At 55.6% G+C, this 66777-nt stretch overlaps 3 protein-coding genes and 9 non-coding genes across 18 annotated transcripts; 4 read left to right on the forward strand and 8 right to left on the reverse strand.

Annotated features, from left to right (window-relative positions):
• Positions 1-2331: 2331 nt before the first annotated feature.
• TRNAK-CUU lies at positions 2332-2404 on the reverse strand. The gene has a single exon. It is a non-coding gene; the product is annotated as a tRNA-Lys (tRNA).
• A 3281-nt stretch (positions 2405-5685) lies between these two features.
• Positions 5686-5757, forward strand: TRNAP-AGG. Its single transcript has one exon. It is a non-coding gene; the product is annotated as a tRNA-Pro (tRNA).
• Positions 5758-8871: 3114 nt separating this feature from the next.
• On the forward strand, positions 8872-8944 carry TRNAK-CUU. The gene has a single exon. It is a non-coding gene; the product is annotated as a tRNA-Lys (tRNA).
• Positions 8945-12024: 3080 nt separating this feature from the next.
• TRNAP-UGG lies at positions 12025-12096 on the reverse strand. Its single transcript has one exon. It is a non-coding gene; the product is annotated as a tRNA-Pro (tRNA).
• Positions 12097-13200: 1104 nt separating this feature from the next.
• On the forward strand, positions 13201-13273 carry TRNAK-CUU. Its single transcript has one exon. It is a non-coding gene; the product is annotated as a tRNA-Lys (tRNA).
• Positions 13274-13377: 104 nt separating this feature from the next.
• Positions 13378-13450, forward strand: TRNAK-CUU. Its single transcript has one exon. It is a non-coding gene; the product is annotated as a tRNA-Lys (tRNA).
• A 2058-nt stretch (positions 13451-15508) lies between these two features.
• Positions 15509-15699, reverse strand: LOC123934288. Its single transcript, XR_006816770.1, has one exon. It is a non-coding gene; the product is annotated as a U2 spliceosomal RNA (small nuclear RNA).
• Positions 15700-23116: 7417 nt separating this feature from the next.
• On the reverse strand, positions 23117-23189 carry TRNAR-CCU. Its single transcript has one exon. It is a non-coding gene; the product is annotated as a tRNA-Arg (tRNA).
• Positions 23190-24114: 925 nt separating this feature from the next.
• LOC123933809 lies at positions 24115-31631 on the reverse strand. Of its 2 annotated transcripts, XM_045993416.1 has the most exons (11): positions 30407-31631; positions 30181-30321; positions 29881-30076; positions 29682-29770; positions 28639-28746; positions 28344-28511; positions 27587-27809; positions 27159-27275; positions 26672-26746; positions 26297-26403; positions 24115-25716 (listed from the first exon to the last, which is right to left on the reverse strand). In XM_045993416.1, exons 1-11 carry the CDS (start codon positions 30479-30481, stop codon positions 25525-25527), a joined length of 1491 nt encoding a protein of 496 aa, XP_045849372.1. In that variant the 5' UTR covers positions 30482-31631; the 3' UTR covers positions 24115-25524. The 2 variants fall into 2 exon arrangements, with proteins under 2 accessions (XP_045849372.1, XP_045849373.1); XM_045993417.1 differs by lacking the exon at positions 24115-25716 and having other exon boundaries at positions 26352-26450.
• TRNAR-CCG lies at positions 24697-24769 on the reverse strand. Its single transcript has one exon. It is a non-coding gene; the product is annotated as a tRNA-Arg (tRNA).
• A 115-nt stretch (positions 31632-31746) lies between the features above and the next one.
• On the reverse strand, positions 31747-43213 carry ZNF213 (zinc finger protein 213). Of its 4 annotated transcripts, none has more exons than XM_045993420.1 (6): positions 43038-43213; positions 35760-36272; positions 34949-35072; positions 34698-34768; positions 34370-34493; positions 31747-33390 (listed from the first exon to the last, which is right to left on the reverse strand). In XM_045993420.1, the coding sequence occupies exons 2-6, from the start codon at positions 36156-36158 to the stop codon at positions 32654-32656; spliced, it is 1455 nt and encodes a 484-aa protein (XP_045849376.1). In that variant the 5' UTR covers positions 36159-36272; positions 43038-43213; the 3' UTR covers positions 31747-32653. The 4 variants fall into 4 exon arrangements, with proteins under 4 accessions (XP_045849376.1, XP_045849377.1, XP_045849374.1 ...); XM_045993421.1 differs by lacking the exon at positions 43038-43213 and adding an exon at positions 37387-37709 and having other exon boundaries at positions 31747-33336; XM_045993418.1 differs by lacking the exon at positions 43038-43213 and adding an exon at positions 37387-37709.
• Positions 43214-45454: 2241 nt separating this feature from the next.
• ZNF205 (zinc finger protein 205) lies at positions 45455-57385 on the reverse strand. Of its 3 annotated transcripts, none has more exons than XM_045994280.1 (9): positions 57060-57385; positions 55976-56072; positions 54116-54244; positions 53072-53194; positions 50137-50350; positions 49753-49844; positions 49249-49369; positions 47612-47710; positions 45455-47357 (listed from the first exon to the last, which is right to left on the reverse strand). In XM_045994280.1, exons 3-9 carry the CDS (start codon positions 54188-54190, stop codon positions 46315-46317), a joined length of 1767 nt encoding a protein of 588 aa, XP_045850236.1. In that variant the 5' UTR covers positions 54191-54244; positions 55976-56072; positions 57060-57385; the 3' UTR covers positions 45455-46314. The 3 variants fall into 3 exon arrangements, with proteins under 3 accessions (XP_045850236.1, XP_045850235.1, XP_045850238.1); XM_045994279.1 differs by having other exon boundaries at positions 45456-47357; positions 47612-47713; positions 57060-57383; XM_045994282.1 differs by lacking the exons at positions 54116-54244; positions 55976-56072; positions 57060-57385 and adding an exon at positions 53843-53941 and having other exon boundaries at positions 45460-47357; positions 47612-47713.
• Positions 57386-66777: the final 9392 nt, after the last annotated feature.

Below are 66777 nucleotides of genomic sequence, written 5' to 3' on the forward strand. Positions count from 1 at the left end.
AAACTGGTCTAGGCTGGCCGTCACTGGGAGTCCTGCTGGTGACAGTTTTAACGTTATCAACCCTGTGGGGCACAGTTTCACAAACTCTGACCCGAGGATTTCCATCAGGACGTGGGGCTGCTGTAGACATGGAGCCCGCTGTCCCTGCCTCCCGCCCACCCTCCTCTGCTCTGCTCCTCCATCCCTGCCTGCCTGGGAGATGGACCCAGAGCCACTCTAAAGCCCCTGAGATCTAGGTTTGAATCCTGCTCCAAGGTCATACCATGGCTGGTGGGACCCCGCTGGTATTTTAGAAGACTGGGGATGCCACCTGGATGGCTGGGAGTCAGCGAAACCAAAGGGACCCCATGAAAACTCCTTTTTTCACTCCTTTTCCTGTTTCCATTCCCCTACGACCTACATGCCCACCTTACACACACCTTATAGGACAGATAACATATGTTCTCCTTGTAAAGATCAGGGAATTAATGATTTCTTTGGAGTCTTCAAGCCCAACAGATAACATCTAAGGAGTAAAACTGTGCCCCAGGGGGAGTCATCCTGGGGCGCCTGGGTGGCTCAGTGGGTGAAGCCTCTGCCTTCGGCTCAGGTCATGATCTCAGGGTCCTGGGATCGAGCCCCGCATCGGGCTCTCTGCTCAGCGGGGAGCCTGCTTCCCTTCCTCTCTCTCTGCCTGCCTCTCTGCCTACTTGTGATCTCTCTCTCTGTCAAATAAATAAATAAAATCTTAAAAAAAAAAAAAAACTGTTTCCCAGGGGGAGTCATCCTGAATGTCATCAAGACTGCTGGCTTCAGGGCACAAGCGACTTATGGGGAACCCCTAAACACTCCTCCGTGTTCCTGGATGGCTGAGAAGGCATGCTCCCAGAATGGCCATCCGCATAAAAACTCCAGGCCCCAAGCAAGGGCTGTCCTTTGCTTGGGGCCTGTCCTTTCTAAGTCTACCATTCTGTCCGTACCTACTCTATGTCTTCAACAACTTCTGCTCTTACTTCCTCCCTGCTCACATTTGATTTCTGTGCCGCACAAATCCAAGGACCCTCTTGGCTGGTCCTGTGGGGCCCCCTGGGGGTCCACCCGGCATGGGCTGCACTTGTGCACGTGGACACATCTGGCTCTCCATGGCCCAGGTGTCACGGCAAGGGCTACCACCCAACAGCAAGGAGGTGGTGATGAAGTTCCCCTTTGGCTTCTAGAGCCCTGATCTTTCTGTCCAAGTCAGTGGATCCAGAGTTCAGGGCTCTGCCCCCGGAGTGAGCTGGGGACAGTGGAGCAGACTGAAGGTGTCCTCTCCATGTTGAGCCAGCTTCCGGTGATCAGAGCTCAGCTCCCTCCTCTGAACTTCCCAGCTGCCCAACCACCTTGGACACTTGCTACCCTAGGACTAGGTCTCCTGGGATGGGGGAGGAAGTTTTGAAACTGGTGCCGAAGAAAAGGCTCCAGGTTTCCTCTCCCGGTCTAGGGATGAGCAGACAGACCCTCCTGGGTGCAGAAACTCCCATTGCCGATGCCTGTGGATTCTGTTCGATGACCCTGCACATGAGGACCGGTATGTCCCCCATCCTTCCATAACTCTAGCCCCTCCCTGTCTCTCCATCCCATCCCACCACCAGGGAAAAATCGGAGCCCTATCCTGGGTCCCAACTGGGAAAGACTGCATTGGGAACTGGTAAGCTGTCCTGGGTCTGTGATTGAAACTCAAGGTAACTTTCACAGGATCGACTTCCTTGCACTTGTGAGGGAAATGGGAGAGGAGAGAAATGCAGCCTGTGCGTCTCTGATGAACTCAGAAGTCCAGGATCAGGAGGCAAGGGACTTTGCACCTTTATATTTAACTCACATCTACACCCGCTCTGAGGAAGTCCAGGGAGTCAGATCCAGGACCACATCCGGGTACCGCGGAGGACCAGGCAACTGGGCAGTGCTAGTCTTCTCGAGAGTAGGAAACACACTCACCCACAGTGGTGAGGGGGGCGGGCAGGAGGGCATGTGCGTGTGCCGTGGGAGAGCCCCGAATGGCAGGAATGATCCCCCAGAGCTAAGGCTCTTCTTGTCCCGCCTCCACAGACCCATAAAATCTCATAATGCAAAGCAACTCAGGTCCACCTTCTGTGTGGAAGGGACTAGATCCAGACCCCTTCCTGAGCAAGCCCAATGCCTCATTTTCTCCTGTGGTCCCCCGCAGCTGCAAGTCCAGCCCAGGGATTTGGTGTTTGGGTCCCTGAGAATTAGTCCCTGAAATCTTGAGTTGTGCTAACTGCTTGCCTTAAGGTTTAGACCCTAGCACCTGAAACCATGAATTCTATGCACCCAGACTTGTAAAAAGCCACATGCCCAACATGGGGCTTGAACCCATGACACTGAGATTAAGAGTCTCATGCTCTACCCACTGAGCTAGCTGGGCATACCACCTTTGCCCTCCAAAGGGAAAGCGGGGCAGTGCGGGGGCAAGTGGACCTCTCCCTCACTGAACACCCGCCTGATCAGTACTGTTTCCATTATGATTCCCCTGCCTGAAACTGAGAACCTCAGGATTGAAAGCTGCAAGGAGGTGGGACCACCTGGCCTGAAATTCAGGGATGGGGCAGGAAAGGGGGGGCATGCTGACCCAGAGGGACAGAGAGGAAGTGGCCCAGGGGCCCGGCAACCCTGGGAAGCCAGTTTCTGGGTGGCACCAAGTCCCTGAAATTCCACGGTCCCTCTGTCCACGGTTCAACACACAGGCGAGGAAGGAAGAAAAGCGCCTTCTTCCTTCCCAGCTCTGGGGTGGGAACCCAGGCTTTCCCCCCAACAGACCAGCCCTCTGGTGAGACACGGGAAGCTTGGCACCCTCCTGCAGACTGGGACGACAGGGTCATGGAGGTCAAGGTCACTAGAAATAATGGGAACAAGGTGCCCTTCTCTATAGTGGTCCCTAGAACATAAGTCGATCTCTCCATCCCCACCGCCTGCGAGAGCTCAGGGTCCGAATCCCAGAGGAGTCTCACTTTCAAATTCTCAACATCTTCACCCCCTGTCCCCACCCCCCATATCTTCCTCCCTACCCCATGCCTGGCTTTGGGGCAGGCAGAGGGGTGTGGACCAGGAAGACCTAGAGGACCAGCTGTAGGGCCGGACCGCTGTGGCCCAGGATACTGTGCAAGGTTGCGTCGGGACCACTGCCTTCCTTTCCAGTAGGTTTCTAGAATGACCACCCATCCACGGGGGAGAATAAGCGTGGTCCCTTGAGGCCCCACATATCTGTGCCCAGGGACGCCACCGCGGAAGGAGGGTTGCTGGACTGTGCCCAAAACCAAGACAAAAAAAGGGACTTCAGGGGACCCAGAGCCCCGCAGGGGGTTTTGAGGGCTGAGTCCAGAAGAGGATAGGCTTGGATGAGGACAGGAGCCTCTGAGTCTGCTCCGACCCTAGGTCCCCTTTCTGTTAGCGGAGGAGACAGCTTTGGCCCAAGGCCCACAGCCAGGGCTTCCCCATTGGGAGGGTGGGAACTCCCTGGTCTCAGGTTTGAGTCCCCCCAGAACCCCCTCATGGTCCTGGAGCCCTGCCCAGTTCCAAGGCAGCCCAAGTTCCCAAGCCTTGGCCCTGGAGGGAGGTCCTGGTGACAGAGCCTCTGGGGGAAACTGACCCTTGGGATCTGGGCCTGGCATTATGGAACCTCAATCTTTTCTGGAAGAGGAGCCAAATACTCCTGTCTTGGGGTGGGCTTCTGGAACCCTGCTGCCCCTGAGCCCAGGGAAAGCAAGTGGACAGAATCAAGAACAGAGCATAGAGTCGGTGTGGGTCATTGGTCTAGGGGTGTGAGTCTCACTCTGGGTGCGAGAGGTCCTGGGTTCAAATCCCAGATGAGCCCTGTCTCTGGTTTTTTTTTCTTCTACAGATGGTCAGGTTGTTACCACCTAAGCGAGCCAAAGTCCACCCAAGGCCAGGAAGGAACAGGGACCCAGAGACCCACCATTACACATGATGGGGATTAAAAGACCTTCAGGTCTGCAGAGCAGGCTTGGACCTGCTCTTGCCACCCTCTGCTTAGACTGTCCCTGTGTCCTCCCCTCCTCACCCCTACCCTCATCCCCACCATTTGGCGTGGAGCACGGGGGAGGGGGGAGGAAAGACTGGTGATGTTTCCCTTGAGAGCAGATCCCAGTGTTCTGGGTAGAAGGAAGCTGCTGGGCGCCACTAGGAGCATCTCCAGGGGACAGGTCTTAAAACCAGATCCAGAGTGGGCATCCCAGACTGCAGATATGAAGGCACATGCCTCCCTGGCCAAGCCCTGCCTCACCCATGAAGGGATAGCGAGTTAGTATGTTAGACAAGTGAGGGAGAGAGGAGGTTAGAGCCACCAAAGGTGGCCAGTGGGCACCTTGACTTTAGACTTTGGTCTCCAGAAGTGTGAGAAAATCTGTTTCTGTTGTTTTAAGTTGCTCAGATTGTGATAACTTATTATGGCAGCCACGGGAAATAACAGAGGTACTGGGTTGGTAAGACATCTTTTCCAAAAAGTGACTAAGGTGTATGGACCTAAGTACCTAGTAAACTGATTTTCTTTTACCCAAAAAATACCAGGAAAGATTCCCAACACCAAGAGTAACCTGAAGGGAGAGACGTGGACACTTCCAGTAGGAGTCCCAGCCACAGGCCTGGGATCTGGAGCTCCAGGGAGGGGTCCAGGAGAGGGTCAGTCAGCTGCTGTGGTGTCTCCCCCAAAGCAGCCTCCACTCCCTCCAAAAAAGAAAGAAAACCCAGTCCTAGCAAGCATTGAGAGGGGCCTTTTTAACAGCATAAGCCATTGCAAGAGAATGGAAGAAAATTAGCTGATGGGAACCCCAAGCCCTCCTTTTCCCTCTCCCCCAAAATGGAAACCAAAATCCCATGCCTCCATTTCCCTTTCACTGGGGAGTGTGGAACAAAGTTGAGAAGCCCTTCAAATGAGAGGCCGTGGACCTCCAGGCCGGAGTCGGGGAGGGAAATTCTGAGCAGTGCCTCCTTGGGCACTGGGGTGGCCCTGCTTGGGAGCCTCCTCCTGGGAGACCTAGAGAGTCCTGCTCCCTCACTCCCCCCCCCCCCAGACTCTGACCTCTGGGTTTGAATCCTGTTCCCGAGTCAAGCGCGGCCGGGCAGGGCATCCTGCGGTTACTAATCTAAGCTCTGTGTCTTCTCCCGCCACGTATTCAAAAGCTGGCTGGAGCCCCTAATATGTGCATTGCTTCCCTCAAGCACCAGCAAGGTGTGAGGCTTCTGAGAGCCACAGCCCACGGTAGAGGTCTCACCGGAAGCATCCTGACACCGGCCTAGATTGCTAAATGGCCTCGTGTAAATGACAGGAAATACTTTCCTTGCCCGGTGTCGTCTTAAAAGGCCACTTGAGCAGTCAAAAAACGATACACCCAACGTGGGGCTCAAACCCACAACTCAAAGATTAAGAGTCTCATGCTCTAGCGACTGAGCTAGCCAGGTAAGGACAAAGTCTGTCTCTACCTCCCAGCTACTCTAAGTACCAAAGGCACGTGCTGCGAAAGGAGACAAAGGTGCATCCTCGCCGGAGAGAGGTGATGCGCGCGTCACTGCTACCCACGGGAGTCACTGTCACCCACGGGAGTCACTGTCACCCACGGGAGTGAAAGGCGCTTAACCAGGGCGTGAAGATAACCAAAAAAAAAAAAACAGAAGTAAAGATTAACTAGGCATGGCTCGTTGGTCTAGGGGTATGATTCTCGCTTAGGGTGCGAGAGGTCCCGGGTTCAAATCCCGGACGAGCCCGAACCCTTTTCCTCTCACAAACTCCCCTGGCCTCATGGTCCACAACACCCTCAGCCCGCTGCCCAGTCGGAAAGAGCCAAAGTTCCTTAATCCCTGAGGCCTGAATTTAAGCTCCGCATTGAGTTTAGGGAGCTGAGGCCTGCAGAGACAGAATCTCCAGGGAGCCGGACCACACAGACGCGGGACGCCGCAGCGTCAGCCCGGGACTCCTCGCGCTTCGCCTACCGGCCGCAGCGACTACGCTCCCAGGTAGTTTCCCTGCCTGGCCGCCAGGGGGAGCGCTGAGCCAGTACGGCTGGGCTAGGAAGCCCGCCAGCTTCTCCCGCGGGAGCCGCCAGAGAACCCAGACCAGGCCGGGAAGCCCCCCCAGCTATGTTCCGGATGAGCCAGAGTCTGGCTGACGCCCCGCACGCATTGCCTCTTGTGTTAATGACCAGTGCGGGTTCAGGGAGCCTCCGGCGACCCGACCCCCCCACGCCACTCCCCAACACACACCCCCTTCCCCCCAATCCCACTGCAGAAGGGGAGAATAAGGCGACTGCATAGGGTCTGTCCTAAGCGTGCGGCTCACGAAATGGACACTTTGACTTCAGCTCCACGTTCTCCTCACCTCCTCTTTCCCTTCCTGGGACCTGCACAAAACCCGAGGGCCACTTCCGCCTGTGACCAGGTGCCCAGCCGCAGGTTCTGATGTCCTGCTTCAATAGGCCTTCTCTTTGCCTGATGGGGTGCCCCACCTCCCCCCCGCCAGGTGGTGCCAGCAGAAGCCTAGTGGGATCCTGAACTCTCATTCCTGTTCAGCAATCAGGAGGCCCCACCTTTGTGACCTGCTCCCCCCCAAACTAAAAGGGGGAGTCCTCTTCTCCCACCACAGGGGCTCATTTTCAGAAGTCCAAAGACATAAATAAGATCTAGAGTTTCAAAGCATAATACCAGAAATGTCCAAGATGCAATGAAAATCACTGGTCATTCTAAGAACCACGAAAATCTCAACTTGAAAGAGAGAAGGTGAAAGACACGGACACAGATTTTGGAACTGTCTGAAAGGGAGGGGAGAGGTGGGAAAGCAGCCATCCTAAAAATGTTTGAAGAAGCTTTAAAGAACTCACTTGAAACAAATTTAAAAGTTGGGAGTCTCAAAGAAATAGAAAATATCAAGGAAAACTACATGGAAAAACAGAGATGAGGACTGTGGTAACTGAAATGAAAAACTTAATGGCAAATGCATGGGCAAGACGGAAGAAAGAATAAGTGAACGGGAAGACAGAACGGCAGAAAGACCTAATCGGAAGAACACCAAAAACAGACTTCGGAGGAATGGAAGGAAGAGGAAGACGAAGGAAGGAGAGAAGGAAGGAAAGAAGGACAGAACCTCAAGGATTTGTGGGACTTTAACAAAATACCTAATGTTGGAGATGCTAGAGACCCAAAAAGAAAAGAAAGACAGGGCTAAATGTATTGGAAGAAATAGTAATGGAAGTCTATCTGTGTATTTTTTATAATTATCTTTAATGGGGCACCTGGGTAGCTCAGTTGGTTAGGCGTCTGCCTTTGGTTCAGGTCATGATCCCAGGGTCCAGGGATTGAGTCCTGTATCGGGCTCCCTGCTCAGCAGAGTCTGTTTCTCCCTCTCCCTCTGCCCCTCCCACCTGCTCATGCTCTCTCTCCCTCTCTCAAATAAATAAATAAAATCTTTATAAATAAATAGATAGGTAGACTCCATGCCCAACACAGGGCGTGAACTTACAACCCTGAGATCAGGAGTCACACGCTCTACCAACTGAGCCAGCCAGGTGTCCCTGTCCGTGTATTTTTTAAAAACACACTTTATTTTTTGGAACAATTTTAGGCCACAGAAAAACTGAGCAGAAATATAGTCTCCAAAACTCTGCCCCTGAGCGTGTGCGGCCTCCCCCATTTCTGCGTATTTTTAAAAACCCACCTTCCTCCATTTTTTTTGTTTTAAAGCACATATAGCATTGCCTCACCCACAAATGTTTTTCACTTTTGCGGGGGCGGAGGGGTGGCAAATACCTCTACAAATAAAGTCCTTTTGATTTTGAACACCCTCAGTACTGCGCACACATCCAGCACCATTAAGGATGATACCTTCCTATTCTCTCTTCCCTAGTCTGTGTACCCGTTCCCTGCCCCTTCCTTACCCCTCTCTGCACTTGCTTGGCTGGATTTATGCAGGCCAGGGGCCCCCACGGCAGGAACGGAACGTGGGGAGTCTGAAATCTCCGGGGATCCTCCGCAGATTCACTGCATTACCCCAACTCCAGAGTTTGGGGTAAGGGAGGAGCAGAGAACTGCTAAGTCCCACTCCCAGCCTGTTTATCGGAGGTTCTTTCTTGCTCTGGAAAGCCAGGCCAGGACGGGGGTGCACGGTGGGGCCTGCTCCAGCTCAGACCCACCTGGGGCTCAGGCCTGCAGACCCACAAGAACCGACCCTCTCCCCCCAGGGACGCGTTTGCCCTCGCCCCTGAGTCCCGGGAGACCGGATCCAGAGGCAGAGAGCAGCAGGCAGGTGTGACAGCAGGCACCACGGCGGTCTCCAGAGCCCTCCGCCATCCCCTGCCAGGCGGCAGGTTCCTGCAGCTCAGGATCGCCCAAGGGCAGACCAAGAAGGCATGGGGCGAAATATATATTTTTATAATTTTACATAAAAATACATTGATTTCCGATCATTCAAAGGAAGTGTAGTTGGAGTTTTCATGCAAACATGTGGGATCTGGTGGGTCTAAAACTTATTTTAAGTACACAGGTTGCTTGATAAGATAAGGGAGGATGGGTCCGGTTGCATTTCCCCATCTCGGGGCCGCACGTCCAAGGGTGGCGGGGTGTCAGCGGGCGCGGGTCTGCTCTGAGACCCGACCACGCTGCAGCGCCGCCTGGTGGCCGCAGAGCCCATCTGACTGTGGGTCGGGGCGGCTGTCAGCCTCCACTCGCTCGGGACTGTTCCCCTGCGGATTCCAGCAGCCCACACACAGGGTGCCCGCTGGCGACTCCAGAAGTGGCCATGCCCCTCCAGGACCCGCTCTGCCTGGCCATTTTGGATTGTGCGCAGCCTATCACATTCTGGGTGTCAACTGCCACCCCCTGCTGGCAACTGCCCGGCTAGCTCAGTCGGTAGAGCATGAGACTCTTAATCTCAGGGTCGTGGGTTCGAGCCCCACGTTGGGCGTCCTTTTGAACAGCGAATTCACACACATTTCTGGGACTGCTGCGCAATTCCTGCATGTTTGCTTTAGGTACAACCTCAACAGCACAGCCGGTGGGGAGGGGCAGCCTGTCACTGTCACAGTGGTGCACCAACACCTTGCCTAAGCCATCGGAGGTGACCAATGATGTTCTCCAGCCACTTTATTCCTCAACTTCCTTTTTGAGCAAAGTAACCTAGAAGGGGGTCCGGTGGAGATTGGGACCTGGCTATGAGATAAAAGCCACCCATCCCAGTTTTCCCTTGGATTCAGTCAAGGGAAGGAGCAGTACTATTATTCAGCTAAAGGTCACTGCTGAGGGAGGCCATGTGCAGTCTTGAAAGGTTGAACTTTTACTAAGTTGTCCCTTTAGGGATCAGGGTGTACTTGGGATTCCAGTGTTTATCATCACTCAATGTGGGGACACCCCCCAGGACAGGGTGACAAGCACGTGGCCATGACCACGTGTCCCAGGGAAAGCAACACCACAGTGCCAAGCACTCTCAAAAGGAGGGCTCATCTAGGATTTGACCCTGAGACCTCTTGGACCCTGAGAATCATACCCCGAGACCACCAAGCCACCACCTCTGGCTCTGGTCAGACAATCCCTCTTTCCTGTGGCTGTTGGGAAGCATTTGATTCAGGTCTCTATGGGCAGGAAGAGAATTGCGGGGTGGGGGGGGGTCAGCCTTGGGACACTAAGACAAAGTCAGCAAGTCCCTAGTCCAATTTTGGGGTCACAGGTGGAAAATGGAGACCAAGGCTTGGGAAATCTTCCCCAGGTCCTCCTTTTGTCACCAGGCTAAGGGCTGGCTCTGGAATGAAGCTGAGAGCAGGGTTTGGACACCCTCCCCCGACCCAAACACCACCCAAGGCAAGACCATACCCCCTCCCAAGCCACACACTGGAGGGACCTTCTGTCTAACCTGAGCGTCACCCTCACTTCTGCCCAGGGATCTGCCTCCTGGACCCCAAGATGCACATCCCAGCGCAGGCACAGTAAGGAGGGACTTTATAAGGGATGGTGGGTGTTCAAATGTGAAGAAAGGATGAGGTAGGACATTAAGAAATTTGGGTAGCCCTCAGAGAAGCCCTATCTTGCCACTGCCCATAACTGGGGTCAAGGCGGCTCTTTGTCCACTGACTGCACCTGGACACATGGCCTTGGAGCCCAGACCTGATCCAGCCACTCAGGTCCAGCTGGGATCTGGGTCAGCTGCACATTGGGCCCGTCACTGGTCCATCTACACAGGCCCAGACCCTATTTCAGCTCTGCTGGGGACTGCATCCATGCCTTGAAATGACTGGAAAATGCCAACTGTGGGCTCCTTGGGAATCCGAAGCAGAAGGGAGAATGTGCTCTCCTCCACTGAGCCCTCTTCCTCTGCTGAGCCCCAGCTAAAGCTAAATCCAGGGAAAGGGGTGCCTGGGTGACTCAGTCAGTTGAGCATGAAACTCTTGGTTTCCGCTTGAGTGGTGATCTTGGAGTCAGGGAGCAGAGCCCCTGCCTCAGGCTCTGTACTCAGTGGGAAGCCAGTCTGCTTGTCTCTCTCTCCCTCTGCTCCTTCCCCTGCTCACTCTCTCTTTCTCTCTCTCATATAAGTAAATAAAATCTTAGGGGAAAAAAAGGTTAAATCCAGGGCTGGATGTAAAGATGGGGGGGGCAGACCCCGAGGGAGGGATGCTGTTGATTCAGAAGAGGATTTTGGAGAGGAAGCATTCCACTGGTGAGGTGAAGAGGATTTTGGTGAGGAACCATCCCCTTAAGGGATGGGAGACTTGAATGGTTCTGGCCACAGGAGAAGGCAGGGCTGGCCAGGGAGGTCGATTACCTTAGTTAACCTCCACCAGGCCTCAGGTCTGGAGAGACCTCTCCTAGCATCCCAGTGGGCCCCAGGATCTGTGCAGACCTGCTCCTCTCAGGGACTCCAGAATCAGGAGGCATAAAAGGGATACCGCCCTGGGGCTTAAGTGAAGAAACTGGGTCAGAAAGGAGGCCCACCAGTCTGTACTTGCAGGCAGCCGCCTGGTGAGGGCTCTGTGCCACAATCCGGGGGCTGACTCTGGGATTGAGATCAGGAAGTTCCTCCCAGACTGGGGGCCCCTGAAATTTCCACCAAAGCCTTCTGCCCGGCCCATATGAACCAAGGAGAGATTTTTCTTCCCAGGGTTGGCCAATTCCTAGAGATAGCAAATTGTCCTAAACATTTCAAGTGCAAACCAACAGTTCCAGAGTCTACAGCCCCCAATCACCTCCTTCAGTGGGCTCTCACACTGGGGGTTCCTATCCCCCTTCCAGGATCACCCCAATGCCAAGAAACAGACAACTATGGACAGAGCTATGTTCCAGAAGCAGCTGAAATTAGTGCAGACTAGCCCATCTAAGCCTGTTCCCTCTGCCTCACCTGTCTCACCTTCACTGAAACCACAAGAAAGGCTCTGGACCACATTTTCTAGAACTTTCTCTGCTCCTGGACTACCCAGAGCCTCCTCTGTGCCCTCCCCACGCCCCACCTCCACCCCCTCTACCCCAGGGCAGGATCTGCCCTTCTGCTTGGGAGCTATGAGCCTCAACCCATCTTTTCAATGGCTCATCTGCTGGGCCGCCATCCCTAAATAGTAAGAAAGCCCCTCCAAACACAGCCCTTCTTCCAGCGTGGCTGGGGCGCCTATGGGGGGCCCTAGTCCTTCATGGTCCCAAAACTAAGGCTGAATCTCTCCCCATGCCCAATTTCCACTGTGGTTTCCTTCCTTCCCTTGTCTGTGGAATGGCTTTCTGGTAGTCCCTCAAGAAGGAAAAAGACGTATGCAAACGACCTTTTACACCACAAAGCAAAAAAAAAAAAAAAAAAAAAAAAAAAGTGCCGAGAGGAAGTGGGGTCGTTATCCCTGAGGCTGGGACTCCCTGGTGCTTGCACAGCCCCGCACACAGACCAGATCTCCTGCTCTCGGAGAAGCAGACTGGCCTGTGGTGGACGCAAGTTTCCTCTTGCCCAGGACCTCCCGCGTGACGCAAGTTTCCTCTTGCCCAGGACCTCCCGCGTGACACCCCGTTCCAAAAGACGGGCTCGTCCGGGATTTGAACCCGGGACCTCTCGCACCCAAAGCGAGAATCATACCCCTAGACCAACGAGCCGCCCTGGAGCAGTCCTCCTGACATTTGTCCTTGGAGGCTTGTGCCCTGGCCTCAGGGCACTCCCCTAGTCCTACCAGTCCTGGCTTCCTGATCCCTCGGGAGAGTGCGCGGAGGGAGGTTTCGGTTTCGATTCCAGAAGTGGAGGGGGTGCAATGCAGCCAGGACCTGGCGGGGAGAGAGCGCCGCGGCCCATCCTGTCCTAGACCCTCAGGCCCCCTCCCCACTCCGGCCCCTGCCCCACAACGACGGCCCCGCCCTCGCCGAGAGCTACCCAGCGCCGAGCAACCAGAGGCGGCGGCAGGTGACCCTGCGGAGGGAGTCTGTGTGGCCCGGTGAACAGGAAGGTCTCGCGGTGGACCCCAGCCCAGAAATTGCACCCAACGTGGGATACAGTCCCGGAGCCTGAGAATGAGTCTCTGCTGCCTCCCAACCGGCCAGCCGAGCCCAGTCGAGCCTCCAAGCCAGCGAAGGACCTCAGGGCTCCTGTCCTCACTCGAGCCCTCCCCCGCCCCGGACCCGGGCTCGACCCCAGAAGCCCCTCGCAATTGTGGAACCCCGAGGCAGGGGTCAGAACTGGGATTAGGGCTCACTTCTTCCCAAACGGGCAGCTGCGCCAACGCTCCAGACTTTTACTTCCTATCTTCTCTTTCCTCCTGCGCTAACAAGGGGTCCAGCACCGACTTGGGGTGGAGGGTTTTCCCGGCTTGTCCCGGCAGCGAGCCCCTGGAGTCCTTCTGATTCGCTTCTTGCTGCCCACTGAAAAGGGGGGACACCTGGAAACCCACGGATCGTCTGTGACTGGAACCTGGCACCTCTCACATCCTAATAGAGGATCATACCACGTTCCTTACTGGCCAGCCCCCGTGGTGCTCAGCCCTATGCCCTCACCCCAGACCCGGCTCCCCCGAGCCGCTGGGCCACGCAGACACACCGACAGCATAGCACAGCGCCGCGCACAGTGGCCTGCCCCCGCTCCTTGTGGAAAGGAACTCGAATTCAGCGTTGTGCCGGGGAGGGAGCACAGGACCTGCCCTTAACAGGTTCAGGACAGCAAAATTCCTCTAGTATACCTGGCAGCTTGTGCCGTGGCAATGCCTTACATCCGCCCGGCTAGCTCAGTCGGTAGAGCATGAGACTCTTAATCTCAGGGTCGTGGGTTCGAGCCCCACGTTGGGCGTGGCTTTTGTCCCAATGGCCCTACAACTAAACAGGGGACTGGGACTATCCCTTACTAAGAGGAACCTGTCCGGGTCCAAGGAGGCCAGGCAATGCCTTACATCCGCCCGGCTAGCTCAGTCGGTAGAGCATGAGACTCTTAATCTCAGGGTCGTGGGTTCGAGCCCCACGTTGGGCGTGGCTTTTGTCCCAATGGCCCTACAACTAAACAGGGGACTAGGACTATCCCTTACTAAGAGGAACCTGTCCGGGTCCAAGGAGGCCAGGATGCCGGGCAACTTGCTTCCGTTGTTTAGATTCCATTATATGTAATTTTTAATTTTACAAAAGTTGAAATTTATGATATTTAGCGAAAGTTCCAGGTACAGTATACACAGCAGTCAGAAGCCTCTCTGAGGAGTTCCCCTTCTAGTAACTTCCTTGAAGTTGGCAAGATCTGGTCAGGCACTAAGCAGCCCAACCCAAGAATATCGCCCAACATAGGGCTCAAACCCACCGCTTAAGGGGTTAAGTCCACTCGAACCCACTACTTACGGGGTTAAGTCTCAGCTCTGTGGGCTGAGGGAGAGCTACAGATAGACAGCACGGAGTGGATTTTCAGCTAAAGGTGGAACCTCATCAACTCTGGCCCTGACTGGGGACCCACACGGGCCCCATCTGTAACGGGGGTGCTCCCCCTTCCTGACCCGGGTCTTCTCCAGTAGTGCGCCCCGCCCAGGCTTCCCTCACTGGTGGACAGAGAAGCGGCAGTCCAGCCCTGTCCCAACTCCTCTCCTCTTTCTGAAGTAAAAATTAGAAATCGCGGGATACTCTGAGGACAGGTTAGTGTGTCCACTCGTTGAGAAGCAAGCAGAGAGAGAACCGGATTTCTTTCTGTGGAAGGATATGAGAGCCCACAGGCTTAGCGACCCAGATCCTGAGGCTCTTCAACAAGCGTGAGTCAGGATGTCGTGTCCTCGGAGTAATGCTGGTTTCCAGGGGTCCATTCCTCCGGCCACTACTGCTGCTGTGGCACCCAGCCTCTCTAGGTCCTGCTGCATCCCAGAAAACCCACGCTTCCACAGGGGTGAGGAAGTGGGATAGGGAGTGAGGAGACATGTGCCAGGTACCTCTTGGTGGCTGGGCCAGGGCACCCTACCCATCCAAAAGAGATTGTATTTGGGACACCTGGGTGGCTCACTCCATCGAGCGAATGACTCTTGGTTTCAGCTCAGGTCGTGATCTCAGGGTTAGGAGATGGAAGCCCCACAGTGGGCTCTGTGCTTAGCATGGAATCTGCTTGGGACTCTCTCTCCCTCTCCCTCATTCTCTCTTTCTCTCAAATAAATAAATAAATCCTTAAAGAGAGAGACTGTATTTTTCAGAGTTCTCTGGGGAAACAGAACATAGAAAGATAGAAGAGACAGAGATCTATCTGGATTGATTTTTTTTTAATATTTTATTTATTTATTTGACAGAGAGAGAGAAGTCACAAGTAGTCAGAGAGGCAGGCAGAGAGAGAGGGAGAAACAGGCTCCTCACTGAACCGAGAGCCCGATGCGGGGCTCGATCCCAGGACCCTGAAATCTTGACCTGAGCCGAAGGCAGAGGCCTAAACCACTGAGCCACCCAGGCGCCCCTGGATTGATTTTTTTAGAAAGATTTTATTTATTTATTTATTTGACAGAGAGAAAGATTTGACAGAGAGAAAGAGTAAGCAGAGAGGCAGGCAGAGAGAGACAGGGGGAAGCAGGCTCCCCGCTGAGCAGAGAGCCCGACTCAGGGCTCGATTCCAGGACCCTGAGACCATGACCTGAGCCAAAGGCAGAGACCCAACCTACTAGGCCACCCAGGTGCCCCTGGATTGATTTTTAAAGAACTGACTCACAGGTTGGCAGCTGGAAATTCCAGCAAAAGTAGATACTGCAGTCTTGAGTCAGAATGCCTCAGAGGTAGCATTCCTTCCTCCTGAGGGAGCCTAGTCTTTGCTCCTGAGACCTTCAACTGATTGGACAAGGCCCACCTGCATTGTGGAAGGTCATCTGCTTCACCAAGTCTACCGATTTAAATGTTAATTGAATCTAAAAAAAATTACCTTTACAGCAACATCTAGACTTGTGTTTGACCAAACATTTGGGCACCACAGCCTGGCCAAGATGACATAAATTAACCATCATGGGGTCCTACCGAGTGCTAGGCTTCTTTCTTTTTTTTTTTTCTCCTACTTTTTCCTTCTACTTATTTACTACTTTACTGGGGAGGGTGCACCGTTCCTGGAGATACTGCAATACCAGGTGAATGCGTGGAGTGGACAGAGCAAGCTCCTATTCCAACTCCTTACTCCAAAAATCCATTTAATATATTGTCCTCGGATAGAGGACGTATCAGATATTAAACTGATAAGAACAGATACTACACTTGATCTTAGCCAAAAGGCCGAGAAGCGATTACTAGGCTTCTTTCTTAATAACAGGGGATGCAAGGTACACAAGCTTACCTTCTCCTTCGGATATGTCACAGTACCTGCCGGATCAGAGAACATCACTCCCAAGCTTCTTGAAGATGCTGGTGCCTCCCGTCCACTGGGCATGCGTTATTCCTTTGGTAAACGGCATTGCCTCCAGGCACTGCCAAACACACAAACAGCAGCGGGTGTTTGTTCTGATGGTGCCAGCCACTCTACATGCCTGTGTCTCTGTCCCTTCTGATTCTTTTCTCCACCATTTGCCGTGGTATTTCTGGCAACTCTACTTCATTTCAGGAAGCTGAATGGGCTGTGTATTATACAGGTGGAGGGATGCTTGCCAGGGTGTTAAGGTCTATGTCAAGAAAGAGTCCCATACAGATCATCTGTCCCTTTTCCAGCTTTTTATGCTCCCGACCCTGATCCAGGACGGGTTACTGCTGATGCGTTACCCAGGTGCTATGGTGCTGGGTTTAGAGCTCCCCTCCTTCTGAGCAGTGGCTGGACTTTCTCAGTTGAGATGGGTCCCATGTTCAGCCCGGTGGCGTGGAGGAGGAGTAGAATCTTGAAGAGATGAAACATTGTCTTGTAAGCATCTGCCTCATCTGAGGTTCCTCCCAGCCTTGAGGCAAGAAGGGGTGGAGGCCTGGGTCTCCATCCATCGCCCCACCTAGCCCCATTCCAAGTCTCTGGGTCCCACTTCTTCCCTCTCAGCACCCTGACATTGGCATAAGCGATCTGCCAATGGTGAGAATTCAGCTTTTTCTCAGCATCTGCTCTTTTTACACCGAGGCCCCAAGCCTGGTCTTCAGCTTCACTGGCCCTTCAGGGGAAGGACACGTGGGCTGCTTTCCAGGCTGCCAGAGTGCACGGAATTGGTCATCAGTCAACAAAAGCATGTCATTCTTTTGTCTCAGTGCGTTTAAGATGGTCTCCAACAGCCTAACCAAGGAGGTAAGGGACCGGTACTCTGCAAACTATGAAACATTGAGGAAAGAAACCAAAGACAATGCAAAGAAATGGAAAGACATTCCATGTTCATGGATTAGAAGAGTGAATATTGTTAAAATGTCTATACTGTCCAAAGCAATCTACACATTTAAGGTAACCCCTGTCAGGATACCAGCAGCATTTTTCACAGAATGGGAAAAGAGAATCCCTAAAATTTGTATGGAACCATCAGAGATTCTGAATAACCAGAAAAATCTTTTTTTTAAAAGATTTTATGTATTCACCTAGAAAGAGTGCACAAGTGGGGAGGAGGGGCAGAGGGAAAGGAAAGGAAAGGAAAGAATCCGCAGCAGACCCCACGAGGAGCACCGAGCCCGATGCAGAGCTTGACCTGAGCCGAAATCAAGTCAGATGACTGAGCCATCCAGGCAGCCAACTCTAGCCAAAGCAATCTTGAAAAAGAAAAGCAAAGCAGGAGGCATCACAGTTCCTGACTTCAATTATTATTACAAAGTCGTAGTGACCAAAACAGTATGGTACAGGCACAAAAACAGACACATAGATCAGGAAACAGAAGAGAAAACTCAGAAATAAATCCACAATTAAAATATTTATTTACTTAACTAATCTCTACCCCCAAGGTGGGGCTCAACCTCATGACTCCAAGATCAAGAGTTGCATGCTTTTCTGAGCCAGCCAGGTACCCCAAATAAATTCACAATTATATGGTCAATTAACTTTTGACAAAGTAGGAAAGAATGTCCGATGCAAAAAAAGACTGTTCAACAAATGGTGCTGGGAAAATCAGACAGCTACAAGCAAAAGAATGAAACGGGACAACTTCCTTACACCATACACAAAGATAAATTCAAAATGTTTTACAGACCTAATGTGAGACCTGAAACCATAAAACTCTTAGAGGAGAACACAGGCAGTAATTTCTTTGACATCAGCTGTAGCAACTTCTGGCTAGACATGTCTCCAGAGGCAAGAGAAAAAAAAAAATGATGGAGACTACATCAAAATAAAAACTGCACAGTAAAGTTAATGATGAACAAAAAACTAAAAGGTAACCTATGGAATGGGAGAAGATATTTGTAAATGACATATTTGATAAAGAGTTAGCATCCAAAATATATGAAGAACTTATAAAACTCAAGACTCCAAAAAAGGCATAATCCAACTGAAAAATGAGCACAGGGCACCTGGCTGGCTCAGTCCGTGGAGCATGTGACCTTTGATCTCAGAGTTGTGAATTCAGGCCCCGCTGGGGTGTAGAGATTATTTAAAAAAAAAAAAATTATTTTAAAAACCTTTTTTAAAAAAATAAAAAATAGGCACAAACGGACATTTCTCCAAAGAACATATCCAGACGGTCAACAGACATGAGAAAATGGTCACCGTCACTCATCATCAGAGCAGTGCAAATCAAAACTATAATGCGATATCATCTCACACCTGTCAGGATGGCTAAAGTCAACAAAAGAAGAAACAGCAGGTGTTGGAGATGATGCAGAGAAAGAGGAACCCTCATGCACTGTTGATGGGAATGCAAACTGGTGCAGCCACCTTACAAGACAGACCTTCCTCAAAAAGTTAAAAATAACTACCTTTTGACCCAACAATTGCACAATTGAGTATTTACCCAATGAACACAAGCACAAAAATTCAAAGGGATTCATGTAACCTGATGTTTATAGCAGAATTTTTAGAACAGCCAAATTACGGAAGCAGCCCAAGTCTCCCTCGGCTGATGAGGATAAAGAAGACGTGGTAAGGGCGCCTCGGTGGCTCAGGTCATGATCCCCGAGTCCTAGGATCGAGCCCCGCATCGGACTCTGCTCAGCAGGGAGCCTGCTTCCTCCTCTCTCTCTCTCTCTGCCTGCTTCTCTGCCTACTTGTGATCTCTGTCTGTCAAATAAATAAATAAAATCTTAAAAAAAAAAAAAGAAGAAGAAGAAGACATGGTATGTCTTAGCTATATGGTATGTGTAGCTATAAAAAGCGGAATATTACTCAGCCGCGAAAAAGAAAGCGATCTTGCCTCTTGCACCAACACAGGTGGAGCTCGGGAGTATAATACTAAGCAAGATAAGTCAGCCCGAGAAAGACGAGTGCCACATGAGTTCACACATACGTGGAGTTTAAGAAACAAAACAAACAAGCAAAGGGAGAGGAGAGGAGAGAGACAAATCAAGAAGCCGACTCTTAACCACAGAGAACGGCGGGTGGCTGGGGAAGTGGGGGTGGTGGGGGGGATGGGGATGGCGCACGCACCTGCGATGAGCCGGGTCATGCCGGAAGTGCCCGGTCACTATACTGTACACCTGAATCTACTGTCACACTAGGTTAACCAAATGGAATTAAAATAAAAACTTAAAAAGAAAGATACTCGGCAGCAGCCGCATCATCCCCCGGGCCTTACCGGGCCTTTCCCACTGTGTCGCTGAGGTGCGGGGAGCCGCGGGACAAGCGCAGCTCGTCTCCCAGCGCCTCCCGTCTATCCGCGGCCACCGCGGCCGACGGTCGGAATAGAGGCCGCGCTGTGGCGCCCCGGCCTTTCTCAAAACCCTCCCCGGCCCGGGGGTGTGTGGTCCTCCGTGCCAGGCGGCCAGCAGGGGACCCAACCTCAGAACCTCATCGGGGAGTCCGGTTCCAACAGCTGAGGGAACAGCTCTCCCGGGGGCAAGTCTGAGGCGGGGAGCAGGACGGGAACGCGCTCAGGAAGCGGCTGGAAGGAAGGGGCGCGGGCGGCGGGGCAGGGCAGGGCGCAAGTGATCACACTCTTCTCTCCCGGCTTCCTGCTCACCCTTCTAGACCCTACTGGGTGCCACTCTGCTTGGCCGGCGGGCCCGCGTTAGGTTTTGCAGACTGGAGGCCTCGACGGAGCGCTGGAGGATGAAGGGACGCGCAGCTTCCGGTTTCCTGTTCCCGCCAAGCCGCGCCCCGCCCCCCTCATCCCGGAAGTAACCGTTCGCTCCGGGAACACCGGCTGAACCCAGTGTGAGATCTCCCGGCCCTCCCAGAATCCGCCTCATCACGGCTCCTGAGAGGCTCCGGCGTGAGCCGCCTGACGGGGGGGACCCTCCTCGGAACTCAGTGACACCCAGGCTAGCCGCGCAGCACTCTTCCTCCGAGATCTGCTCCCAAGCTCCTCGAGGCCACCTGCAAGCTTCTGATGCTTCATGACCGCGACCTCTCCCCTTGGCCGGCGGCTCTGCAGGTCAGAGCCCCTTTCTGTGGTACCTTTCTGCCTCCTCCACTGCCTCGGGGGCCACTCTTTGTACCCAGTTAACCACTGTTCTTCCCACAGTCTGTTAAAATCAGGGATGGCTTTGCTTCCGCCCGCCCCTGCTGGATACCACTGACAAAACGCCTACAGTATATTGAGCGTGTTCAGTGTAGTGGTTTTGATCCGTACACGTTGTGGACTGAGCCCCACAATCAAGCTAATGAACACACCCATCACCTCACCTGGTTACTCCAGATCTACCCCCTTAGCAAATTTCAAGCCCACGATACAGTGAGCAATAGCTCACTCTCGTCACCATGCTGCGAATTAGGTTCCCGCAACTCATTCCTCTTACATCTGAAAGTTTGTATCCTTTGACCAACCTTCCCTGGTTCCCCCAACACCCACGGGTGGGTTTGCTGCCTGGACCTTGATTTGGTGAGGAGGTTGAAGGCAACCGAGCTCCTTGCCCGTGGGAACTGGGACGCCAGTCACTGACGGCACACGGTGGCATCACGATCAAGCCACGTATCACGTGGTTGATTATGATGAAACGGTGCCCGGAAGGACCACGTGGCCACTGTCCTTAACTGCTGTGGCAGCAAAGGTGATTATGAGGACTGTGGCCTGGAAGGGATTCTTTTGAGGGCCCCTGGTTTGCTCACCAAAAGGAAATGGCCAGACCGGGTCTTTAAACTTTCAGCCTAAGTCATGTTCAGAAGCCCAGGGACATTACATGACTGGCATGAAATAATCTTATAGCTGCGGGGCTGATACTGCTAAAGATGGAACCCATCACTGAAATGTACGCGTTGTGGAACAACATTGGAAGTTGAGTTCACAGCCTCAGGAAATCTTTCACGTGAAAGAAATGACACTGATTATGAAGGAGTTGGGCCAAAGACGTGGAGACCTCCGGGTGGGCTCGAATAAAGTTGATCTGGGTTTCCTCCTCAGCAAAATCGGTCTGCAATCTGCAGACAGGAGGCTTCCGATGTTTCAATGTCCTATAATAATCTCACCCAGAGCACTTGTCTTCCAAGGGGATGGCAGTGCTCCACAAAGCCCACACCAACCACCCTTGTTAGCACTGGCCCCATGTGGCCCCATGACTACAGCCAGATCAGCATGCTGTGGGCAGTGACCCAGGAGGAAATAGCTTATTCAGCCAAAGAATTGCAAGTGGTGTTCGTTTATGCCAGCAGAGACCCGGGAAAGACATGTGGGAAGGAACCTAAGGGCACTGGAGTAAGGAGGATGAGATACGATTGTGCACCTGGTGTTTATTGACCTGGGAGCACTTTCCAGAAAGCCTATACTTAACATGTTATTTTGTGCCGCTGAATGTGGTTCTGCCAGGTTTCTGGGTTGGTTGGCTAAGCATTGAACTCACTGGTAGCCTATAATGACACTGAAACGTGAGAACGTCCCTGGCATCACGTAGAGAAAGGAAGCCACAGACTTAGATGGGGATGCTGGAACAGATCTGCCACACATGATGTGGACACCCACCACCCGCTGACATCGCCCAGAAGACATACCTTTCAAGAAGGCATGGAGAGGGGCACCTGGGTGGCTCAGTGGGTTAAGCCGCTGCCTTCGGCGCAGGTCATGATCTCAGGGTCCTGGGATCGAGTCCCGCATCGGGTTCTCTGCTCAGCGGGAAGCCTGCTTCCCTCTCTCTCTCTCTCTCTCTGCCTGCCTCTCTGTCTACTTGTGATCTCTCTCTCTCTGTCAAATAAATAAATAAATAAATAAATCTTTAAGAAGGCATGGAGAAACATTGGCAAGGGAAGCACCAACATCCTCGGGTAGCTCTGCAGTCCCCAGTCTCCTCCCACGACGGTGGGAGACATGAGATGACGTTGTTGATAACAGGGGGAATAACGGGTTTCCAGATATTTGGAAAAGTGGGAGAAGTAAGGTCAAAGCTGGAGGAACAGAAGAGTCTCACTCATGGTTTTTGAAGGCAAAAGGGAACTATATTTTATGCAGCAGAAAAAGACAATTATCATATAATCTCATTGATATGAGGACGTTGAGAGGCAGTGGGGGGTCGTGGAGGTAGGGAGGGAAAAAAAAACAAGACAAGATGGGATCAGGAGGGAGACAAACCATAAGAGATTCTTAATCTCATGAAACAAACTGAGGGCTGCTAGGGGATGGTGGGGTAGGGAGAGGTGGCTGGGTGATGGACATTGAGGAGGGTATGTGCTATGGTGAGTGCTGTGAAATGTGTAAGCCTGATAATGCACAGACTTGTACCCCCGGGGGAAATAATACATGATATGTTAATTTAAAAAAGAGAACTATTTTTGTATATGTATATGGCACAGCTCCAGTGGTCTTCCCTTCTATGAACATGTGGTATAGGAGGTTTCTGATTTTACTCTACACCATGTGCAGAAGTTGGGAGATTTCTATCTCCAGGATGAAGACAGGGATTGCATGGATGAAAAAAAGAGGAGACTTTATTATGGACTACTTCAAACATGCACTAAAGCAGAGAAATAGTTTAAGGGGTCCTCATCCCCCAGCTTAAACCATTAGCAACTTAAGCCATTAGCAACCATTACCTTGTTTTGTCTGTACCTCCAAGCAACCCATTGTATTTTCCCTAGCTTTATGGACAGATGTATAATTGGCAAATAAAAATGACATATACTGAAGGTGCACAATGTGATGATTTGATACCCATATACATTTGTGAACTATTTACCACTGTTAACTATTTACCACTGTTAACACAACCGTCCTTCACATAGTTACCTTTTCCGCGTGTGTGCTGAGAACATTTCAGATCTCGTCTCAAAGCAACTTGCAAGTATACATTACCGTATTTATAACCATTCTCAGCGCTCAGCCGGTTTTTTAAAGAAAAACAGTTGTCATATAATTTAATCTCCAAATAACTGCCTTGGGTCCATTTATAAAAGAACTTTTAAAAATATATAGAGCCACAATAAAATTAATACACCTGGAAAAATGAACAATTATTCCTTTATGTCATCAAGTAGAATGGATGGCTATTTTTCAAAAGGTGAATGAGGCAAGTATTCCTTTCTGAAAGCTGGAAACATGCACCCCTTATTAGAAAATAGACAACCAATTTAGTAGTTTAGGACTGGGACTGGGCCACCTCAAGCACCTTTAATTTGGTTTTCTGCACTGCAGAAGTATTTCACTTCCCCCCCGGGAGTCTAAAACTTAGCCCTTTGTACCCCGGGTGGGACTCGAACCCACAATCCCTGGCTTAGGAGGCCAATGCCTTATCCATTAGGCCACCGGGGCCGACAATGAGTCCTTCGCAACGGTCCTAGACCGGTCTCTCCGACACCTCCCCGTTGTTCCCACCGGTTACACACAGATTCCTCGGCCTCCCCCCGGCCCCTCAACACCTGCATTCGGCCCGCGCTCGAACCTGGCCGGCGGCTAAAGCATCTCCAGATCGCGGAGAGACCGCGCACGCGCAGATGGAGCCCAGAGAACTGGGGCCACAGGTGTCACTCAGCTCGTTAGACGAGGGTGTGAGCCTCGCTTAGGGTGAGAGAAGCCTGGGGATCAAATCCTGGGCGAGCACTTTCATCTCCTTCTGGGAGACTCCGGATCCGGTGATAACTATTAGCAAGAAGGAGTTGCCTGTGCAAAATGTGGGAGAGGAGAGAAGAGGGGTACCAGCCCTCCTCCCTACACTGCCTGTCTACGAGGTAGACAGGAGGTGTTACCTGGGTCCAGGTCTCCGCGGTTTTCAGCAGAGCCCAGCGGCCCGAGGTCTTTGCCCTGAGCGCCCTCGCAATTGCTTTCCTCGGACCAGCTGCGTCGGTGGAGTAGGAGATAATCACCGTCAAGAGAACCCAGCGTTCACCCAGGACGGGTGTTCTCTCCCATCTCCAAAATGTTCACCTTAATGAATTTCAAACCGCTGAAGCATCACAACAACGATAAAGTAACACCCCCACAGAACCTCAGGTCACCTGCGCCCACCTTTCGGAATGAGGTCTCCGGCTGCCACTGCCCTGGCGGTCACCTGGTGGGAGGATGTTACATCACCTAGGTTACCTGGCTTAGCCAGAATCCTTTGGAGAGAAGTCGGTTCCGCAGGTAAAGACATTTTTTCCCAGGTACAATGATGACCCAATCCTGGGCATATTCTTTAGGTATAAACTTTAACATATATATGCACACATATATATGCACACAAGCCATTTAGGTACACTACCATTGTAAGAAATCGGAAATCTGTTAGATTTTTTAAACACTTTTTATTGCGGTAAAAATATATATATTTAACGTTAAATTGGCCAATTAAACCGTTTTTAAGTGTACGATTCAGTGGCATTAGTTATATGCACAGTATCATCCAACCGTCACCACTATTTCCAAAATTTTTTTTTTAATCACAAGAACCTATTGTATGTTGAAATGCACCTGTCCTCTGACCTTGGGACCACTTCCCCCTACCTCATCCCGGCCACAATCCAACCCTCCCCTACCCCCGTCTGTCACAGCTCTGGTCGGCTGAACTATATTGACCTCGTTTGAGGGTCCCGGACTCCATGCTTGTGCCAGCAGACACCGCTGGTGCCTTCAGGGCCACCGCAGCACCCTCGGGTCGCGGGGGGTGCAGACCAGAGCCTAAGCTTCCGAGCTCCACGCGTGCTGGAGACCTGGAGCTCGGCGGTTTTCCCGGCGCGGCGCGGCACCGCCCCCCCCCCCAAACCTCTTCAGGTTCCCCGGAGAGTGCAGTACGGACAAAGGGAAAATATGAAGTCAAGGGAGGAAAAACAACCAATAGCAGCGACCACGAAGGGACTCGAACCCTCAATCTTCTGATCCGGAATCAGACGCCTTATCCATTAGGCCACGCGGCCCTACCGATGACGCTTCCCCAGCTTTAGTCATAAAGCTGGTCCAGGCGCCTGTGTAGTGCGCCGGAATGCGCATGCTCCTACCGGCGAGGAGCTCCGCCTCTCGGGCCCTGTGTGGGTGGGGCTGCGAGCTGGGGCCCAGGCACGCAAAAGAGTCCCCGCGGCTCCGCGAGGATCGCCCTAACGAACTGTACCGCGAGTTCGAGCCCCGGTGAGGCCGCGCAGGCTCCGGCCCTAACCCGCGCGTTGGGAGCTCTTCTCCTACGTGGCTCCGGAGCGCGTTGGGTCAGAGACTGCCCACTACTCCCTCCGCAGCCCCGGAAGCCCCCGCAGCCCCCGCGCTTCCCGCATCACAGCACCGGTCGGCCTGCTGTGCTCTGTCCAGTCCTGTGGTCCCAGCCCGGGCTCCGACCAGCGTGAGGGCCGAGACCGCATCTCCTGCATCCCCACGGCCCCAGCGTGGGGCGCCTGTGGAGTGCGCAGAGACAGCGACGTGGGCCTCGGCTGCCCTCTCTCGGAACATCCAGCCCAGCCTAGCCCCGGCCGGGGTCCTCGGTCCCTGCGCCCGCGGGAAGGCCCCGCCCCCCGCTCCCCGCTCCCAGGAGCACAGGTGCACCCTTACGGGGTGCCAGTCACTTGCATGCGTTCTCTCACTGTGTCACCTCCCCGGGGGCAGGCGCTGTTCACGTGCACCGCGATCACCACAGACCTTTATTGCCGTTCCCCCCCCCACTCCGCGCCCCGCGCTGCGCGCCCATTTACACAAGAGGAACCAGGACAGGGGATGGAGCGGCGGCGCTGGGCCGTGGCCCCCGGTGGTCAGCACCCCCGGGCGACAGCGGGCGCAGGCAGAGCCGGCGCCTCAGCGAGCTGCGGATCTCCAGGCAGGCCTTGCGGCGCCTCTGGCCGTCGGGACCCAGCACCTCCAGTTCACACACCCGGCGGTTGACCTGCGAGGACCCCACTCAGCCTGCGCCCAGGACTGCCGGGTCCCTGGTCACCCAGCCTGGAGCCCCGTGGACGAGAAGGCCTAAAATTTCGAGCGCTGCCTTGCCATCGTGGGCCCTCACGGGGCCTCAGAGGCCTAACCGTGAGCCCCCTGCTCCTGGCAGATGTGGCCGGCACACAGCAAGAAGGGCTCCCCACTCAGCTGGCTCCCACACCCTCCACTTGCTCTCAGTCTGAGGGCTTCGGTTCCCTGCCAGCCTGTGAAATTATTCAAACAAGCCAATTGCATCCTGCTGCGGGAGCCAGGGGACACCCCACCCACTCTTACTATAAAGCCTGCAGCCCACAGCCCCTGCTGGTTCACCCTGTTCCTGACCACAACCCCCAGGGGCCCTGCCCGGTGGGCAACCGCCTTCTCCACCCCGCGGTGAGCAGAAGCCTCTAAGACCTGCTGTGGCTCTCACCAGGGGCCCTGGCCTGGCTCACCCACAGGGTGAACAGGAGGTGATCTGAACACCAGGGCTGGGCAGAAGGATGAATCCAGCCCCTTTCCCCAGGTCTCTGCCCCTAACCCCAACACACCTCAGTCAGCAGCTCCAGGAGCTCTCCCCCGGGGTCAGCTCTGAGGACCTCCACCAGAGTCTGGAGAAAGTCTGAGCCTTTCTCATCATCCCGATAGGCTACACAGCCTAGGCCAGAGGACCAGGGTCAGAGCATCAGGCTTGGGTCCCACCTGCTGCTCTTTGTTGGCAGAAACGGGGTGGGGGGTGCAAACAGACAGGACCCCAGGGGTCAGGCAAGGGAATGGTCCAAAGAGCGGGAACTTCTGGCTTCTAGAACAACTTGGTGCTTGATATTCATGGAGTGAATATACAATTTGACCTTGCCCAGCCGTGGCCCCCCTAAAGCCACCCCAGGCATCTAGCCAGGATGCAGGGCCCCATGCAGCAGGCTTACCCTCGGCAGCTGAGTAGACCATCAGGATGTCCGCTTGGTCAGAGCTCCCTGGACTGAGGCCCCCGGAGGACCTGCCTGGAAGAAGGAGCAACGCACTGACCCAGCCTCCTGGGACTCTCCCAGCCCCAAAGGTCCCCCAGCTCTGCCTCACGGGCACACGGGGAAGTCAGTAGAATGAGCCCAGGGTGGAAAAGGCAAATCAGAACTCAAATCTCAACACCACCACCAAAAGAACTCAAGTCTCTCAGCTCTTGCACCTACCAGCTGCGGGACCTTAGGAAAGCTGTCTCCCCTTCCTGCCTCCAGGGTTGTTTTGAGGCTCAAGGAGGGGCAGAAGCCCTCGATTTTCAGCAGACCTTGTGGTTTCTGAAGGTTTTCCTTCCCATCCCCTTGGCAAGACCCCGATCAGAGCCTTGGAGAGGCACAATGGACTGCCCACCCCACCAGTCCTGGCCAAGCCCAGGCTCCAGCAGGAAGCCACGCCCACCTTGGGCTTCAGCATAGATCTGGAGGACGTCTGCATGTGAGGGGGTGGTTGGTGATGCCTGCAGCCAGCGCCGGAACCAGGGGAGAGCTGTGGGCCCCACACCTGCGTCCCTCTGCCCTGGAAGGGGGGGGGGATACGCAGATTCTTTGGCTCAGCAGATACCTGGGGTGCCCCCAGGGGTCCACAGCCCACCCCCCAGAAATCCAGGGCAGGCCTGCCAGGCTGGAAGGACCCAAAGGACGGAACTGCATGTGCTGAGGGTAAAGTGCTCAAATTCATGGACTTGACTTCTAGGAGAGGCTAGGAGATGGGGCAGTGCGCGTGAAGCTCCCAGGCCGAGGCCTCCTGGAGAAGGTGGACAGCAAGTCCTGGGAGGCGGGGACCTGGCCTGGCCTTCAGCGGGGAGCGGACGGGCGGGCCCCACTCACCCCCGCGGCAAGCCTGAAGCAGGAAGATCTTGGGGCAGCCCCACAGGGCCCTGCAGCGGCTCAGCTCCTGCACCAGCGCCTCTGGCCGGACCTCCTGCCCGTCGGCCCCCAGCAGCTGGCCCTGTGGCCCCCCATGGGCCATGAGGGCCACAAGGGCACAGCTCACCGGGACCCTGTGGGCATCTAGGCCCTCTCGGAATTGGGCCATCTCCTCCTGGAAAGCCTGGAATGGGGACAAGATGGAGGCCTGGGCCCAGGCTTTGTCCTCCCCAGTGCCTGGTGGCCCTCCAGGGAGGCTTGTCCAGTCCCTGCCCACCTATTTCCCACCTCCTGCCAGCCTCAGGCCCACAGAGAAAGTCCTTTTTCTAACCCCCCCCCCCCACACACTGCAAACCTGGCATGGCCTAATTGGAGGAGACATGTGGTCTAGCCTCTTGCAGCTGAGTCTTTGGTCAGGGCAGGTAAAATGTTCCACAAAGGAAAGAGGCATGAGGGGAGAGCAATGAGCTGATAGGTGTCTGGGAAGAAAGCTGAGACCCTCTCAGGAAAAGCTGGAGGGTCCGGCTGGGGCCTGGAGCCGAGGAGTGGAGAAACAGTGGGGGACACCGCAGGAGCCCAGCAGGCAAGCTCCCACACATGCAGCAGGAAGGATGGATGCCAGAGCAGGTGAGAAGCCCTGCAGAGAGTCGCTCGGACCCTGGGGTGGCGGGGGGGAGCTTCCTTCAGAGCCCCCCCAGAGCTCCGGCCTTCACCTCACCTGGGCCGTAGGGTCTGTCCTTAGGGTGGTCTTGAAGTTCAGGGCCTGACACAGGCCCCCCAGCGCCTCCACATCACGCTGGGCCCCGGGCCGGCCATGGATCACGGACAGCAGGAGGGCGGCTCTGGTCCCGGACAGGTCATACTGAGCGCTGGGGCTGGGTTCTGGCTGCAGACAAGTTAAAGAGCATTCAGAGTGGTCTGAGAACCTCCCAGCTCCTTGCACCCCCCATCTCAGGTCTCCCCGAGCCTCTGTCCCGCTTGCATTGGCTCACATCATTCACCCCACCCCTCACCTGGGGCTCCCAGGGTTCCACATCCCCCAGGCACAGCGCACCCCTCAAGGAGCTCCGGAGGACTGGGCAGTAGGAGGCCTCTGACTCTTTGGTTGTCCTGTAGAAGACCTGGGGGGACCAGAGAACCCCCAGGGGGCTGCTCCATGGGGCACCGTTTGGGGAGGGAACAGGGCACTGGCTTCAGGGAACAACCTGGCTGGCTTGTGGCTACCGCAGTCTCTTTGGGGTCCCCTGCCAGCATGGAGGGAGGAGACAGACAAAAGAATGGGAGAGCATGAAGGGGATGTCCTAGTTCATGTTCAATGTCATGGGCTTCCCTGGACTTGGATGTCCTTAAGTGGATCCTGGCCATGCCATTAACCACACCACGCCCCACCGCAGGGACCGGTGTGCGCAGAGCTGGGCGCTTCCTAGAGCAGGCTGGGGCCTGTCTGGGAAGGTTCGCAGGGTAGCTTCTGCCTGGGGAGGACACCAGGCTGGGGAAAGCTGCGGAGTGGAGCCTGGGCCCACCCTTCACCTCCAGGGTCACCAGTGGCCACCCACATGCCCATGAGACCGTTGGGGCTCCAGCCCAGACCAGAACTGGATCATTCGCCGCCCTGGCTTCCAGGGACCTGCAGTGTGACCGACGGTCACCGTCTGTCTGTGTGAGCGTGAACAGGGCTGGGTAGAAGCAGGGGCGCAGACTCGCGGATATCAAGGAAGGGCGCCAGTGACAGCCTGGTAGGGAACGTGCGAGGCCGGCTGGGACAACAGGAGGGCAAGCCGGAGGGAGTGGCGTGAGCAAAGGTGCGAGCTGAGACTGGCTGGGAGTGTCGGGAATCCTGAGTAGGCTGTGAGCAGGGGCGGGTGGGGCAGGGGGCCAGGGCTGGAGAACAACACCACTTGCAGAGACAATAAAGATTCAACTGTACAACGAATGGGGGGGTGGGGCCCGTGTGAAAGACTCGAACGACCAAGCAGGGTCAGGAGAGCACAGCAGAGCCTGGGGAAGTGACCGGCACGGCCCCCCCTCCCAGGGACTCCCCATCTGGAGCCCCTACCTCCGTCAGCAGCTGCAGCAGAGACCAGTGAGGAAACCGGCCACAGAGCCGGCTCAGGCCAGCGAGGAAGGCTCCGGGCTCAGGGGCAGCTGGGTGTTGAAATGGCACACGGGCCTGGAGGGTAGGGCTTGCCCCTCCTGCCCACCCCCACCCCTACTTAGGCCGTCCCCAAACCCGTGTCCCTGCCCAGCCCACTCACCCCCAGGAGTCGTGGAGAGCAGCAGGAAAACTTTGGGGCAGCCCCACAGGGCCCTACAGCGGCTCAGCTCCCAGACCAGCTGCTGGGGCTGCCTCAGCTGCCCACGGGGGGCCACCAAGGCCACGAGAGCACAGCCCACAGGGCCCCCAAGGGCATCCAGCTGCTGCCGGAACCCAGCCAGCTCCCCGAGGAAGCCCTAGGACAAGAGCAAAAGCTGAGCCTGAGTCCAGGGAGGCCCCAGGGTGGGCCTAGGGGTGGGTGCTGGGATGAGGGTGAGGTCAGAGGCGGGTGAGGACTCACCTGGACAGAAGCCTCCCTCTTCTGGCAGCTCTCAAAGCCCAGGGTCCGGAACATGCCCTCCAGGACAGCAACAGTGGAGGCTAACACCCCAGGGCTGCTGAGTATCAGAGCCACCCTGGGACCCTGCAGGCCGTACTTCCCCTGGGGAAGCAAGGGCAGAGTTGGGCTGAGGCAGGGCTCAGCTGAAAGCCAGGAACCGGCTGGGCCAGGCAGAGCCTCCCACTACCTTTCTTTCCAGACTCTGTCTAGCATCTGCCATCTGCGAGGCCACCTGCAGGGTCCCAGCCACCAGGAAGGCCATGGGGGCAGGGTGGGGGCTTCCTCTGAGCACCGAGCGTACCCCCTGCCCCTGGCGCTGATGCCCCAGATCCCAATCCTTGTCCTTTCCCTGAGCACTGTCCTATCAGCTCTGTTTATGAGCTGAGCTGGACTCTGCTCCTTCCCTGGAGCCCTAGGCCATAGGCCCCTCTGCCTCAGTCCCTGTACTGTTCTCGGGCTCCAGCGGGCTACTTCCTGGCTGGCGTTGGCCCAGCCCCACCTGAGCCGGGAGCCTATGCCCGATCCTATTCTTAGCTCTTGGCCCACCTCCTATCTGATCCTGTTACACAGGAGTGTCTCCCTTCTGAGCCAGCCACCAGCACCGAAAAGTCCGTGCACGGCTCTCACCGCCCCCTCCTCACTCCTGCACACCACCCACGCCGCCCGCACACGTGCACACAGCAGCCTCGAGCTCAAGGGTACAGGGAGAGGTGATGTGTGCCGTCTCACAGGCAGAAACCCCCGCTGGACTCATCTGTCCACAGCGGGGCCCCAGGGGCTTCATCTGGGAAGTCCGGTCCATCACAGCGAGCTCAAGAGGAAGCAAGTGTTAGATGGGGGACTGGCTGAGGAAGGGCCCTGGGGCAGGAGAGGCTGGCACACAGACCAGGGGACAGAACGTTCTGCCGCTGTCTACCCCCACACCCTTCAGGCGGCTTGCCGAGGCCACTACCAGGCCAACTGGGAAGGGCTCTGTGGGGGCAGGAGGCCCCCCGACCATGCACCCACCGGTTCTGCGCCAGCTCCAGGTGGGAGGCCTCAGCAGGGGAGGGGTCTGATGTCGAGGGCTGGGTGGGGAATGGGGCCCGTTCGGACAGCTGTCCTCTCCCGCTAAAGGATCTGAGCACCGGGACCAGCTTGGAGTTCTGGATCCCCTGGAACAGCCAGAGCACACCACGCCCCCCTGCCCTGGTCACCTCACACCCAAGCCTGTTTCTTCAGATTGCCATCGAGGAGAAAGGGAGCAGCCCGGTGAAGACCTGCTCAGCTCTCCTGTTGTCCTGCCGGGGTGGCGAGGGGTGTCACCAACTGTCCCATCCTGAGCTGCCCCGGTCCTCGGCTGACACAGGCTGATCAGAGTCCTGAGACTCCCGCCGGTCCTTTGGGGCCCAGACAACCTGGAAGCCAAGAATGGGTCTCCACCTGGCGACCACCCCACACCAGGGCCACTGGCACCCCCAAACCCAGAGCCAGAGAGGTGTGAATTCCGGACCCCCGCCCAGCAACCACACAAAGAACAGATCAGCCTAGAGAAAGATTCCGTTATTTATTCAACGTCCTCTGCTGCCTGCCCTTTGGGGACCAGCAGAGCCGAGCTCCTTCAGAGAGCCCATGGTGGGTCCCTGCTGTCGCCTGTCTGCAGACACCGTGGCCAGCAGCACGGAACACAGTGCTCAGGGAGTCAGCGACTGAGCGCTAACAGAGTGCTAGTGTTAAGTATCACGAACCCCACACCTCTGGAGGGGGGCCGCCGGGGGCAGCCAGCCTCCAGCAGCCCAGTCCTTGGTCTTCAGTGTGGGCCTCCCACCCCTGGAGCCGCCACCAGACTGGCCGGAGAGTGCGCTCAGGGACTCGCTTGGGGGCAAGCAGGCTAAGAGCAGAGGCAGCCGGTTTCCGCTCAGGGCCTAACGGTCATGACCTAGAAATGGAAGCGGATGTGGCTGGAAAGCCCCCTGTGGCCATACCCAGGACCCAGATCCTCCCCAGGATGGGCTGTCCCTCCCAGAGCCCGGCAGCATCCCGCAGGTCATGGCCTGTCCTCCACACCCATTGCAAGGCACAGCTTGGAAGGGGAGAGGGCCAGGCCCACAGACTCAGCCCACGGGGCAGGGAACAGAGCCACCGGGGCAAGCAAGGCTGGGGGTGGAGGGCAGTGCGGAGGACCCCAGGCCCTGCCCCAGTCCCCACACCTCCCTGACGGCGCAGCCTGTCTCCCACGCAGAGGCCACAGGCCAGGAATGTGCTGCAGCCCCAGGAAGCAAGAAGGGGAATGGCCATGAGGTGCTGGGGCTTTCCACTCCCTGGGAGCGTGGGCCAGGCCCTAGGGCAGGGCGGGCAGCCGGGATGGAGGCCACGGAGGGAGGTGAAGCCCAGGAGGGCTGCGGTGGGGGCTTCAGCCTCGGGAGACCTCCCACCCCCCGGCCCTCGCCAGCACTCAGCCCACAGGCTGGGCCATCTTGGCGTGCAGGCTCTGGTGCGCGATGAGGTGGGCGCGCTGCTTGAAGCTCTTGTCGCACTCGCCGCAGCCGAAGGGCCGCTCGCCGGTGTGCACGCGCCGGTGGTCCAGCAGGTAGGAGCGCAGTGAGAAGCTCTTGCCGCACTCGCTGCAGCCGAAGGGCTTCTCGCCCGTGTGGATGCGCTGGTGGTCGGCCAGGTAGGCGCTGCGGCTGAAGCTCTTGCCGCACTGGGAGCAGGAGAAGGGCTTCTGGCCCGTGTGCACGCCCTGGTGGCGCAGCAGGTCCGACGAGCTGCGGAAGCTCTTCTCGCACGCCTGGCACTTGTGCGGCTTCTCGCCGGTGTGCGTGCGCTGGTGGCGCGCCAGGTCCGAGCCCCAGCGGAAGCGCTTGCCGCACTGGCCGCAGCTGTGCGGCTTCTCGGCCGCCAGGTCCCGCAGCTGCCGCTGGCGCGCGGGCGGCCGCCCCCTCCGCGCCCCCACCGCGCCGCCCAGGGGCGCCCCCGGCCGGGCCTCGCCCTCCCAAGCCTCGGCTTCCTCGGGGCTCCAGGACGCAGTCACGTCGCCGTGGCCGGTGCGACGGTCACCGTCCCCGGCCTGGCCCCCCAGTGCCGTCACGGACTCCTCCAGCCCCGGTTGCTCCCTGTGGCTCCGGAGTCCCAAACCTGCAAGCCGAGAGGGGGCGGCCTCTTCAGTTCCACTGGGTTCTGGCACCAGAGCTGGGGCGAGGCAGAAACAGGACTCAGGTCCAGAAAGCCCGGGGCTGCACAGACCCCAGCCTCAGTTTCCTCGCTATAAAGCAGGGACGCGACAAGATGGCCGCGGAGAAACACTTCCGAGGCGGAGGCAAGGGGATCCAGTCGGCCGATCCTGCCTGCGTAGATGCCTACCAATCACACGCCTAGCCTTCCACAGCCACATCCACACTGGCACCCATGTCCCACGCCCTGAACCTTGGCTACTCAAGCGCCGAAACAGTAAATTGAGGTAATTTGTAAATTACCCAAACCCTCAGGATTTCTTACCAAAAACTGAGAAGCCACACGGGTTCGGCCTAGGTGGCTGCTCACATTCCACAAGCTCTTGTCCCCTAAACTCAACAATAGATTTGGACAGAGAATGCTGCTAGCCCGCCCGCTGGCTCATGCGGACTCCACGAGATAACCCCAAACAGCGCTCAGAAAGGCTCTGGCGGGGACAGGGGCTCCAGGAGGGCGGCCTCCGAAGAGCAGGGCCCGGGCCTTGGCACGTGGACGCTCGGTGCTCCTATGGTCAGCGCCTCTTCGTGGGCTGTCGTAAGGACAGTCCCAGCTCAGTCCCTTCAGTGTCCATTGACCTGAGATCCCCTGTCTGCAACCCAGGACCACAATTCTGTGTAGCAGGTGGTGAGAATCACAGGAAAACGCCCATATGGGAGCTCAGCACAGTGCTGACACGGGGCAAGCACCCATCATATGGAAACACACACTCAGGCCAAGAAACATGAACACTGACACGAAGGGAAAATCACCCAGTGCTCTTGAAAAGACCCACGGAAAGCCACTTTCCAGCCAGCTGAGGAGGAGGTGGGAAGACTGAGGATTCCAACAGGAATCTGCCCGCCCCCACCCTCTGTCACTGGGACCCCCCCTGACGGCTGCTGCTTCCAGTTCAGAGGAGCCAAGGACCCCAAGGGTCCGGTCTGCACCCACGGCTTACCCAGGGCAACATTCCGGGAGTTCTCTCGCTTTATGTCCCAAAAGAGTTCCCTCTGAGCAGGGTCCAGAGAGCCCCATTCTTCCCGGGAGAAATAGAAGGGAATGTCTCCAAATGTCACAGGTCCCTAGAATGAGGTCAAAAACAGAAACAAAAACAAACCACCTGGCTCAGGACTGCCACTCTGGAGCACCCCTGGGGATGGGGGACAGGATGGGTCCAAGCAGAGCCGGGATAGCCGGGAGAGGCCTTGATGAAAAGACAAGGTCCATTTTAGGGACTCAAGATGGCACCGAGGGCCTCAGAGGGGACAAATGGACTGGTAACTCACGTGGGCCTCAGAGGCAAAGCAGGTGTCGGCTGTCTCTCTGGTTCTCCCTTCTTTAAGAGCGGGAAGCTGGGCTGAAGAAGAACAGAGGCTCACAGACGCCAGCCCGGGCCAGGAGTGAGATCTCACACGTGTACATGCACACGCATCCCTAGGCTTTCTGGAACAGAAATACCCCTCCTGCTACCCTCAGCGCAGGCTCAGGAAGGAGCCAGGCCCCTGCCCAGCGATCTGGGGCCTACAAGCTTACTTACCACCATAGCTGTGCTGCTCCCAAGGTGCAGGTGGCCAGCTTCGCGCCCCCACCTTCATGGGAAGCCCCCTGGCCTGGGGTCCCTGGACCGTAGCCTCGGGTTCCACCTCCTCTGAGGGCACTTCCTGTGCGGGGACCACAACATGCTCATCAGCACCGAGACCGGACGGGGGAGACAGAGCTTAATCCCTGGGAAGGAGACACAGGACACGTCCCTCAGGACGTGGGGAAGGAGATCCGCATGGGGTCCCAGAAAAATCCAGGGGAGAAGGTGACACCAGGCAGTGCTGTGTGCCCAATCAAGCACGAGGCAAGAAGAGCTCCCCAAGGCCAAATCACAGAGCCCCGAGTACGGGGGTGTGGGGGCAGACCTCCACACCCAGGACGGAACACCACACCCCAACCACTCATTAGCACCTTCCCCAAGGTCAAGAATCCAACACCCCTCAGAGAACAGGGTTCACATGGACAGCTACCTTCTCGTACCCACTCTGCTGCTCTCATTACACATGACTATATCCCCAGGGCCCGGACTACAGCAGAACATTAAAAAAAATGTATCTGTAGAACCAGCGTGGAGCTCAAACCGCCCTCCTGGAGCATGGCCACTTTGGTCCTACTGGGACCACCCTCCAAAGCCACCAAAAAGAAACCAGATTCATTTGGACAGTGTCTTTCAGCAAGGCAACACCTGCATGACATGCTCCTGTTGCTGCTTCCTCTGGCTCTGCATCACCACCACCCCTGGAGGACGAGTTTCTACGGAGATGGCCACCGCTCTGTAGCCGGCCAGGTGCAGAGGGGCCCCTTACCTGCGGCCATGCTTTCACTGGCTGCTTCTGCAGGACCTCCACCAAGGCAACGGCCTCCTCTCCACTCCCTGGACACCGCTCTCGGACCCAGCCCTGGACGCCTCCAGGCAGCACGCTCAGGAACTGCTCCAGCACCAGCAGCTCCAGGATCTGCTCCTTGGTGCGCAGCTCTGGCCGCAGCCAGCGGCAGCAGAGCTCCCAGAGCTGGCTGAAGGCCTCATGGGGCCCACCCACATCCCTGTAGCAAAAGTGCCGAAAGCGCTGGCGACAGGCCTCGGAATCCCTGCTATCTTCTTGCTGGGCAGAGCCCTGCTCCCAGGAGGAATCTTCCACCTTGACGATCAGCAGCCCCTCTCCCTCCCCAGGGGCCTCATCCTGAGGCTCTGGGGGTGCTGCCATTCCCCTGGTCTAAAGCTCAGGACTGGTTGGCCTCAACCTGGGCCTGGGAGCCTGCCCTTCAGTCTCCCAGAGGGATCCCCTGTGGCAGCTGGGTGGGCATCTGGACAGGTACTCCTGGGAAAAGAGCAAAAGGCGGGGGTCGGGGGGGATACATGAGCAAACACCAGCCAGCCTGCTCCTGTCCTCTCCTGGCTCTAAAGTCTTCTCAGGCTGTGCTCATGTGACTCTCTGTTCTACCAACACGCGTCTACAGCCCCTTATCCTCGGCTTTGAAATCCCAAACTCCGAGGTGTTCACTACCTGGCCTACTGATGTGACCACATTCATAATCTCCAGTTATCTCCCTCAAGGTAAATGTTTGTATATTTTACAGCAAAAATATTTATGCATGTCTTCAGCTTGTAAATATTCGCCAAGCTGTACTTACCATGTGTTTCTGTATGTGTATTACACTTCAGTGAAAAAACGGAATTAACGCACTGGATGACTGAGTATTGCTGCAGGTTCCTCTGGTGGGGTTGCCTGATATACCATGTGTGCTAAGTTACTTTCCTCGAATCTGAAAACTTGTGAATTCGGAAACATCTTGGCCCTGCGGTGTCGGCAAAGAGCTCACACACCAGGCTAAGCCATTTATCCACAGGTCCATAGAATGAATGACACGTATTCATACCTTCCATAGATACTCCTTACAATAGCCCTGAAAAGTATATATTTTGAAATTTTCCTCAATTGCTCTTTTGTTTCAACAAAAAAAGTGACACAGAGCGTTATGATAAAAAGTGGGGGGTTTAAACAACACAGAAACGTAAAATAGAAGCTCCCTTCCAAAGGCAGCTGCACGCCACCCCCCATTAACAGTATGACATGTGACCTCCTGGACTTTTCCCTGTCCATTTACCGGAAATGTATCCACAGGACCGGGGAAGACCAAGTGGTTTTGTGTGCGGACAGAAATGAGGTCTTACTGCGCGTACTATGTTGTATCTTGCTTTTCCACCTAACAACGCTTCTTCGTTAGCCGCTCTGGGAGATACCACGGTGTGAATGCGCTCCAGGTTCTTACCCAAGTGAGGCACCCAGCTTGTTTCCAGTCCTTCTCTACTGCACACTAAGCACTTTATTTACTTTATTCTTCTACTCCTCACAACACCCCTGAAGAGTACGCGCTCCATTCTCATCCTCCAGTGACCGAGAAGGCTCCGCTCGGAGAGGGCCCGGGACTCACCAGGGTCGCTCGGTAGGACGCGGCGGGCGGGAACGCGGACCGGCCGGAGCCCGGGGCTCGGACCCCAGCAACCTCGCCAGCGCGCAGCTGGGAGGCGACGGGCGGGCAAGGCGGGCGCAGGCGACCCCACCCCCGGCACTTCCTAGCAGCGCGCGCCCCCCTCGGCCTCTGTCTCGGGGCGCCGGCCCCTGCCGCCCGGAGCTCTGCGCTCGACCTCGGAGCTCCGCTACCCGCGTCGCCGGTCCCGCCCCCGGGATACACACCGCCCACAACCGCCCAGGGGTTCCTAGTTCCGTCGCCAGGTTCTTGCGCCGGAAGTTCGCGCGGGGCTCGCCGGGAAAAGACACAGCTCGTGCGCCGCAAGAAGCACTCGAACTACACGCCCCAGAAAGCCCTTCGCCCATTGAGTCCGCCTTCTTCCTGATGGATAGCCAATGAACGGGGGGAAGTCCCACAGTTGGCCAATCAGGAGGCAGCAGCGCCCACCTATGTCCCCGAGCTGTCAGCTTCTAAGCTCGTTTTTTCACATTTCACGACCCTCCCCCGGTCAGTGAAAGGCAAAAAGGGAAAGCCATGGCTGGTCTGGTGGGCCGAGACGGCATCTGGCCCAGCCACGAGTTGAATGCGCGCGGCTCGGCTCCGGGGTACTCCTCTCCAGCCTCTTGGGTCCCGTCCTCGCCGAAGTCGTTAGCCGCGCCTAGCGGGGCTTGGAACTTGGGAAATGCAGTCCCGCGAGGGACGCGGAGCCTCCCGCGGCGATCTTCGCACCCGAGCCTCGGCGGGGGTGTTGTGGCAGTACGCCGCACGCGGTCACCCTGATCCCGCGGAGCCCCCCTGTCTCCCACCGGCAGCTTCGTCTGCGGGGCGGGGGGGGCGGGGGGGAGCTCTGGGTTCTCCTTCCCATGCATTTGTACCTGCTTCCACACTCTTACTTCTCTACCTGGAGATCTAAGGCTGTATTTCGAAATAAGGCTATCTTATTTATATCTATCTCTATAGAGATAGATATAACGCTATATATATCTGCATTTCAGGAAATACATATTTCCTGAAATATAAAGCGCTATCTTTTGATTTGATTATGCAAGTATTGCATGCCTAGTGTAGAAAAAAGTAAGTACGGAAAATTATAAAGCTATCTGTACCCACAAAACTAGCACACTCGATCTGCTCAAATGTCGCTCCCTCCAACTGGCTTTCCCTATGCCCATGTGAACAGCCTCCCACCATGCTTCTGCCCTACATTATCTTTCTCTTTTATTACTACCTGACATACTTGTGTAATATTTGTCCGCAATACTGGGCTATAAACTCCGTGAGGTCCGCGTTTTCACTGCCCTACTCCTAGCATCTGGATTTGTGCCTGGCACAGTATTTGCTGACTAACTGGAGGTAAAAATATATTCCTATTAAGGCCATTCAGAAGTGAGCATTATTAATATTTTAGTCTGTTTTGACACTTCTACCTCTATGAATATTTCTAGTGTAATTTTGGAATAATTCTATGGTAAGTAATGTTTTGCTGACTCAAAAGTCTATCAAGGATATCTCTAGGGCTCCTGGGTCTGCCTTCAGTCAGATCATGATCCCAGAGTCCTGGAATTGAGCCCTATGTTGGGCTATCCGCACAGCGGGGAGTCTGCTTCTCCCTCTGCCTCTCACTGCCACTCCCCCTGCTTGTGCTCTCTTTGCCAAATAAATAAATAAAATGTTCTTTATTTACTGCAAGGGGAGCAGTAGAGGAAGAGGGAGAAGCAGGGTCCCCACTGAGCAGGGAGCCCAATGCAGGGCTCAATTCCAGGACCCCGGGCTCATGACCTGAGCTGAAGGCAGACGCTAACCATCTGAGCCACTCAGGCACCCCAATAAGTAAAATCTTATCTTTCTGTATCACCATGTACAAATAAAATGCAACTGTTTTGCAGGCTGCATAGTATTCCATAGTATGGAAGTTCCAAATTTTATTTTATTTTTTTGAAGACTTTATTTACTTGTCAGAGAGAGAGAGCACAAGCAGACAGAGTGGCAGGAAGAGGCAGAGAGAACCGAGCTCCGGAGCCCAATTTAGGACTCAAGCCCAAGAGCCTAGGATCATGACCTGTGCCAAAGGCAGCTGCTTCACTGACTGAGTCACCCAGGCGTCCCCCAAATCTTATTTAGAGTTCCTTACTCTGGGTCATTTAGACGATTTCCAGTTTCCTGTATTTGCAAGTCATTTATACAAACACCCACCTTCCAGCCTCTGCTTTAACAATTTGCTGGAGGGCGTGAGTCAAGACGGTTCCGGGACCACTGCTGAAGTGGATGCTCCTAGGCTCCCTCTGCCGGTCCCCTGGAAAACTGCACTGAAAAAAAGGAACTTGAAAGTCCCTTTTTAACTAGGTGTGGACTTAGAGCGTTCTTCTGTCGCCCTCTATTGGCAAAGGCTAACATCAAGTTGGCTGGCAAAGGAGAAAGGCTCTAGTACCACAAAGCGGGAAAAATGAGTGTATCGTGGGCTGAGAAATAATAAATTAATAACTGGCATACTTACCGTATATTTTATTGGCCAGTGCCAGTAAATGACAAGTTATTTGCATTCAATTACATGGAAACTGACCACCCAACAGCACTTCTTTTCTTTTTTTTTCCCTGAAAGTATTTATTTTTCTAGCAGGAAATATAATCTATAAATAATGAAAAATTCTAATTTTTCTTTCTGCAAAATTTATATTCATTTCCAGAATTTATACTCATTATTTTCTTAGTACAGAATTCTCTAAACAGTGTAAAAAAATTGAGGACAACAGGCATCACTCTCTTGCTTCATGAAAATACTTTTAATGATTTACAATTACCCATTGTCTCTGATATATATCCATGCTCATTGTAAGGAGCATTTTTCTCATTTGCAGCAAAAGAACTACTAGCTGTTCCCTAATATCACTTTTCTCCTATAGTAAGAATTTTTCAACGGGCACATAGCCATTCAGAATAAGGAGTAGGGGTGCCTGGGTGGCTTAGTCAGTTAAACTGTCTGCCTTTGGCTCGGGTCATGATCTCAGGGGTCCTGGGATTGAGCCCCATGTAGGGCTTCCCACTCAGCAGAGAGTCTTCTTCTCCCTCTCTCCTGCCCCTCCCTACCCCAGCTTGTTCTTTCTCTCAAATAAAATCTTAAAAACAAAACAAAACAAAAAAAAGAATAAGGATTTCCCAGCCTCTCCTGCAGCTAAGCATGGCCATGTAATTAAATTGAAGGTGATGAAATGTGAGCAGACGTGATGTATGTATTTTACTAGAAAGGGATGGGTCCTGTCTTCCTATTCTTTTTCCCAAGTGCTAATAGGAATTTGGACATAATGGCGTGGACCATGCAGACTTAAGTAATACCCAGAGGTATTGAAGCAGTAAGACAGAAAGTACCTGGATTCCTGATGATTGTGGAGCCACCAAACTAGGCCTGGGTTTATACCCAGGCAGTGACGTGAGAAAGAAATAGATACCATGTTTAAACTTCGGCTGTATTGAACCTCTATTACAACCAGAGTGTATGCCCTAATGAGATTACTGCCTAGTAAGGGTTTTTTTAATTTTTTTTTTCATTAAAAATAGAATACATAGGTGCCTGGGTGGCTCAGTGGGTTGGGCCTTTGCCTTTGGCTCAGGTCATGATCCCAGGATCCTTGGATGGAGCCCTGGGTCAGCTAAGCAGGAAGTCTACTTCTCCCCCTCACTCTGTCCTTCCCCCACGACACTGTGCTCTCAAATGAATAAATGCAATTTTTAAAAAATAAAACAAAGCAAAAAAGAACATAAGGGGCACCTACATGGGCTCAGTCAGTTGAGCGACCAATTCTTGGTTTTGGCTCTGGTCCTGATCGCAGCATTATGAAATCAGCATAGCATCGGTCTCCATGCTTGGCATGGAGTCTGCTTGGGATTCTCTGTCTCCCTCTGCCCCTTCCACTTGTGCTCGCTCTTTCTCTCTCTTAAATAAATAAGCTTTAAAATATAGAGCATGGGGCACCTGGGTGGCTCAGTTGTTAAGTGTCTGCCTTCAGCTCAGGTCATGATCCCAGGGTCCTGAAATTGAGCCCCACATTGGGCTCCCTGCTTGGTGGGAAGCCTGCTTCTCCCTCTCCCACTCCCTCTGCTTGTGTTCCCTCTCTCGCTGTGTCTCTCTCTGTCAAATAAATAAATAAAATCTTAAAAAAAAAAAACAACAACATAGAAGTAATTATTTTTATAATTTCTCTCATGGGATATTAGATATTCAGAATTTCCTTGTCATCCTGACTACACTTTGGTAGATTCACTTTTCTAGGAAATCATCCCTTTCATCTACAACTTCAGATTTATTAAGATATTTTTATTTTATTTATTATTTATTAAGATAAAATTGTACGTAGTATTCCCATTTGGTTAACATTTTAAAAACCAGCGTGTATGAAAATCCTACTCCTTGTTTTGGGATTATGAGATAGCATTTGAATGGTGGTACGGCAGCAGGCTAGGAAGAGCCAGGGTCCCGGTTGACTTTCGGGCTGCCACACCAGTTCCACCGCAAGCTGCCTACCTCTCTATTATTTGTAGTGGCACTGAATCCTGGTTCACTGCCTCACAGGGTTGCTATAAGGATTACGTAAACGAGCCCAGCACTAACTCTTACACACAGGAAGAGCTCAGTAGTGAGTGCTTAGCCCCAGGGAGCGAGGCATGTCACAGGGGCATGCCCACAGGAGCATAAGGCATAGGAGAGGTGGTGGGATTTAGGCCCTCCAGGCACTTTTTCCACTTTCCCCTGAACATCTGAGACCAACTTGTTCCGGTCAGTGGCCGGTTGGATGGTAGTATTAATCTTCATGACTGGCCTGGAACTTTCTTAGCTGAAAACAGAAAAACTGGGGTCCTCTAGGAGGTGACAGAGATTGGTCAGGCCAGGGAGTGCTGTCTTTGCAACCCACGCAAGGAAGCCTGACCCGCCACACATCACAGGCTGGGAAGGGATCACGAAGATGAGGAAGCTTGGATCATCTTCATAACCTCCCTTTCTCCACCCTCTGCCTATACCAAGGAGAAACCTCAGACCACAGTCCCTGGCAAGTCTCACCTTCTAGCACCTTCCGAGCCCCTGCCTGCCTCTTGCAGGCACCTCTCACTTTCCCTCCCACCAGAGGTGTCATTTCAGCTCCCGGTATATCAATCTCTTCTTCATGGCAGGGCCTTTATTCATTCTGCTCCCCTTGCTTGGAAGGTTCTGCCCCCAGATCCCTGTAAAACAGCTTTTTGTCATTCTCCAGGTCGCAGCTGAAATGTTCCCGCCTCGAAGCGGCCCGCTCTGACAGTCCGTTCTACCACCCTCCATCGCTTCACCCGTTCCTTCCTTTCTGCCGTTTGTCCCTACTTGGAAACAAGGGTTGTCACTGATCTGCTTATCAGTCTCCCTCACCGGACCGGAAGCCCCTAGGGCAAGGACCTCGTCTGGCTTTGCCATCGCGTTTTCCTCAACGTTTGGCAAAGAACCTGGAAGGCAGGCATTCATTTGATAAACGAAGGAGCGAATGCGGCAAAGCCCCACTTCACGTTCCGCCGCCCTTCACCTGCCGCCGCACGCCCCCAGGGCCACCCCCACTCCCCTCGCACTGGCCACCTCCGTTTCCCCAGCTCCTCACCCCTCCAAGAGGACCGCGGTCTCCCTCCCGGCGGTGCCCGCGCCCGGCTCTCCCCAGCACCACTGTCGGGCCCTGCTCCGGGGCTCGGAAGGTGCTAGAACGCCGGCGGGAGATGCCCGCGCGCCCGCCGAGCTCCAGCGCAGCTGCCCCTGAGGGCTGCGGGGATCCGGCTCCCGAATTACACCAGCAACCAGACGCCGGGGCTGGGAGCTCGAAACCGGAAGCTGCTCTGGCCGCGGCCGCCCTACCCCCGCCCCTCGCCCGAGTCCTCTCTAGGACCGCAGGAGGCTCGGCATCTCGGTGGTAGGCCCAGAGCCGGCGGGGAAGGCTAGGGGGTTGGCGAAGTCAGGAGTCCGCCCCGCGTCGTTGGTCCCTTCGGCAACTGCCACTGGGCAGAAGGGAAAACGCAAATCATCAAAGCGGAGATTTTTCGGGTGTTGCCGGGCAACCGTGCAGCTTGGGGAGTGACGGGGAGAAAAAGGGTCGTGATTGGACGGTTCCGCTGGACCCCGCCCCCTTCCCGCCCCGCCCCCTGACTGGCTAAGGGAGGAGCTGGTGGGGCGGGGCCTCCCGGAAAACCATCCTCCTCCCTGCGAGGGCGCTCAGGGAGGATGGTCCTCTGACGAGCCCCTGTCCCGCGTCACCGCCTGGCTTCCCCGCGGAGTCACCCAAGTGCGGGAGACGCTCCCAGGCCAGGGAGGGCGGCAGGGCCAGCTGGGCCCTCAGCCCCTGCAGCAAGGACCCGGGCGGTGCCTCGGGCCGCACAGGGGCCGGTGGGCAGCCCGCGGGGACTATTCTGCGCCTCCTCCCTCGCCCTCGCCCTCGCCCTCCCCCTCCCTCTGACTGCGAAGACTTAGGCGAAGCCTTCCAAGGCCGAAGCTGGGAGGTCCGGTGTGAGCAGAAGCCGGGAAGAAGCAGGCCCGCGACACCAAGACCCTTCCCTGGCGTCCACCGAGAAGTCAGCTACCTCTCCATCAATCACGAGTCACGAACACCCACGAACACCCTTCGGCCTCACACGCTGGACCCTTCCACGACTTCTCCACTACCTCCTCTTAGTGGATCTTGCCAAATGTTTCCTAAATTGCCAAGTTCCATTCATAAAGAGTTCTCTCCAGCTCTGTCCCAGAATGGTGGCCTCTGAGTGGGTCTCTAGGGAGATGTGGACTGAGACCCACAGGGCCCTTGGAATCACGTTCTTCTCCACGGTGCTATGAAAAGGGGAAACGGTTTCTCCAGGTCTCTGAGTTCCTCAGAGGCCAGAGTGGAGTCTTTAAACGATCCCCTGGCTCACTCCACAGACCTGAGTGGTTCAAGTCCTGGGACACTGGCCATAAAAGCCCAAGGAAGCAGGGCGCCTGGGTGGCTCAGTGGATTAAGCCTCTGCCTTCAGCTCAGGTCATGATCCCAGGATCCTGGGATCAGGCCCTGCATTGGGCTCTCTGCTCAACAGAGAGCCTACTTCCTCCCTCTCTCTGTCTGCCTATCTGCCTACCTGTGATCTCTCTCTCTGTCAAATAAATAAATAAAATCTTAAAAAAAAAAAAAAAAGCCCAAAGAAGCAAATGCATACCCACTGTGCAAAATAAGCTAGTACCAAGTTTAGTAAGTGTCCTTTCTGCCTCTTTTCATCAGAAAACAAGCTTCTAGAAGCAGCATGCCTGCTTTAGGTGAACAAGCCCCCCTCAGCCCCTTGCACTGGGCCAAGCTGAGAAATTCCATTTCTGAGTGACCAGAGAGCCATGAAGACAAGCTGAAGGGAGGAAACAGCTTTCTTTCTCATGTCTTCAAGAAGAGTCATCTAATTCAACCAGTCCACCCAGTGACCCAGCCCTAGATCCCACTGAGACCTCTTGGGCACAACCAAGTTCTGTGCGGGTTCCCACTAGTCAGCAGCTTCCTGGCATCTGGCTGATGACCTGCCCTCCAATTTGCTATCTTCGGCTGAGGCCAGCACCCCGAGGGTCAAATCAACAATCCGTCTTACCCTTTTTGGACCACCCCACCTCATAACGTGCACTAGACAGCCAGTAGTTGTTGCGTGGAAACGGGGGCATTCTTTACACGATGAAATCCCCGGACCTAAACCCCAGCTTGCAGCTCTCTGGTTGTTGGCTAAGTTACTGGAACTTTCTCTCGGCTGTTTCCTCATCTATAAGACTAGACAGAGTCCACTGCTCAGAGTTGTGGAGACTAAAAGCGACATACACATGGCACTTGGCCCCTCAACCAGCAGTTATGACTATTGTTAGTCCCCTCTCCTGCTCGAGCTCCCTTGGGAGCCAGGAGCCAGCCAGGGCTGCAGCCACCCTGCCAGCCCCGTGACCCGCAGGTGGAGGCTCAATGGCCTCCCACATGCGGATGTCCTCAAGGTCAGTCGGTGTCAGAACCAAATGTCATCTTGGGAGCCAACCTGCAAATAAGCAGGCTGAGCCCATCCCTCCCCAGGGAAAAAGAAAGGGGGGGAGAGAAGAGGAAACAGAAGTACAGAGATTAAAAAGCAGAAGGCCAAGAGTAAAAGAGCCAGACAGGGGCAGGTAGGGCAAATCATAAAGGACATGTACAAAGAGGCCAAGGAGGTGAAAAGTAGCAGAGAGAGCTGGCAGCAGCCTCAGAAGGCACCAGGAGGGACAGCGGTCCCTGGCAAAGGGAGGAATCCTCACTGGATTACAGCTGGGGCCCAGTAGAAACGCATGGAAAATGTCCAGTCACAAAACAGGCGTCTAGCGCCTGAGACAGGAGACAGGGAGGGCGGCAGAGCATGAGTTCCCAGCTGGCTCAGGTCTGCTCCAGCTCCCAAACGGAAGAGCCAAGAGAGGGTGCTGGGCTCAGGGGGCCATGCCCCCGTGGCAAGAGTGATGGCGGCAACGGCAGCAGGCCACCCCTCCACGCGGATCCACCGTCTCACAACGGGCTGGCTGGCTTCAGGTTTGGAAACCTCTCTGTGCCCAGAAGCCTCTGCTCGTTGACTTCGGTTCCGGGTGCTCTGGACTGGCCCCAAGTCAGGTCAAGGCTGGGAGGAAGAGTACCCAAGCGCCCACGACAGTGACTCAGGCATGCCTCAGCCACGCTCACCACCAGGGCCACGCTCACCACCAGGGCCCCACGAGACCGAGCACAAGCGGTGGGTGGAATTCCGAGGCCTTTAATTCGCAGCCAGCCTGCCCGGGCCTCGCCCTCGCTCCTGCGTTGCCATGCCCCGCCCCATGCCAGCACCCCCACTCCCTTCCCACCCCCCTCACGCTGCCCTCGCGCATCCCCCTCCCCGCTCCGCCTCCTAAGTGGGAGCAGGCGGGGGTGCAGCCAGAGCCCCCGCTGCCCCCAGCATCAGCATGGCTAGGGCCTTGGGCCCCGTCGTGTGGATCTTCTCGTGCCGGTGCAGGTTGGAGCGGCGGCTGAAGCTCTTGCCACAGAGGGGGCAGGAGTAGGGCCGGACGCCGCGGTGGGTGCGCTGGTGGGCAGTGAGGTGGGAGCTGTGGCTGAAGCTCTTGCCGCAGTCGAGGCAGTGGTAGGGCTTCTCGCCCGTGTGCGTGCGGTTGTGCGCGATGAGGTTGGAGCGCTGGCTGAAGCACTTGCCGCACTCGGGGCACGGGTAGGGCTTGACCCCGGTGTGCGTGCGCTGGTGGGTGACCAGGGCCGAGCTCTGCGTGAAGCACTTGCTGCAGACAGGGCACTTGTGGGGCTTGGCGCCTGTGTGCGTGCCCTGGTGGGTGACCAGGTCCGAGCGGCGGGTGAAGCGCTTGGCGCACCGGTCGCACACGTAGGGCTTCTCGCCCGTGTGGATGCGCTGGTGCTGGATGAGCGTCGAGTGGTGGCTGAAGCTCTTCCAGCAGGACGGGCAGGTGTAGGGCTTCTCGCCCGTGTGGATGATCTGGTGCTGGATGAGGTGTGAGCTGCGGCCGAAGCGCTTGCCGCAGTCCGTGCAGGTGTAGGGCTTCTCGCCCGTGTGCGTGCGCCGGTGCGTCACCAGGTGCGAGTGCCAGCTGAAGGCCTTGCCGCACTGCTCGCACTTGTACGTCTTCTTGCCGGCGTCACCGTCGGGGACCAGGCCCTCCTCGCCGCTCTCCGGGGGACCCATCCGCCCCTCTCTGGCTTTCTCCGCGAGGCTGGTGTTGGGTGGTGCCGGTTTTGCCGGCCTCTCCTGCAGGGGACCCGGCTGCCCACCGTCTCTGGCCGGCCCTGAGCTCTGGCCACTGCCGGCTTGCTGCCCGCACGGCAGGACGTCCCCCGGGGCTCTCCCCACCCTGCTTCTGGAAGCCTTCGCATCCCCCAGGGCTGCCAGGGATGGGGCCGGCTCCTCCGTGCCCGCCTCAATGGCTCCTGGAGAAAGAGTTTCCAGTAAGACAGAGAGACTTCCGTGAGGGACCCAGGGGAATTCAGGAAAGGAAGGTAAGAGCGAGGACCCTGGAAGGAAAAGCCACCACCCCGGCAGAGGACAGGACGCCGGCAGCAGGACGCCGGTCTGCCCCCCAGGCAACAGAGAGCCCGCGCTGACAAGGGGCACCCGGGAGTGACGGCAAGGAGCCCACGGCCCCGTACCACGGTGCCCGCCGACCTGTCACCTCTGCACACACCTGCCTTCTCCTTGTCGTCTCCCATCTGTTGGCACGAGCTCGAGGCCTCACCCTTGCCCTGTCCCTGGGAGCCCCAGAGAGGTCTGCTGAAGGGAAATCCTGCTGAAAGAGAGACACGAGATGCTGTGCTCAGTTGTGGAACCCCCAGGCCGCACAGCAGGAGACAACCCCCCCAAACGAAGAGGCAGAAATGGGGAGGCAGCTCTGCAAACACGGAGTAGAAAGACACAAGCTGAAAACTCGCGTGGGGTCTGGAGTCCAGCCCTCGGTAGGCAGCGCGCTGTAGGGGAACTGCCTGACTTACCCTCCTCAGGGCTGAGGTGGGCTCCACCTCGTTTCCCTGAATGAGCTCCAGAAGCAAAAGGAGAGGGGCCAGGTGAGGTCAGCTGCTGATAACCCCCTTTGTCACACGGGCCCCCAGCTGCGGGCCCACCAATGTCTCCAGGCCCGCAGCTCTCCAGACCAGAGGCAAGAAGGGCTCCTGGGGGAGGGACAGTGGGCGGACCGAAGCCCAGGGTGAGGGCCCGGGAGAAGAGGCCAGGGGTGCCGACGACCCAGAAGTCAGGGACCAGAGGCCCCCTGGCCAAGTCCCCGGGGGCAAGGGCCTGGGGCTTCTGGTCAAGTCAGAGAGCAGAGCAGCCCAGCCTCCATGCCCCAATCCACACCGTGCAGAAGAGAGGAGTGTGTGGGACCCGCTCCCGGGTTTCGGGCACTTGTGAGGCTGGCGTGGGGCTGCAGATGGGTGCTGAGTTCTCTCTGATCTCCCAGGACTTGCCTGGGCCTGCCGCTCTGGGCGGTGAGGAGTGCTACGATGGGCGGTGAGCAAAGCCAAGATAATTAAAGGAGTGAGCTGCCCTGACTCCAAAGCCCACCACCGAGGTCGGAGTGGGACAACCAAGCCCCCAGCTCCCCTAGACCAGCAAGTGTGCCCCTGGTATGTACTGACAGACAGACAGACAGACAGACTGGACATATGACTGAATGGCAATGAAGGAATGAGCACCAGAAGCTCCCCTAAATTCTGCCAACAAAAACAGGGTCTGAAGCGGAGGAGTTGGGGTGCTGGGACTTGATTTAGCATGAGAAACCATGAGGGACCCAAGGCCCCTCTGAAGAGAGGACAGGCCCCTCGGGCTGGGTGTGGCAGCTCAGGGTCTGGGGCCTGGGGCCTGGAGAGACGCGCCAGCACCAGGACCCCCACCCCCCGGCAGAAAACCCCGATAGGCAGCCAAGCTCTGCACACACACACCTCTCAGGTGGGGCTTGGAGGAGCAGGACGAGGGGAGGAGCGGCCCAACACTCAGAAGGACCGAGCAGCAGAAGCTCGAGGCCAGCGCTGCCCGGTGCAGCAGCCACTCGCCACGAGGGGCTACGGCAATTCAAACTTGACCGGTTAAAAGGAAATCAAGTATCAGCCCAGGCGCTCCAGCCACATCTCCGGTGCTGAGCAGCCACACGTGGCTCGTGGTCCCCAGGTCAGCACGGAGCGCGTGTCTTTCACCAGGGAGAACAGAGCGGCCCATGGGGACGGTGAGAAGCTTAAGCCCGAGGTAGGGGGAGGAGGGGGTGGCAGGACGGCCCCACCTCTGGCATCGGGCCTCAGAAGGGGCCACCCCAGCACGAGCTGGGGCCCTTACCCAGGGACAGTCCGTTCCTCTTCTGCAGGACGTCCCTGTAGAAGCTTTGCTGGGCGTGGTCCAGCCGACCCCACTCCTCCCTGGAGAGGTACAGAGCCACATCCTCAAAAGTCACCGGCATCTGCAACACAAAATGCCCACTCTCCAGGGCACGCCGGGACACCTTGGGCGGGGGGAATGGCTCCAAGATGAAGGTGGCCCCCGCCCCCGGCCCCCAGCCCACTGCCCCAAGCAAGGCCTGTGCTCGCATCTGACGGTGAAGCAGGACAGCCACCCAAGGAGGGCTTTTTTTTGGTGGGGGGGGTTGTAACAAACAAAGCAGCTGTACCACAGACGATAAGACACAAAGAAAAGGCCCTTTCTGGCACCACAGTCAAAGCTCAGGATGTCCAGGCGCGCCCCTCCTCCAGCCCCCAGATCCAGACGACGAGGCCCCGTCTGAGACGCCACTCCTTCATGTCCTTGTGCTCTCCGTCCAGCCGTGCACTGATCGGGGACACTGACCTGGGACCAGGCGGTGAGCAGCGCCGCAGCCATCTGGCGGTCTCTGGTCCGCCCCTCGCGAGCGAGCACGGGGATCTGGGGGGAGGGGAGGGCTGAGAGAGGAGAGAGGTCCTCAGGGCGGCCACCTCACCCTGCTGGGCCCCACTGCTGCCCCTGAGCGGACCCCAGGGGACACCACAGCTGCCTCCAAATCCACCCCAACCCGACCCAAGAAGAGGGTCCGCAGGCTCTGAGGCGGCGCAGGAGCGGCCTCGGAGGGGCAGGTGGGCAGACATCCGGGCATCCCCATGGCAGGAGAGCTCATGCCCTGCCCCCCCGTGCCCCTCCCCCCGCGGCTGCCACCCACAAAGACCCTCCCTCCACATCCTTCTCCTTCCCTCTCACCTCCACCAGGCAGGAAGAGAGCCTTCTCCTTAGAGCCCTGGCTTAGGGATGCCCAGCTCGGCGTTCCTGGAGCCCCATCCCCCTGCCATGCCCCCTCGGGGTGTGGCTCCTCTGGCTCCATCTTGATGTGCGGTGACTCCCGAGCGGCTCCCAAAGGCACCATCTCCTCCAACTCAGAAAGCATTTCTGGACAAGGATGCCCAGGACCCAGAACCTAGGAATGACAGCCCCCATCAGCACCTGGGCAGAGAACAGGAGACCCCGCCGAGCTCCGCACCCGAGGGTCCCGGCAGGGGCCACACACACCCAGATCCAAGGCTCAGCCTGAAGAGCCGCCCTTGCTTCCTTCGGCTGGCCCTGGGGACCCGCACATCTCTGGTCTACCGGCACGAGGCCGCGGCAGCCAGGGAACGAAGGAAGGCTCGAGGTAGGGAGAGGGGCAGATGCCTCTTCTCAGTTCCAGCCTCGTGTCTCCCACAGCAGCGTGGCCTGTTTAACACTGAGGAAACCGAGTGCAGTGGATTGAACGTGTCCCCCCAGATTTCATGTCCCTCGGAACCCCAGAACATGAATTCTGTTCATGTTGGAATAAAGGTCTTCGCTGATGGAATTAGCTAAGGATCTTGAGAGGAAATCATCTTGCATTTCGACCGGGCCCTAAATCCAGTGACTGGTGTCCCGATCAGAGGAAAAGACATGGAAACCCAGAGAAAGCCACACGTACATGGAGGCAGAGCTGGGGGACAGAAGCCGCGGGACACCTGGAGCCGCCAGACCCTGAGAGGCAGAAGGAGCCTCCTCCTCGAGGCTGGGGAGGGAGCCCCGCCAACACTGCGACCCTGGCCTCTTCAACTGAGGGAATAAATTCTGGTTGTTACACAGACACGGGACACTGTGATCCCGACTCAGAGTTCAGACAACGGCCCAAGGTCAGAGAGCCCATTAGGGCTCGGCGGGAAACGGAACTCAAGGGGAGCCGACTCACAAGTCAACGCCAGAGCTACCATTTCTTGGAGATGACGGGGAGGTACCCTGTGGCCTTGGGCCATTTCCAGCCTGATTCAATGCGGAGTTTTGGGCTTTGGAGAAAAAAAAGCCCAGGGGTTCCACTAACTGTGCCAAGGCCTGGGCCCACCTCGGTCTGACAGAGGGAAAACCTCCCAGCTCACCCCTTCGGCCCCACCCACCGCAATGGCACTACCAGCGTCCCCCCCTTCACACCAGCCCCGGCTCCAGCCCCTGGGATGGGGAGGAAGAGCCTTTGGAGTCAGGCAACCAGGGCTCAAATCCAGGCCGTCCCCTCATTAGCTGCTCAGCCCCGAGGAGGCACCACCTTCCCACAAACCTCGAGAGTTTGGGGAACGTCACTTCCTTTGCATTGGGAGGCCCCCGGTGAGGCCTCACTGGCCTCCGCAGCGCAGGGACCGGCCAGGCTTCTCCCTGTGCGACTTCCAGCTCCGTCTACGTTAGGGTCTCAAAGAGAAAGACCCTCAGGCCAGGGAGCTACCTGGGCCAGGCAGCCTCCGAGACTCAGCTGCTTTGCCTCATGCAGATAACCCGTGAGAAAGAGCTGTGTGCTCTGGAACATTCTGGATAAACACAGAGTGGAGTCAATAATTATTACTACTGCTCTCCTGTGTGAGCTGACGGACTCCGACAGCAGCAGAGAACGTCAGGGACGCGGAGGCCCACTGGGTGTTACAAAGGCACCGTGGAAGGGAAAGCAGACAGTGCAGGCGCTCCTTTGTGATTCTACAGTACGAAATGGGACAACCAGTACAGACGGTCCCTGGCATACAACGGCTCAGCTTAACCGGTTTTCGACTTGACGACGGTACAAAAGGGATATCCATTCCACAGAAACCATACTTCGGATTTTGAATTTGCATCTTCTGCTGCGCTAGTGATCTGCAGCTCGGTCGTCCCTGGGGACGGAGGCGGCAGGAGCCGCAGCGGCCCATCAACCACGCGGTCACGAGGGGAAACGACCCACAAACTGTGTTTCTCTTTCAGTACGGTCGCACTCACCACTTCACGATGGAAGAGGCTTTGTGGAAGGCGATTCTGCCTGACTATGGGCTGATGTTAACGTGTTTTGAGCACGTCTGAGGGAGGGAGATTAGGCCACGATGCTCAGAAGGTTACTGTGTTAAGTGCATTTTCAACTTCTACTACTTACAATGGGTTTATCCGGATGCAACCCTGTCGCAAGTCAAGGAGATCCACACTTGATTTGTATTTGAACCTACAACCCCCGGAAATGCTAGTTGAGGTGTTAAAGGTTTCTCGGACCTAGGTTCTAGTTGTTGTGGATGTTTCTATTTTCTGTGTTACACTAATTACCTCCTCGGAGCCTCCCAACCACCCGGAACAGCCTGTGGCAACAGCAGGCACATGACAGATGTTTTACAGATGACACACCTGGTTCCCAGAGGCAGGGGACTTGCCCAAGGTCATACACCTGGCCGCAGGTGACTCATGTTCTTTGGTTCCAAGCCCAGTGGCCCTGGTCGCCCCCCCTCCCCTGCCACCGCAGGTTATAATTACACACGTGGGCAACAGGTACATGAAGGACTAGGTGCTTAGACCCAGACAGAGTGGAGATGGAGTCCAAAGCAGAAGGGAGGGTAAACTGAGGCTTCCCTGCGTGCTCTGGACACCGTTCAGAGAGGAACCCCACCAGGACGCCCCATGCAGCCTCCTTGCTATTTCATATGGCCTTTGGCCGAATGACAACTGAACTCACCAGGCAAAGCAGAGAAGCTTCGTAGCTGTCGATTCCCACCACTTTTTCCACCTCCCATCACCCCATCCACCAGCCCTGCACCCCGGTGAGCCTAACTCTTCCACTGGTCTAGATACCTTGCCTTGAAAATCCCCTCCTGCTCCCGGTCCTTCCAGGGCATGCATCCCTTACCCAGCACCCTGTCCATACCTCTCGGGCTCTCTCCTTGTCCTGGGCAGCCTGGGTGCCTCCGCCGTCCACAGACATTTCTATCTCAGAGGTAGGAAGCACAGCTGAATCGTTGGCCAACCCCTGCCAGCTCTGGCCAGGAGCCTGGAAAAGCAGGAAGAAGTCAGCCAGCGTCTCCCGGGCACCTCTGAAGCAGTGTGAAAATCCCCCACGCAGGACCAGACCCACCCGCGGTCCCAATCAGAAATAAACCCCCAGATGCCTTCCAGTGACCTCACTCCCTAGGATGGTTTTTGGTCCCTTCGCTTAACAGAATGCTACTCTGTATCGTCCCCTTTGTCACTTAAGCCAGAACTCTGCATCTCTGAGCAGCCCAGTTAGGGAAAGTCAGGGCTGCCTCAGCGTCTCTCTCTCCTGCCATCAGGAGCTGAAAGGTCTGCAGAGATCCTATAAACAGGTGCTGGGTGTGGCCACACCCGTCACAGCCAGCTCCGTGGGAGAATCAGGGCCCCACCATCTCCCAGGCCCCGGACACACACACCCTGCCGCTCAACCTGACTCGGCCCTGCCTGGGATGTAGAAACTGAGCAGCCCGAAACTGCAACCAGCCGCCAAGTCCATCCGCCTCACGGGCCTGGATGGACCATATCCTTCCCCTTCCCAAACCTGGATCCAGACCCCCTTTTCTCCCCACCAGCCTGAAGCCTTCCACCTCTGACCCCGTCCCCTCCTGCCAGCTGACCACCCACAAGGATCTCGGGATCCAGGCACCCTCCCCGACGCCCCTCTCACTGAGGCGGAGGCGGAGGGGGCAACTTGGGCGGTGGGGGGAGCCCCCTCCCCCGGGAAGGGAGACTCCACAGCCTGCAGCGGGCCGGGAGCCGGGTGGAGACTGGGATTAGGGACAACAGGAAGTCCCTCCCAGATCCCGTTCCCCACGCAGCTGCAGCCCTACAGGGTTCCTGGCTTCGAGGGTTCCGGGTCTGGGGTCCTGAGCGTGGCTGCACCTGATCTCAGCCGGGAGGTGAATCCTAAATCCTCACTGCCCGCTCACGATCGCTTTACCTGGCGTGCAGTTGTGAAACCAGCAGAGCAGGGACGCCAGAACGGGGAAATACATTCTGTGGAAGGTTCTGACATCTGACGTTTCAAAGAGGGCACTGCAGGTGTTCTCACAGAAGGAAGGGCACTCTCCTGCGGAGAGGTGCACGACGGTCCTCTTCCATACACAGAGCTTCTGAAGGTCTTGTGGTGTCTCCATGGAGACGTTCCTGGATTTCACCTAAGGCCCCGAGGCCAGTGAGCAGGTCCTCTGGGCTCTCCCCAAGACTGGCATGGAATTCTGTCTCCCTCAGAGCGAACTTAGTAAACAGGCCTGGGAACCTACCCTCAGCCCCATGCCCCACACCTTGAAATGATGTTGGACCAATGTGATTCCTCTAGACCTCCCCTCCCCACCTCCATCTCCAGGCTGGGTAATAGTGTAACAGTGGGTATGGGGTCTGACCCAGCCATCCACAGGCTCCCAGACTCCAGCTCTCAGTCTTGGCTTTCCCTTCGGACCCTGAGAACCAAGGCTCCCAAAATGGAGGATCAGAGACTGCTTCACTTCTAGGGTGAAGAACTCATCTCCCCCCTGAGCAGGGCACAGGGGATGGGTGTCAGGAGAAGAGGGGGGCCAGCTCCGGAGTCAGATTCCAGGAACCTCCCTATAACTGTGGCCTCCGGCCATCACAGTCCTCTGACACGCATCCGTTTCACCCCATAAGGCAGGCCCTGTGCTGGCCTACAGGTGTGCTATGTGGGCTCACAGGGGTTTGATTTCTTTAAAACTTAGTTTGCAGCATTTAACAATTAGTAAATTTCTCATAAAATCGATTTTCTTGAAAAAAAAAATCAGAACGTCGGGCAACCCCGGACTCATATTCCTCACATTCGGGGGCCGTTCTCACGTAGCTGTACGTGGTCCCCACTTGGCCCTGCAGCATTTTGAACTCTGATCTAGCCTTCTGTCTCTTTGATGTCACTTTGGGGTCTGGTCGGTATTTCCAGGCATTTTAATCCTCAGGCAAAGAGGGATGTCCAAAGTTGTAGCCACAGTCAATACCACTGTCAAGCCAGAGAGGTATAAACTGAGAAGTCACAGGGGGCTGTGAAAAAAGTTTGACAGCTCAGTCCGTGACTGTTTCTCCATCAACAAGGAGTGAGTCCAGAGTAAGGGGACTCACTCCTGAGGTGACCCATTTCAGCCCACATCAGCTCCAGGCGTGCACCGAGTCCCAACACAGTGGGTGTGTCCTGATTCACGGGCAAACATTTCTCTACCAGACAAAAGGGATGCTGGGGAAGCCCAGCAGTTTGGATCCCACCAGGAGATCACCTAAGCTAGACCAAATGAAGCCTCAACATTTATTTAAGTGTTCGGAAAATATGTATTAAGCACTTACTATATGACAGACATTAGCCCCTTCTTGGAGATGAGAGGAAACACCTCTAGGGCTGGCTCTAGGACGGGGCAGGTCTAGGAGAAAGAGTGTTCACATTTGCTGTGTGGGAACTGCAGTCCCTAAAAGACTGCAGAAAGGCACCAGGGAAAGCAGAGATCAAAAACCTAAACGCCTCGAACAAGCAGGCAGCACCACAAATGACCGGTGGCTTGGGTGCAAGATGGTCGTAGGGGAGGGGCTGCAGGGCCCTCAAGAAATCATATTTTGTTCTAAGGGGACAGCTGGGGGCTCAATATTGTCAAAACTTGAGAATTTTTCAAGAAAAGCCAAAGAAGAAGAAGGAGAAGAATTATTAGATTGATGTGAAATACTGCAACTTTTAAATGTAGATGATTCAAATAAAAAATTTAAGAACTCCATACAACTCCAGCAGAAAACACCTGCTGTCTAGCTCCTGGGGCACCAGGGACATACTCACCTCCGAAGCCTGTCACGAGGATAGCTATATCATGGATGGAGACGCTGATCTGAGCTTTGGACCAGCAAACACTCCCGCATCTGGCGGCCTCACTGAGCTTAAGAAGAAAGAGGTCACCTTCAGTAAATAAATCATGAGATCTACCTTCAGAGGTTAGCCTGAGAACTGACTCCGGCCTCACAAAAACTCTCAGAATAATGAAAACTAGAAAAAGGAATCACCTGAAGCAAGAAGGGAAAAAATGTTTAAAAAGGAAAGGGAGGAGAGCATGTAGTCATGAAGGCTGTTCAGCCAGGCTGGAGACGGGGAAATGCAGACCTCTCTGCAGCCTTAGGGAGGACAGGCGGTAAGGGGAAATAAAGGAACGTGAGAGAGGCCAAGGAAAAACAGGAATAATCGAGGAAACACAGAGCAAACGTTACGCACGGAAAGAGAAAAGGCGAGCGGATAGGTGGGGAAATCCCATAGGTGGGCCCCAGGAATACAAATTTTTTTGAAGAAGATAACTAAGAACGCCCAGGGCCACGGAGACCAGGGCGTGGGCGCCCCCGCGGCCAGCGGCAAGCCCGAGGCCCGGTGCCTTGACGCCAGGCGGCCGCATGAGCCAGCGTTCCCCGCCGCGGGACGCCCACGAGCCCCCCCCGCACCTTGCAGCCCTAGCCTGCGGAACTCGGACCCCGGAGCGCGTCGCCCAGGCAACGCCGCCGCCCCGCCCACGTGCCCACGCGCGCCACGGTGATTGGTTGGCGCCCGACGGCCTGGCCCGTGCGCCCGTCCAGGGCTCCGCCCCGGCCTGCGCGCTCCCGTCCGCGCCCCCGAGGGACAGCCGCGCCGCCGGAGGAGGTTAACGCCGGTGCCTCCTTCCCCTGGCCGGTGTGCCCGCGTTTCCCGTCCGGCTGCCCCATCTCAACTTCCGGCTTCCCGGCGCTCTCGCGGCGCCGCCTTGTGGGCACCGTGCGCGGGGACGGCGGGGCGGTGAGGACCGCGGGGCGGACAGCCCGGAGCCCTGGAGTCGGCGTCCGGGTGGGGACACTGAGGCTGTCTGCAGGAGGGCCCGGCGCCCCGTCTGGCCCCCGACACTCACCTGTTCTGAATTTTGTTTCGAAAACGGGAGTGAAGCATCCGCTGCCGCCCTGCCCCCTCTGCGGCACAGTCCTTGTCCAAGATGAAACAGACAGAGGGAGAGGAACGAGCTGGGTCAAAGCCACCCCCCAGCCAGTCACAGCAGGGAAAGCAGGCGTTGTTCAGTACCTGCTGGCAGCCGGGGACAGGGCTGAGCTGCGTCTGGTCTGTGCGGAGGGGCTGGGTTTTAACGCGAGAAGGGAGGGGGAGAGCAGGGCCCACTGGAGTCAGGGTCGGGAAGGCCACGAGGCTCCTTCCCAGGCAGCAACATCAAGGGCTTCCTCCCATGATTGTCAAGGCCAGCTGTTCCAGCTTCCGCGGCCAGGCAAGCTGTGGACTCCAAGGCCGGCACCGCCCCCCCACTCCCCCCCCCCCCCCCCCCCGCCAAATGTAATAGGGTAGACTGGAAATTCCTGGATCACCCACATCCCAACTTCCGGAACACTGGCTTGATCTGGGAGCTAGACAGCGGACAGTACAGGCAGGGAGGGGACACGCTGGTGAAACTAGGCTAAGAGCTTAAGACTCACTCCAGCCGGTCCTTTGGTGTGGGAATAAACTAAGTTACTTTTTCTTTAGAGATTGGTGCATTTTTAGGAAACCAGAACAGGGTCACCACCCCAAAATACCTTCGTTGGTGCGGCCACCTCCTATGATCTCATCCCTAAAGCGTCCCCCAGTCTCAGCAGAGGTTCAGGTTACATTCACACATGTAAGCCTAAGACACTGAGGCAGGTGGGAATGGGGGTCTCAGAAGGCATCCCGCCTGGGTCAGCACCAGAGGACCCTTACCGGAGGCCCCTCATGGGAGCAAATGGCAGTGGCACCCGAGCACCCGCCTTTGGTGGCCTTTTTGGCTGATATTTACAGCCCTTCGTCCTGCTGCAGTCTCCCTCCCCCACTCCCCAGCCCCCAGACTCCCTCTACATGTCTCGTGGTCTCTCGTACAGAATCTTTTATATTCTTCTTACTCCACTGGGTGTGGGGAAACGTAGAGCTTCCATTGGCTTTTACTTCTCTCGTCTTTTCACAAATTCAACTTTTGTGAATTTTTTTTTTTTTTAAGTAGCCTCCACAGCCAGCATGGAGCCCAACGCAGGGCTTGAACTTATGACCCTGAGATCAAGCCCTGAGCTGAGATCAAGAGTCAGAAGCTTAACTGACTGAACTACACAGGCGCCCCTTCAGAATGTCTTATGACGTGGGTGGAAATCGGCTAATGTAAGAATCAGGGCCCTTGGAGAGACGGCTGGTCCGAGGCCCAGCGCAAGATTTACACAAGATGAGGCTGTAGGTGGTGAGAGGGGAAATGGTGCAAGCTGTCTAGACAAGTGTGTAACAGAATATTCTTTTTTTTTTAAAAAAGATTTATTTTATGTATGTATTTATTTGACAGACAGAGATCACAAGTACGCAGAGGCAGGCAGAGGAGTGGGGAGGCAGGCTCCCTGCTGAGCAGAGAGCCCGATGCCAGGGCTCCATCCCAAGACCCTGAGATCATGACCTGAGCCTAAGGCAGAGGCTTAACCCACTGAGACACCCAGGCGCCCGTGTAGCAGAATATTCTAAAGCTGAATGTGTACATATCCTGTGACACAGCGATCCACTCCTGGGTAGAAACCCAGCAGTAACTCACATCCATGGTCACGAGAGACCTACAAGTACTACTACATGTAGCCCCGAACTGAAAACCACCCACTGTCTAGGTAGGTGGGATGAACAAATGATGCAACAGGGAATACCATTCAGGAAAGACGCAACACGTGGATTGACTGGGTCTCCCACTGTGGAGTAAGCAAGATGGAGAATTCCTTGGGGCGCCTGACTGGGTGAGTTGTATAGCAAGCAACTCCTGATCTTGGGGTTCTGGGTTCGAGCCCCACCTTGGGTTTAGAGATCACTTAAAAATAAAATCTTAGGGCTACCTGGGGTGGCTCAGTTGGTTAAGTGTCTGCCTTTAGCTCAGGTCATGATCCTGGGGTCCTGGGATGGAGCCCCACGTTGGGCTCCCTGCTCAGTGGGGAGCCTGCTTCTCCCTCTCCCCCGCTACTCGTGCTCTTGCTTGCTCTCTCTCACACGAATAAGTTAAATATTTTGAAGAAAAAAAAAGAAATAAGAATTAAAATCTTTTTTTTAAGGATCTTTATTTATTTGACCGAGATCACAAGTAGGCAGAGAGGCAGGCAGAGAGAGAGGAGGAAGCAGGCTCCCCACCGAGCAGAAGGCCTGATGCGGGGCTCGATCCCAGGACCCTGGGATCATGACTTGAGCCGAAGGCAGAGGCCTTAACCCGCTGAGCCGCCCAGGCTCCCCAGAAATAAGATCTTTGAAAAAATAAAATCCTGTTCACTGATTTCATTTACACCCCCAGCACAACAAAGGTATCTGCTGGGGTTGGAAGTTAAAATGATGATTACCGGAGAGGAAAGTGGCCAGAAGGGGGCACCAGAGTCAGCCAGTAACACAAGGGCTGTCCCCACTTGGTGGAAATTCATCGTATACTTCATTCTTGGTTTGTGTACATTTCTATATTACACTTAAAATTTTTCTTTAAAAGAAAAAAATGTGAATGAAGAGAAACCAGTGGGGTTCCTGGATGGCTCCGTTGGTTACGAACCTGCCTTCCGCTCAGGTCATGATCCTGGGGTCCCACGTTGGGCTCCCTGCTCAGTGGAGAGCCTGCTACTCTCTCCTTCTGCCTGCCGCTCCCCTGATGTGTTCTCTCTCTGTGCCAAATAAATAAAGTCTTTAAAAAAGAGAGAGAGAGAGAGAGAAACAGGCCATTCTATGACCTTGGCAGATGACGACGGTGACCTGGACTTGGATGACAGGCAGTGGAAGTAGAGACACAGGCAGATTTGAAAAGTATTTAGGATATTAACCCTATGGAACTTGGAGACTGACGAGATATGAGAAGGAGGAAAAGTGAGGGGATCCAGGATAAATCCCAATTTCTGGCTTGAGTGACTGAATGGACCATCCCACGTTTACCGAACTAGAGAACACCATGGACGCAGAGATTTGATGCAGAAGGCTCACGGGAGCCACGTGTGGCGAGGACTGGCTATGTCCAGGCACTGGGGATGCAGCGGGAAGGCCACAAAGCCACTGCCGTGGAGCTTGCAAGTGGCTGCATGAGTCTGGTCCTGAACAGGAAGACTTTGGGGGAATTTACGAGACATCCAAGTAGCAACGTCAAGTGCAGAGTCAGAAACAAATGATAAATCCAGGGATACTGGCATGGAGAATGGTTACAGCTATGAAAGCAGCAAGGGAGGTGTACCAGTTACTTCTTGCTGTTAACAAATGATCCCAAAACATTGTAGCTTAAAATAAATACTATCTCATGGCTTCTGTACCCTACAGGGGGCTTAGCTGGGTGCCTCTAGCTCAAGGTCAATAGCCGTGGTCAAGTTGTCTGCTTGAGGGCGCCTGGGTGGCTCAGTTGTTAGGTGTCTGCCTTTGGCTCAGGTCATGATCCCAGGGTCCTGGGATCGAGCCCCCCATTGGGGTCCCTGCTCCATGCGAAGCCTGCTTCTCTCTCTCTCACTCCCTCTGCTTGTGTCTCTGTCAAATGAATAAATAGAATCTTAAAAAAAAAAAAAAAAAAAAGGCAATCGAAGGGCAAAGGAAGAGGGCAGAAGATGTGACTGTGGGCGGGCGCCGGGGCCGAGATGTTTGCAAGGAGCTCAAAGAGCGGTAGGAAATCACGGACAGATTTATTCAGTAGAGAGAAAAGATTCCATTAAATGATGCTGAAGGCATACAGTTGGTGGCAAATGGCAAAGCTGAGGCTACAGCCCAAGCCTCTGGGGCCAGTGAGACAAACCAGACAAGAGGCTTGGGGCAGGGGGGAGGGGGCGCGAATTTACAGACACCTAAGAAATAGGGGGTCAGGCACAAGGCTTTCCTTGTGCTCTCAACACCCCCATTGTCTCTGGTCCTTAGTCCGGGCTGTGCCCTCCACACCCCGCAATGCAGTCCTTTACTGCCTTCACCACAGGAAAACACTGGGGTCACAGCTGCAGGTAGAGATGTTACCTAACACGATTTAGAGACAAGCATTTGAGCCTCGGGAATAGTCAGATGCTATTTAATAACAGATAACAGAGATCTTTACAGTAATCTTTCCAGAGCTGGAGAAGGATTTCTCCCTTTGCCCTGAATTGTTCTAAATGTCCTAATCCTATGGAAATAGAAAATACGGCGGGGCGCCTGGGTGGCTCAGTGAGTTGAGCCTCTGCCTTCGGCTCAGGTCATGATCTCAGGGTCCTGGGATCAGCCCCGCATTGGACTCAGCAGGGAGCCTGCTTCCTCCCCTCTCTCTCTCTCTCTCTGCCTGCCTTTCTGCCTACTTGTGATCTCTGTCTGCCAAATAAATAAATAACATCTTTAAAAAAAAAAAGAAAATACGGGAAAACTTGTCTTTCTTTTGCCACCTCTGAAAAGATCCAAAAGGAGAGAAGACTTCCATCTGTCACTGCTCTAACTGGCTGACACCAGACTTAAAAAATATCTTCACATTTGATAAGTAAAGTCTTTGTACACCTGAAACTGATACAATACTGTGTGTTAATTATGCTGGAATTAAAATTTAAAAAAAAAATTTTTTTAAAGATTTTATTTATTTATTTGACAGAGAGAGATCACAAGTAGGCAGAGAGGCAAGCAGAGAGAGTGAGAGGGAAGCAGGCTCCCTGCCGAGCAGAGAGCCCGATGCGGGACTCGATCCCAGGACGCTGAGATCATGACCTGAGCCGAAGGCAGTGGCCTAAACCTATTTTCTTTTAAGATTTTATTTATTTATTTGACAGACAGAGATCACAAGTAGGCAGAGAGGCAGGCAGAGAGAGAGGAAGGGAAGCAGGCTCCCTGCCAAGCACAGAGCCCGATGCGGGGCTTGATCCCAGGACTCTGGGATCCTGACCTGAGCCGAAGGCAGAAGCTTTAACCTACTGAGCCACCCAGGTACCCCTGAACTATTTTTAAAAAAATTTTTAAAGATTTTATTTATTTATTCGACAGAGAAAGAGAGCACAAGCAGGGGGAGCGGCAGGCAGTGCGAGAAGGAGAAGCAGGCTCCCCGCTAATAAGCAAGGAGCCTGATGTGGGGCTTGACTGCAGAAGCCTGGGATCATGACCTGAGCCAAAGGCAGCTGCTGAACCGACTGAGCCACCCAGGCACTCCTAACAATTTTTTTTTTCTTCAAAGATTTTATTTATTTACTTGACAGAAAGAGATCACAAGTAGGCAGAGAGGCAGGCAGAGAGAGAGAGGGAAGCAGGCCCCCTGCTGAGCAGAGAGCCCGATGCGGGACTCGATTCCAGGACCCCGAGATCATGAGCTGAGCCGAAGGCAGCGGCCCAACCCACTGAGCCACCCAGGCGCCCCCCTAATAATTTTTTTTAATTCAGTGTTTTATTTTAGGGGCTCTGCCTGCTGCTTCCCTTTCTTGTGCACATGCTTTCTCTCACTGTCTCTGTCAAATAAATAAATAAAATATTTACAAGAATTTAAAAAAGAATTATTAAATCAGAAAACAAAACAAAAATAAAGTTAGCTTTTGTTTTTGGTTTTGGTTTTTTAGACACCAACTACTTAAAAAAAAATTCTAAGTTAATGCCTAGAATAGTTTGTGTGCATTTTCAAAATAATTTTAGGACATATTGTAATATACCCCCCAATAGGTGGATTTTTATTAAAAGTCTCTCCTTTGGAGGTGCGTTTATCACTTGGGGAAATAAGTAACAGTCCAGCAACTTTCACCAGAATGTTCATGTCAGCAGGTAGCGCTGGGGGAGGGCAGTGTATTTTCCAAAGATCAGGAAGATTTTGAAGGGACTTAATGTTCATTAAGCCCCTTTCTCTGCAAAGTCACTTTAGTTAAGAGAAATCAAAAGAAAGCCCAGCTTTGGTGACTGGCGCTACCCCGATGATAAGTCTCACCTGGCCAGGACTTGTCCCCTCCACTCAGCACTGGGTTCCCAGGGGCAGGGACTGCGCCAGAGGCACAGGAGGGAAGCAAACATTCCCCGAATGAATGAACGACGCACGCTCCGGGAGGGCCAGGAGCAGGGTTACTGACCGAGCAAAGCCCAGGCCGAGGTTTAGGAAAGGACACCAAAAGCAAGTGTTGCTCTCGTCTCAGTGCAGGCGTCAAGCCCTTCTGCCTGGAAGTTCTTTCGGGCGGTTTGGTCAGGCCGGTCTCGGCTCTTCAGACGCATTTCCAGGAAAGCTCTCACTTGGAGTCGGGCGCCTGGCACTCCGGGCTGACAGCGAACCCCGAGCCCTCACTGCGGACTCGGACCCTTACCGGAACAGCGCACGTTCCAGCAGGTCCGCTCCGCCGCGTCCGTACAGGCCCCGGTGCCCGCACTGCAGCCGCCCCCAGCCCCAGGGCTCGGACGTGGCCAAGTCCTCAAGGCCACCGCCACCGCGGAGCTGCTCAGGCTTGCGGGGACGACCGCAGGGGCGAGCGCGGGGCGCGCGGCGCTGGACATGCCTCCGCGCGAGGGGTGGGGCTTCCAGGCTCCGCCCCGGAGGTGGAGTTACCGGGCCCCGCCCCGGGGTCGGGTGACCGCCCCGTGCGGTAGGTGGGGTTTCTCAGCCGCGCGGCGGCGGGTGGCGCGAGCAGTCCCGGCGGCGGAGCTCTGGGCGCGCGGCGCACTGCTGGGGGCGGTGGGCCTCGCGGGCCGGCTCCTGAGCCACTCCGGCCGTGTTGACACGTGCCGGCCCTGGGCTAGGTGTGGAGGGTGCGGCGCAGACACGGAAACACCGCTGTCCGCGGGGAGCCTGTGGTCCCGGGAGGCGCACGCTAGACGGTGAAAGTAAAGAACAAGATAAGCCCAGGAGCCACGGGCGCGGAGACAAGAACCGGCAGTGGACCCAGAGCGAGCGCAGGGTCTGGCCCGGACGGATCCACGAGCCTAAGCTGAGGGGCGGCCAAAGCGAGCCTCTGGCCGCGGAGCAGGTGGCCCCGGGTGTCCAGGACAGGCGGTGCCACGAGAGTGCCCGCGGGCTCTGAACCGCAGGTTCCCTCGAGGAAGCGCCCTCCGGGCTGCGGCCGGCCAAGAGCACGGCGCGAAAAGACACCTTAGTAGAGCAAAGGGAGAGGCTTGACTTGGAAGGTCAACTTGGGTCCAAGGCCGGTGTGGGGTCCAGTCCCGTCCCGGAAGTCCCAGCTTCCTCTTGGGGAGAGCTGGGACAAAGCCACCTGGCAAGATTCTTGGGAAGATCTTAGGTGGTGTTGATGGCGGGCTGTCTTCCCCGCCACATGGTCCTGTTGTGTCCTTACCCCGGGACAGCTCCCGCACCTCAGCACCTGCAACTGCCTGGCACCTAGCAGGCCCTTGGCAGAGATTCGTCGCATAAATGAAATGCTAGCAAAGGGCCCAGCACACAACAGGCATTTTTAAATGGCCGCTCTGTTCCCCCCAGAAAGTACAGGTTGACAGACCCCCTGCCCCAAGGAGAACAGGAACAGTCCTGATTAGGAGAGGGGGCAGTTCTTATCTGGAGGGGCTGGAGTCTCCATTAGCCACTCAGTCCTCATTTTTCTGGCCCCGCCCTCTCCCCCACCCCACTCCCAAACTGGGAGGTGAAGGGTTAACTCTAAGAATCCCCCTCATTACCTGGATGGGACTAGAGCAGGGCACTTCCTGTTCAGTTTCCCCGGAGTCCTTTCCCAGTCGGCCGAGACTGACTCCGGCCCCAGGGCCCTCAAGGAACCCCTAGCACCTCCACCTCTGGAGTGGGGACCCCGAGTGGTGAGTTGCAGGGAAGCCTGGGGTGTTCCTAGCAGCTCGGAGGGAAAAGGAGGACCTGGGCCTCCGCGATGGGATGGGGGATTAGGAAGCTGGAAAGAAGTCTTGGGAGGGTGTGGGTCGGCTCTGCTGGGAGCCCAGAGCCAGCCAGCTGTGCAGACTTGCCGCTCTGGGGTCCTCAAGGAGGGTGTGGGGCTTCCTGTAGCATGGGCTTGCGGTACCCACTGGGGAGGGTTAGGCAGGCTCCATGCTCTCCAGGTGGACCGGCCGGCGGCACCAACTCAGGCCAGCCCCAGCAAGGGAGCCTAGCCGACAAAAACAAGGCAGCCCATCTCCAGCCAGCGGTGTCCAGGGAGAAGGGGAGGGTTCCCGGCCGAGGATCCTGGCTCTGGGCTCTCTTGTCTGGGTGGGTCTTCAGACCGCACCTTCACCCTGGGCAGGTCCAGCCATTGGCTCCCCACGGCTCTGGGCTCCAGATTAAGCTGGTGGAATATTGGAGGATGGTTGACGAGCCTCCCACCCCCCACAGATGTGCATATGAACAGGGCTTTTGTCCTGAAGACTGAGGGGGGAGGGAGAGACTCTCAGGCCAACTTCCCTTAAATTCCATCTCTTTCAAACCTTTTGGCAAGACCTCTCCTGGAGGTTCCGGGCACCACTGCGTGTGTCTAGGCCCAAAGGCTAGAATTTGGAATCTCATTTTTCCCCCCTGTGTTATATTCTGGCTAAAACTAGGCAAATTGCACAGGCAGGGAGAGAAATTGGGTCCTTTCCTGTTTCTGAGTGTTTGCGTAGAGGTCAAGTTCAGTGATCTCACCTTGAAGAAAGTCCTGGCTCCTCCTGGTGTGACCTTGAGGGAGTTACCCGTCCTCTCCGAGCATGCTCTTTGCCCTTGTCAAATGGAGAAATTATAATTTACTAGGTGGGCTGGGGTGGGCTGAAGCAAGCCTGAGCAGAGACACGTACTAGCCCTCGGTACCTACCACCTATTATTGCAAAGTGACTGATGACCCGTGATTGGTTCTGTTATTTTGCTCATGCTGCCAAAAACATAAAACAGTAATGAAACAAAAAGCCCTTTTCCTGCTGCTCTTTGCTGCAGCAGACATTTTTGCATGCATTCCTCAGTAACACACCTCCTAGGTAGGCATCATTATTCGTGTTTGGTGACTTCTACTAACAACACTATTTTGAACAAGACGCGGTCCCGTTTGCCACGGGGAGAGAGACGCTCAACCATGATTGCGGCACAGCGCGACAGTGGACGGGGAGAGACAGGTGGCTGGTGTGCTGTGGAGTCCCTGGAGAGAGGCGCCAAGGGGTGGAAGGTGCCGCATGCAGGGTCAGATGCCAAATGTGGGAAAGAATGTGGGCTGCGCAGCTGGGCAGCTGGGCAGCTGGGCGGGAGACAGGGGAGAAGCAGGAAGCAGGAGGGAGGCTGGAGAGATGAGCAGCAGCCCCGTCAGGTGGCAGGTGGCAGGTGGCAGGGATGGAAGCCTGGGACTTCTGGCGTCCCTTCCTCCTCCTCTTCCAGGGGTGGGAAGTGCTCTGCCTGGTTTAAAACTTTGTTCTGCCACACCTCACTTCCGCCACCCAAACAGGAGCATCAGGGAACCGCCCCCTCCCCCAGTCCCAGCAGGGAACCGCCCCCTCCCCCAGTCCCAGCCCCCCAACAAGGGGGCTCAACAAACTGTCCAAAGCTCTTGGCCAGGCCGACTTCTCCCTGGCTGCATTGCCAAGGCTGTGTTACCTCCTTGGGCAAATGTCTATGCCTCCAAGCCTTGGTGTCCTCAGCTATGAAATGGGTCGGTGATGGGGCCGACTGTTAGCAGGATCCTTTGTGTTGTTGCTCAGTAATAACGAGAATCGCGATTGCTAGCTCTCCTGCTCGCCCACCGTGTGCTTTCTTCCAGGAG

Source organism: Meles meles, chromosome 21 (assembly GCF_922984935.1).
Source record: "Meles meles chromosome 21, mMelMel3.1 paternal haplotype, whole genome shotgun sequence".
Taxonomy (NCBI): Eukaryota; Metazoa; Chordata; class Mammalia; order Carnivora; family Mustelidae; genus Meles; species Meles meles.

What these genes read in the sequence shown, in the direction of transcription:
- LOC123933809 (XM_045993416.1), bottom strand. Translation starts at nt 30,481, where the DNA reads ATGGCCTTCCTGGTGGCTGGGACCCTGCAGGTGGCCTCGCAGATGGCA. An exon ending in GATCTATGCTGAAGCCCAAG is followed by an intron (nt 26,747 to 27,158) that starts GTGGGCGTGGCT and finishes TCCTTCTTCCAG; the next exon opens with GCAGGTCCTCCGGGGGCCTC. An exon ending in GGTCTACTCAGCTGCCGAGG is followed by an intron (nt 26,404 to 26,671) that starts GTAAGCCTGCTG and finishes CCTCTGGCCTAG; the next exon opens with GCTGTGTAGCCTATCGGGAT.
- ZNF213 (XM_045993420.1), bottom strand. Translation starts at nt 36,158, where the DNA reads ATGGCAGCACCCCCAGAGCCTCAGGATGAGGCCCCTGGGGAGGGAGAG. An exon ending in CAGTGAAAGCATGGCCGCAG is followed by an intron (nt 35,073 to 35,759) that starts GTAAGGGGCCCC and finishes GTCCCCGCACAG; the next exon opens with GAAGTGCCCTCAGAGGAGGT. An exon ending in GCTTTGCCTCTGAGGCCCAC is followed by an intron (nt 34,494 to 34,697) that starts GTGAGTTACCAG and finishes ACCTCATTCTAG; the next exon opens with GGACCTGTGACATTTGGAGA.
- ZNF205 (XM_045994279.1), bottom strand. Translation starts at nt 54,190, where the DNA reads ATGTCAGAACCTTCCACAGAATGTATTTCCCCGTTCTGGCGTCCCTGC. An exon ending in TCTCTTCCTGCCTGGTGGAG is followed by an intron (nt 49,845 to 50,136) that starts GTGAGAGGGAAG and finishes CTCCTCTCTCAG; the next exon opens with CCCTCCCCTCCCCCCAGATC. An exon ending in AGACGACAAGGAGAAGGCAG is followed by an intron (nt 47,358 to 47,611) that starts GTGTGTGCAGAG and finishes CTCTTTCTCCAG; the next exon opens with GAGCCATTGAGGCGGGCACG.